The sequence below is a fragment of the Pituophis catenifer genome, unplaced genomic scaffold (assembly GCF_029215685.1).
Source record: "Pituophis catenifer annectens isolate HBS135680 unplaced genomic scaffold, rPitCat1.0.hap2 SCAF_9, whole genome shotgun sequence".
NCBI lineage: Eukaryota > Metazoa > Chordata > Lepidosauria > Squamata > Colubridae > Pituophis > Pituophis catenifer.
In genome coordinates, this window is record NW_027256889.1 from 4,637,234 (window position 1) to 4,709,322 (window position 72,089).

Below are 72,089 nucleotides of genomic sequence, written 5' to 3' on the forward strand. Positions count from 1 at the left end.
CCAAGGCAGAGGGACCTAGAAGATTCAAACTATCTTCACAAGGTAGCAGAAAGAAAAAAAAAGTGGACCAAAAGATGTTAATATGGAGTCATGTAACATGGGAGATATAATTACAAGGCAAATCTGGTTCCTCATTGTGGGATCCAGACACGAAAACTACTGAATCACAATGGAGGCTGAGGAAAAGTAGATGATTTTGGTCTACAGCAGCGTTTCTCAACCTTGGCCAACGTGTGGACTTCAACTCCCAGAATTCTCCAGCCAGCCATGAAGTTGAAGTCCACTCCTCATCAAAGTTGCCAAAAGTTGGGAAACACACTGGTCTACAGGAAAAAGTCAGCCGAAGACGGGCCTGTCTTGTCACTCTAAATTTACGACCGGTGGACTTCAACTCCCAGAATTCCTGAGGCAGCTGTGCCGGCTGAGGAATTCTGGGAGTTGAAGTCCACAGATCGCAAAGTGACCACAGTTGCCCACCTCTGCTCTGATTGAATTAGAAGAGAATTTCCACCCATGTTCATTCAATGCTTGGCTTCCCCTCACAGAAGCAACCCCAGAGAGGGGTGGGAAAGCTTAAGACTGTCCCATGGGGAAGGACCCACGACCTACGGACTAATGGGGTCATAGCGAAGGAGTCAGGAGGTGTGGGGAGAGTAGGGCTGAAGTGAACCTACCCACCCTATTTTGTCTCCCTGGCTTCCAGGATCCCAAGGAGACAGGATGAGACAAAAGGGGAAGATGCCACAGGTGAAAGGGGTCCCAGGAGAGAGACCAAGGATGAGGGTGCCATTGTCTTGAGAGAGGGAGCCCCAGAAAATGTCGAGATAGGAATCAGCATAGCCAAGAGGGAGAGTCAAGAGACCCTTTAGACCGGCCGGGCGCCGGTTGTATGCATGCTAAAATACTCGGTGTAGCCGTTATGTTGGTGTAGTTGGGGCGCATGGAGCTGGTAGGGCGGAGGCTGAGTCTCGTTCCCCAGGGACGGCTTCAACAGCACAGGGGCACCGCTGAGCTCAGAGGTAGTGACTACGCAGTTGGAGGTCAGGCTCCGATCAGCAGAAGAGGTGTCTTCCATTTGTTTGCGGGTCTGCAGGAGGAAAAGTAGGTAGAAAGTCGAAATAAACATTGGCAGGAAAGAAAGAACCACGGTCTTTTGTCACCCTTTCCTCTTTTATCAAGTCTAAAGCAATAAGATCAAGCAGCTTGGAAGGACGCAGGCCGAACGACTATAATAACAACGTTATCCCACCACTTTGAACTGTCTTTGGAGTCCAGGCAGTTTTGACTTGTGCTGTTATTGTTTTTTTTTTCAAACAGGCTGCCCTCATTTAATGTTTTATTTGTTGTGGATATTTCTCACTTCTTCTTTGATCTGAGTTATGGCCTTTTTAAAAAAATAAATAAATAATAATTTAAGTGGAGGCCTTTGTGTAACCTTATTATCATATTGTTTTGCTGACTGCTGTAAAGGAGCAGAAAGGGAGACTTCATTTAGCCAGCAAGGGGGGTTAAAAATTCATTCGATCCAATGAATGAATTACTCTGCCACCACAAGCTACAACACCGTTGGCAGTCTGCAGGGAGATCGGAGGCCTTGGCTTTGGTCTGGCAATGGCATAGCAAAACCAAAAGGAACAAGGACTCTTTAAGAACGATTAATCAGTGGAATGACTTGCCTCTCAGAGTTGTGCATGTTTCAACCTTGGAGATTTTAAAGAAGAGACTGGACAGCCATTTGTCTCTGAAATGGTATGGGGTTTCCTGCCTGAGCAGGGGGTTGGTCTAGAACAGAGGTCTGCAACCTTAAACACTCAAAGAGCCATTTGGACCTGTTTTCCCACAGAAAAGAAAACACCGGGAGTCACAAAACCCTTCCCGTGTCTGAATATTTCTTGAGCGGCCACAAAACTAGCATATGTAGTTGAATTAAATGTTCTGTTTTCTTCTGAAACTTTTCTTTTCTTGGATTTATCCATGGTTGGGCTCCTGGGGATTGAAAAGCTCAATAAATCGCGTATCAGCGGGTGTTGCACATTGGCGGTTGTGACGTATATTTTGAATGACAGGGAGCTGCAGCACAGGGGTGAAAGAGCCACATGTGGCTCCAGAGCCACAGGTTGCTGACCCCTGGATTAGAAGACCTCCAAGGACCCTTCCATAAGCAGCAACCCTTCTGAGCAGGGGTCTCCAAGCTAGGCAACACTAAGACTTGTGGACTTCAACTCCCAGAATTCCCTAGCCAGTTGAAGTCCACAAACCTTAACGTTGCCAAGTTTGGAGATCCCTGCTTTTGAGAATCAAATGACAATTTCTAGAGCGTAAGGAAGATGACTTTGACTTTGGAGATCCACCAGGGAAGATCTTGCGTATCTCCAACAAGATCACCTTTCTTATTCTCTACACACTTCTTATGAAAATAAAAGGCCACCTAAGGTCATCACGTATGATTCCACAGAGGTTTTTTTGTCGTAACCGTTTAAGGAAGGGAAGTTCTCAGGCGAGACCCTCTCCGATTCTCACATTGCTGGTGTTGCTTCCCGTACTCTGGGGGATGGAGAACAGCTCGGTGAAGTTGGGCACTGAGTCACTGATGAAAGTCACATTGCCATAGACGTGGTGCGGAAATTTGGCCCCTGTTGCAGCCTCCTCGACAATCCCGATCTGTGACGTCCGCACATGGTACGGGAAGTTCTTATTGGCCGCTGACGGTCTGGTTATAATCTGCGGAAATGAGGGAGACAAGATAGCAGCTGCAGTGGTTCAAATAATTTAACAACTGGTTCTCTGGGTGGGCGTGGCCATGGTGCACGTGGCCAGCAGGCGTGACAGGCAGCACTTGGCCTCCTGCATTCCCCTGGGAGCAAAAACGGGCTGCGAGGGGAGTGCTACCCCCCCTCCCCTGCCCTGTGCCCCATTTTGGGCCTAGTAGGCCTCCCTGCAATCTCCTGGGAGCAAAAACGGGCTGCGGAGGGCCCGTTTTCAACCTCCTCGGCTCCTGAGGCTCTCTAGAGGCAGGAAATAGGTCCATTTTTGCACTCCACGGGCCTCTGGGAGGCCCATTTTCCACCTCCCTGGGCTCCATGTGCCCCCTGCACTTACCTGGGATCCAAAATGGACTGCGTAGAGACTCCTGGGAGGGGAGGAGGCGGGGCCAGCCAGTCGTTGGAACTACCAATTCGCCAAACCGGATGTAATTTTAACATCCGGTTCGTCTAAACCGATCCAAGCCGGCTGAATCCCACCTCTGGGCAGCTGGATGAAGCTACCATTTCAGATTGCAGGTCCTTCCTCTGTGAAAACATCACCTTCCTCTTTCTTCTTCCTTCTCCAGCAAACTATTTCATCAGCATTCGATGGGGGCACAGATATTCTGCACTGACTAGATTCACATAACCTAAACTCAATCTGTCCCAAAGGTGCTTTTTCCCTGGTGCCCCAAGGGTTGGGAGGGGGGGCTCTGCTCTAAACCAGGGGTCTTCAACCTTGGCCACTTTAAGACTTGTGGACTTCAACTCCCAGAATTCCTCAGCCAGCAAAGCTCAGGAATTAGAAATTGTAGGTGATGTGAAAATTCTTACCAGGAAGACCGCGTGGGCGTACAGATGAATCCCCAGTTGAATGCCGTTGACTATTTTCTCCCGCGCCCACTTCGGTATGCCAAAGTTAGCGATAAGCGCGGTGACCGGGACAGCAAAAAACCTACAAAAGAACAAGGCACTGGCTAAGGATGCAGATGCTGCTTGCCTAAAGCGCTGGATTTCATTTAAAATAGTCCTTGACTTACAACAGTGGTGGAATTCAAATTTTTTTACTACTGGTTCTGTGGGTGTGGCTTGGCAGTGCAGAGGTGGGTTTCAGCAGGTTCTGACCAGTTCTGAAGAACTGGTAGCGGAAATTTTGAGTAGTTCGGAGAACCGGTAGTAAAAATTCTGACTCGCCCCCATCTATTCTCTGCCTCCCAAATCCCAGCTGATTGGGAGTGACTTATGACAACTTTCCACCCTTCCATGCTGGTTGGGGAATTCTGGGAGTTGAAGTCCACCCAAGTTGCCAAGGCTAAGAATCGCTACTTTAAACTAACAACTAAGCCTTCATGGCGGGACCTCTAGCAGCCAATATAACAATGGTGGAACTGGGACATAGCAATAGCACTTAAGACTTATTATATACCGCTTCACAGTGCTTTACAGCCCTCTCCAAGCGGTTTACAGAGTCAACATCATGCCCCCAACAATCTGGGTCCTCGTTTTACCGACCTCAGAAGGATGGAAGGCTGTGTCAACCTTCGGTCAGGATCGAACTGCTGACAGTCGGCAGAATTAGCCTGCAATACTGCATTCTAACCACTGCGCCACCACGATTCTTCATATTCAGTTACTTAGCCTTTTATTTACTTGTTATCAAAGTTTGTAATGCCTTTTATGTTTTTATACTATTGTACGCCTCCTGGAGTCCCTCGAGACAGTGAGGGCAGCATAGAAATTTAATGAATAAATAAAATACTCTTTGACAGGACTCCCCCACAATAATTTTCCTGCCCTGTTGATCTTTTAAACTTACTGACCAGAGGGTGTAAGCAGCAAAGAATGGCACGTAGAAGGGTTGTTTCTCCGGGAATTGCTTGAGAGTGATGAGGATGGCGTAGCAGAACCAGATGTAAGCCACAAACTGAAGTGTGATCAAGCCATATCCAGCTGGAGATTCATAAGTGTACAGTACTTGTGCCTGATCGAAGAACTGAGCACCGAAAGGAAGGAAGTGGGTATAAAAAACTTGGGGAAGTTCATGATTAAAAAAAGCTGCACAATTTACCCACAGCAAGATGATTTCCCCACTAATCAGTTATGGAGATGTCTAGATTCATCATAGCTGGGTAACAAATTATAGTCCGTGCAACAAAATTGTGCAACAAACAAAGAGCAACAAAGATAAGCCTTAGCCTAATTTATTGATGATTTGAGAGGACCTTGGTGGTCTTAAGAGTTTGGTCGTTTTCTTGCAGACGTCTCATGATCCAATCAGGTAACATCATCAGTGCTAGAAGGAAGCGAGGTTTGTTCTATGTTTATAAACCCATGAATCATCTGTCATGAAACATCTGCAAGAAAACTTCCAAACTCAGAGACCACCAAGGACCCCACAGTTCTCCTCCTGCTTCTCCTTCTGCTCCTCCTCCCAAACCCCACTTCCTTCCAGCACTGATGTTGACACCTAATTTGGTAATAAAACGTCTGCAAGAAAACCCCCAAACTTGGAGAGCACCGAGGATCTCTCATTTCAACCCCAAGCTATAAATATTCTCCTTAATCGGTTACTGAGGATTTGCAAGGCAAACTAGACAGGGAATTTACATTAAATCAAATTCTTGACTCATCTAAGCTGAGAAGATGCACAAGCTTCTTGTGGTCAGGAGTGCCAGCATATTGCTGAGGAGGAGGAGGGTGGGGGGAAACAACAACTATTTTTGTAGTTGTGAACCATGACAGGAAGGACTGTGTGATCTAGGAAATAACCAGAACGCAGAAAATGCAAACTAAATTTGTGTGGTCCTTAAAGCAGAGGTCTCCAACCTTGGCCGCTTTACGCCTGGAGGACTTCAACTCCGGGAGTTGAAGTCCTCCAGGCGTAAAGCGGCCAAAGTTGGAGACCTCTGCCTTAAAGTATATACATAACTGAAAAGGGGAAGGAATTTACCTCAGCCTCGTAGATAAACAGCACAACATGAGTGATGGTGTACAGAGTCATGTACACTGAGAGCTTGATGGAGCCAGTGTGGCTGATCCGACCTCTGCCAAATAAGGAACCAAGAGCACAAATTACAGAAGAGGAAATGCCACCTTGTACGCTATAGCTCTTAACAACCTTCTGACAACACAACAGCACAAATTCCAAGCTACCCTCCACAATCTCCTTAAATTTCAACTGCAGGTCCTTTGAACATCAGTCAACTTCCCAATCTCTGTTGCTTTTCCACCTCGGGTCCCAAGTAGGGTACCTCAATATCGTTCATATATGCCCATTTTAATGAAAGACAATTCAAATGAAGCGAAACGATTTTGAGATTATTCTGTGTAAAATGAAATGTGTAAGAGATGATAAGCTCAAGAAAATTAAGTGTCAATTGACAAAGTTTAAGATTTAAAATTATATTTCGGTGTCACCCCTGCAATCTACCCCAATCAGTCCCACATATGCAGAAGAAAAGCCCATTCCTCTCCAATTCAGCCCATCCCTCCCTCTCTGTTATCCCCATCAGCTATACTGGTACCTGGTAACCGTGAATCCTTTTCCCAGGAGGATGAGCATCAAGAGGAAGATCAGAAAACTGACGGAAAAAAGGAGCTTGGCTGGAATTGGGGAAAGAAAAAAAGAGATAAGTGAGTGAATCTAAGCCAGTAAGAGATTTAAAATAGTCCGTGGTCATAAGGATGGGCTGAGACATAACACTGCTCCATAAAACTTAATATTGTCGCTAGCATCTTATCTGAGATATCATCTTATCTTTGATAGCATCTTATCTGGGCTGAGAAGACCAACAAAGGTGATTAGGGGACTGGAGGCTAAAACATATGAAGAATGGTTGCAGGAACTGGGTATGTCTAGTCTAATGAAAAGAAGGATTAGGGGTGGCATGATAGCAGTGTTCCAATATCTCAGGGGCTGCCACAAAGAAGAGCGAGTCAAGCTATTCTCCAAAGCACCTGAGGGCAGGACAAGAAGCAATGGGTGGAAACTAATCAAGGAGAGAAGCAACCTAGAACTAAGGAGAAATTTCCTCACAATGAGAACAATCAGTCAGTGGAACAACTTGCCTCCAGAAGTTGTGAATGCTGCAATACTGGAAGTTTTTAAGAAGATGTTGGATAACCATTTGTCTGAAATGATATAGGGTTTCCTGCCTAAGCAGGGGGTTGGACTAGAAGATCTCCAAGGTCCCTTCCAACTCTTCTCTTCTCTTCTTCTCTTCTCTTCTCGTTTTATTCTTATTTTATTATTGTTTTATTTCTATTCTATTCTATTCTGTTCTGTTCTGTTCTATTCTATTATTGTTTTATTTTTAGTCTATTATTGTTTTATTTCAATTCAATTCAATTCAATTCAATTCAATTCAATTCAACTCTACTCTACTCTACTCTACTCTACTCTACTCTACTCTACTCTACTCTACTCTACTCTATTCTAACTTGGGTCTCCCCAGATATCGTGGACGACAATTTCCATCATCCCCCACCTAATATAGCCAAAGGCCCAACAACTTTGGAGAGCGAAGAAGGCTGAAAGCTAAACAAGCAAATGTAAATTTCTGCAGCTTCCATGTGTATGAACCTCAGTTCCCGGAATCTCCTAACCACAATATTTATGGCTGAAAATTCTGAGAGTTATCCACATCTGGAAACAGAGGCTCTATGCTGATTGACACTGGTTCTTTGGAGTTTCAAAGTGTATCTTTTCAACCTGAGATATTGGAAATTGTAGCTGGGGCCAAGAATGGATCCTGACCATTCCCATGAAGTTGACCCCCACAAAGTCTTCTGTGGTCTTCAGGCTGATCAATGCTATATATTCCTGACACGGGTAGTTTAATTCACTTATACTTTATAGGAAGTGCCAACTTAACCATTATGGCTTGTTGATCATAGTTGATAGTTTCATGTTATGTGTGAAACCAATGACTGTGGCTGTTCCACAAATCATGGTTTAATACAGGGGTCAGCAACCTGCGGCTCTGGAGCCGCATGTGGCTCTTTCATCCCTCTGCTGCGGCTCCCTGTCATCAGTCGGCTCCACAATTGATAGGGCTTTTGGTTAGGATAGGTAGAGGAAAAAGGACGCTGCACTAGGAGGAGACTCTATGGTGGGGGAACCGGACTTCTGGTCAGCAGAGGAAAAAGGACGCCGCACTAGGACACTCTATGGTGGGGGAACCGGACTTCCAGTTGGCAGAGGAAAAAGGACGCCGCACTAGGAGGAGACTCTATGGTGGGGGAACCGGACTTCCGGTCAGCTCCAGAAGTGAACATGGGACTTCCGGTAAGGACCTTTGTGGTTCTTTGAGTGTTTAAGGTTGCTGACCCCTGGTTTAATGGGAATCCATCTGGTAAATAGGAAAGGCCCATCCCTGATAATAACCTACCCAAGATCTTAAGACTGTCGTTTCCAATCCCGTCACTTGCATACTGGCCCCAGTATATGCAGAAGAACATCAGGCTGAGCACTGGAGAAGAAAAAGGAAACAGGTGACATGCATGTAACATAGTAACAACGTGGGTGGGATTTGTAGAAGAGCAGGCAGAGCTGTGGGTGGCGGAGTAAAACGAGTCATCGGTTGAGAATCAATGCATTCCCACAAAAGTCTTGAATTCCATTGATCCTTATCTAGCGCCAATTTACTGTTGAACTTTTATTGATTAGATTCTTGGGCATAGACTTGAGCAATAAATATCCTGAACTGCGACTTAATGCATGATCCTGTTTTTTTGCACCCGACAGATTTCAATCACTGCTCTTTCCTTAGTTTTGGCTTCTCTGTTCTTTCTATTATTCGATCTTAAATGACAGCCCTCGTATTTTCTAATTTCTTCCACTGCCACCTGTCTCCACCTGCCCTTTCCCAAACAATTCCGGGAATCACAGAACTGCCGTTATTTATACAGCTACCAATGTGAATATTTAAATGCAATCTGTTTCTTGCCATCTGTTACAGAAAATGCACCTTTTTTTTTTTAAAGTAGAAGATGCGGACGCAAAATCACGGGAATACAGATCAGCTCAAAGGAAAATACTTTGATCTTCTCAATCAAACCTATAATACAGGTGGAAATAATTTTAATAGGAATTCCTTTTCCCTTAAGCAAAGTCACCCAGCTGGCTTTCATGGCTAAGGAGGGACTAGAACTCACGATCTCCTGGTGATTGGCCCAAAGTCACCCAGTTGGCTTTCATGCCTAAGGCGGGACTAGAACTCACGATCTCCTGGTGATTGGCCCAAAGTCACCCAGTTGGCTTTCATGCCTAAGGTGGGACTAGAACTCATGATCTCCTGGTGATTGGCCCAAAGTCACCCAGTTGGCTTTCATGCCTAAGGCGGGACTAGAACTCACTGTCTCCTGGTGATTGGCCCAAAGTCACCCAGTTGGCTTTCATGCCTAAGGCGGGACTAGAACTCACGATCTCCTGGTGATTGGCCCAAAGTCACCCAGTTGGCTTTCATGCCTAAGGCGGGACTAGAACTCACCATTTCCTGGTGATTGGCCCAAAGTTATCCAGCCAGCTTTTGTGCCTAAGTCAGGACTAGAACTCATGGTCTTCCGCTTTCTAGCCAGGTGCCTTAACCACTAGACCAAACTGGCTCCCTGCTTCTCCTTAAACCTACCCTCTACTCCAGCTGCTGTCATGAACATCTTGTACGTGGTGTGCAAAAGTTGCCGGCCTTTCAACAGATCTGGAAAAAGAAAACCCAAAATGTCACACATTTCCACAATCCATTCCCACCCCACTCCAAGGGAAGGATACTGCAAAATCCCCATTCCCACCCCACTCCAGTGGAAGGATACTGCAAAATCCCCATTCCCACCCCATTCCTGGGGGAAGGGTCCTGAGTCCTTTGGGAGAAGGGCGGTATAAAAATTAAATAAATAAATAAATAAATAAATAAATAAATAAATAAATAAATAAATAAATAAAGATACTGCAAAATCTCCATTCCCACCCCACTCTGGGGCCAGCCAGAGGTGATACTTGCCGGTTCTCCAAACTACTCAAAATGTCCGCTACCAGTTCTCCAGAACCTGTCAGAACCTGTTGGATTTCACCCCTGACCGTGGTGCTTATTTAATGACCACCCATTCGCTTAGCAACCATTCTAAAAATGGTTTTAAAACTGGATCTGAGTTGACATACAATTGTGACGTCTTAGGATGGGAAATTCTGGTCCTATTTGGGGCCATAAGTCAAGGACTAAACTGTATTTGCTCAACTCTGACGTCATCGATCACATTCATTCCATCAGAAACCAAGTTCATAAGATTCTTTTACTACTTACAGCCAAAATAGCATGAGATGATGAGGATCAGGATGAATATAAGTAGGAAAGTGATGTCAGTTTCCAGGATACCTAGAAGAAAAGAACAGAAAGAAGAAAAAAAAGGACACAGTAAAAGGACATCTGCCATTAGAGAGGCAGTCTTCAAACTCGTCCCAAAGGTGCTTTTTGAACGGTCCCTAAATGAACTGTTGTAAGTCGAGGACTGCCTGTATAATATATCCTATAATATTTTCTATCATATTACCATTACCAACAGCCACCATTTCAGACACAGGCCCTGCAAGAGCAATTACAATCGAATATGGCCGAGATGGCGAACCTATGGCACGGGTGCCACAGGTGGCCCGTGGAGCCATATTGGTGGGCACATGAGCTCAGCTCCGGCACGCATGCATGCGTCGGCCAGTTGATTTTTGGGCCTTCTGGGCCCACCAGAAGTCAGGAAACAGGCTGTTTCCAGCCTCCAGAGAGCCTCTAGGAAGGGTGGGGAAGGCTGTTTTTGCCCTCCCCAGGCTCCTAGAAAGGCTCTGGAGCCTGGGGAATGCAAAAAAATGGGCCTACTGGGCCCTCTTGCCATCACGTGCCAAAAGCAGGGGGAGCATGAGGGGGCGGGGTGCATAGAATTATGGATGTGGGCACATGTGTGTGTGTGTGTGTCGTGTCCCCCCCCCCCCCCGTTTTTGGCACGTGATGGCAAAAAGGTTAGCCATCACTGGAATATGGTTATCCTTTCCTGCAACTGTTGTCTAAAACTTTCTGTGTTTATGTACCCATGAGAGAATTCTCTGTGTGTGTATGTGTAATTTTCTTGTTCCTTTTTCCTTCTTCTGACAGTTCCTATTGCTCTGCGTTTTTTCTTTGTTCTGTTAAAAATAAACAAAAAAAAACAACACCGCCACCCATCTTCGGATGAAGAGACAAGCCCTTTTCCACCCAATAGCTAAAAATACCCAGGATAATTTGTAATGTTTTGCTCTCTTTCTCGGGGTTTGTTTCGGTTGGCTGTAACATTCAACATCCATCCTTGTCCAAGATGCCATAAAACAAACAGGGCAGAATGTTCCCACGCTTAAGCGGAGGGCGCTGCCAGGGTAACGCGGCTGGCCCTTCTCCTCTCAACGTCTCTGGAGAGGCCAGCAAAGGCCTGACTAGGTGGCTCAGTGGCTAAGACTCTCAGCTTGTCGATCAGAAAGGTCGGCAGTTCAACGGTTCGAATCCCTAGTACAGGTCTCCTGCGTGAGCAGGGGGTTGGAGTAGATCAGTGATGGCTAACCTTTTTGCCATTGCGTGTCAAAAGCGGAGGGAGCACGGGGGGGTTGTGCGCGAGAGTGCCCACACCACATGCACATGCAACTCCCTGCACTCCCCCCGCTTTTGGCACATGATGGCACAGTGGACCCGTTTTTCACCCTCCCCAGGCTCCAGATCCTTTCTAGGAGCCTGGGGAGGGTGAAAACAGCATTCCCCACCGCCTTAGAGGTTCTCCAGAGGCTGGAAATAGCCTGTTTCCCGACTTCCGGTGGGCCCAGAAGGCCCGAAAATCAGCTGGCCAGCGCGCGCACGTGCGCCGGAGCTGAGCTCATGTGCCCACTGATATGGCTCCACGTGCCACCTGTGGCAGGCGTGCCATAGGTTCGCCATCATGGGACTAGATCATCAGTCACCAACTGGTGGGCCACAAGAAAATTTTTGTGGTTTGCAGAAAAATTATTTGCATTTTTTTATATAGCACTAAATCAGGGGTCCTCAAACTACGGCCCCTGGGACAGATACGTGCAATGAACGCTTGTGTTGCTGCAGAGAGTCTCCCCCTTCAGAGTCTTTTTGTGTGGGTTGGAGGGGGTCAGAAATTCCGACTTGGGGTCTGTTTCAGCCTCCTGGTGTGGGGCTTTGGGTGAAGGCAGGAGAGAAGCGCCGCTGGTGGCGAAGAGCCGAAGGGCCTCGTTCCAGTAGGACTGCATCATGGCCTGGAACTGGCTGACCATCTCAGCCCTCTGAGCTTCCAGGCGCCGGTACCTGGCCTTGCATTCCCGCAGGTCTTCCCTCTGCTTGGAAAGCCTATGCTCCTAGTCCTCAGTGAGGTGCTTCTACTGGGCCTCCTTCTCGGTCAGATCCAGTTTGAACTGAGCTGTTTTCCCAACTCTTTCTCATGATGGTTGCTTAGCTCCAACAATTACTTCCTATTGGAGCTTTAAGGAGCCTGGGCGGGCAGGCGAGGAGTGGCTGGAAGGGGAGGTGCGAGTAGAGGCCGGAGAGGCGCTCCTCGACATGAGTGACATTGAGTTGGTCACACCCACCAGTCACATGACCACTTAGCCACGTCTACCCAGCCGGTCATTAGGCAGATCATATTAGTGATCCGTGGGGTTTAAAATTATGAATTTAGTGGTCCCTGAGGTCTGAAAGGTTGGGGACCCCTGGACTACATGACCTCCAAGGTCCCTTCCAACCAGTAGTGGGATTCAAATAATTTAACAACCGGTTCTCTGCCCTAATGATTTCTTGCAACAGCCAGTTCACCAAACTGCTCAGAAAGTTAACAACCGGTTCTCCCGAAGTGGTGCGAACCGGCTGAAGCCCACCACTGCTTCCAACTCTGTTACTGTTATCTCACATGCAAAGAGCCAACTCTCCTAGAGGTGCAGGGGATTCTGGGATATCCCCTTGCGGGCCACTTTCAAGTGGAACTGCACGGGACCGACCGAAAATCTTACCAAATTCATCCGCAGAAAAGTGACGTGTCCAGAACGATTTGCCGTTCGTCAAAATCATCTCGTATTCCAGTTCCAAGCCGTCACCCTGTCAGAGAGAAGAGGGGGCTGAGCATCAGCAGAGGCCTTAACGCAGGGGAGTCAAACTCCATTTCATTGAGGGCCACAACAGGGTTGTGTTTGACCTTGGGGGTGGGGGCAGGGTAGGCGTGGCCATAGTGTCGGCGGGGGGCACCTGTGGTGGCCAAGTGCTAAGGCAGGACCTCCCACAGACCCTCCCTCACTCTCATTATAACCTTCCTCCCTCCCTCCCTCCCTCCCTTTTCTTCTTTTTCCTTCCCTCTTCATTCTTTCTTCTTCCTTTCCCTCTTTCCTTCTTTTTTCCTTCCTTGCTCTCTTCCCATCTTTCCTTCTTTTTGCCTTTCCTCTTTCCCTTTCTCCTTTCCTGTCCCTTCTTGCATGCTCAAATGCAAAAGGGGAAACATTTCTCCTTTTGTTTGGTTTTGAGTTTTAGTTTTGCTAGCCCTCTGCCCGGTGAAAATGGAGCTCCAGGAGAGGGGGCACGTTTTTGGCTGGGACCCTCTACAAGTGAAAACGGAGCTCAGAGGGGCCATACATGTGCCCTTCCACACCGTTTTCGCTGGCAGAGGCACCGCGGGCTGGTTCTTTGCTGTTTCCAGAGTGGTCCTGTGGGCCAGATCTAAGCACCTCACAATCCGGATCTGGCCCTTGGGCCTTGAGTTTCACACCCCTGCCTTAATGGGAAGGGATCCAGGCTTTGCGGGGTGGGGGGGAAGGTTTACAGATAGACTCACCCCACATTTGCTGAGAACCACATACCACCAGCGTTCCCGGACAGAACGGAAACTTCTTCCACTTGTGCAACTCAGATACCGGATTGAATTTTCGGTCACCAGCTGGATGAGAAAAGGCATAAAATATAGCCAAAAGTAGCAACAACTGATTGTTCTGTTTGCATTATTATCCAGAGGTTCCCATCCCATAATATTCTCTGGCTTTCAGTTCATATCAAGTGAATATGAGCATGACCCAAACTTCTGTTTAGTCCTCAAAAAAGTGATAGGTATGTATGTATGTATGTATGTATGTATGTATATATATATATATATATATATATATATATATATATATATATATATATATTTCTAGGCTTTTTTTTTCTGGCAGCCAACAAACACTCTGCTGCCCATTGGGAGACTAAGGAGACTATGGGCAGCAGAATGTTTGCTGGCTGCCACAAAAGAAAAAAAAGCCTAGAAACTAGTGGATTGTGATTTCACTGAACTAGGGCGGCATAAAAATCTTGATTTACATAGGAAGAACCTGGCTAAAGAGAAATACACATAAAGCCTATGAAAAGGAAAGAAAACAAATATATACATACATACATACATACATACATACATACATACATACATACATACATACATATAAAGTGTAGGCTATAAACCAGTGATGACGAACCTTTTCGGCACCGCGTCTAGGCCGCAACCCGGAAGAGGAGCGGCCCATGGAGCATGAGCACGCCTGAAAATGAACTTCCGGTTTCACCTACTGAATTTCCGGTTTCAGCCAGCTACTGTTCCAGCTTTCTGCCGCGCATATGCGCATGACAATCAGCTGGCGCGCATGCTCACGCAGGAAAATGGAAGACCAGCTCTTCTAGTTTCCAGCATTGCCGCATACACAAAGGGCAGCTGATCATTGCGCGCGCATGCACACCAGAAAACTGAAAGAGGAATGGCCGATGCTGCATGTGCCAGGCGGCATGGCTTCTCATGCCACTTCGGGCACGTGTGCCATAGGTTCGCCATCTTGGCTATAAACTCTGGTTGTCTTAGATCCAACTTGCTAGTGGCCTGTTCAGAAAGGAACTTCTATCCCTTAAGCCAAACGCACATGGAAAGACAGGTGGCAGAAAAAAAGAATTGAGCTTTTACACTTCCTGTTCCATCCTATCCTTAAATCTGAGCACCTGCCTGGATTGCTGTGATGAATATTTGTCTGATACTTTTAGCCTCTGCAAAACACCCTTTGAAAAATTCACTAATTTAAAGAAGGCGCCTCTTCCGTTAGGGAGAAGGTTACAGAACAGTATTTCATAAATTGCAAACTGGAAAGCAAAATCTAAATCTAGATGTAGTGTTTCTCGATCTCAGCGACTTCATGAGGTATGGACTTCAACTCCCAGAATCCTTTAGCCCAGCATGTTGTAAGATGGGTGGAGTTCAAGAGGAATGGCCCTCAGCTCCCACATGTTTAAGGTGGGTGGACTTCAACTCCCAGCATTCCCCAGCCAGCATGTTTAAGATGGGTGGAGTTCAATTCCACCCATCTTAACACACGTGGGAGTTGAGGTCCATTCATCTTAAAGCATGCTTGGCTGGGGAATTCTGGGAGTTGAAGTCCACCCATCTTAAACATGGTGGGCTAGGGGATTCTGGGAGTTGAAGTCCATACCTCTTAAAGTTGTTGAAACTGAGAAACATTGATTCTAGAGGACTGAAATCCCCTTGTAACTATCGAAATCTCTTACCTTGCACCCAGACCAGGCATACTGAGTTGTAAGGTTGATAACTTGATTGTTTTCTGGGCGAATAACAGATTCTTTCATCAGACAATCCTAAGGAGAAGGGAGAGAAGATAAAAGAGAGCCCTAGAACAGTGACTGACGTAAGACACAACAGGCACTTTGCCCTGAAGGCTCAGCCCTTCCAGTGAATTTGGAACCGGGAAACACAAAATGGGGTATAATTTTTAATTCAGTAGCGGCTCCATTAGTGCAGCAAATCATGTTGTTGTCTCACAAGAACTTTTCGTTTCTTAATTTACTTATTTATTGTAGCACAATAGATCAGAAACTCGTAATTTTCTAAGCAGTCTCTCTGTATTATGAGCCCTCGGAGCTTCAAAGCAACAACAAAATCAGATTTTAATTCATTTTAGGTCTTCATAATACTGCAGAGCTGATCGAAGAAACCAATAGTCCTCCAGATTACAAATTAACAGAGTTGGAAGGGACCTTGCAGGTCATCTAGTCCAACCCCCCTCCCCAGACAGAAGACCCTACACCAGTGATGGCGAACCTTTTCGGCACCGAGTGCCCAAACTGGAACACCCGTGCATACGGAAACCCAAAGACCAGCTGGCCGGCACGTGGATGCCTATTTTTGGGGCGTTTTTTTGGCTGTTTTCAGGCCATATTTTGGCTGTTTTGGGGGCATTTGGGAGGCCATTTTTCAGGCCATTTCCAAATAAGAACAAGTAAAAAAAGAAAAAGAAGAAAAAGAAAAAGTAAGAACAAGAAAAAGAAAAACAAGAAAAAGAGAAAGAGAAAAAGAGAAAGAAAAGAAGCAAAAGAAAGAAGAAAGAAGAAAGAAGAAAAAAGAAAAAGAAAAAGAAAGAGAAAGAGAAAGAGAAAAGAGAGAATTCAATGCAAAAGAAAAACAAGAAAAAGAGAAAGAGAAAAAGAGAAAGAAAAGAAGCAAAAGAAAAAAGAAAAAAGAAAAAGAAAGAGAAAGAGAAAGAGAAAAGAGAGAATTCGATGCAAAAGAAAAACAAGAAAAACAAGAAAAAGAGAAAGAGAAAAAGAGAAAGAAAAGAAGCAAAAGAAAGAAGAAAAAAGAGAAAGAGAAAGAAGAAAAAGAGAAAAAGAAAGAGAAAAAAGAGAATTCAATGCAACAATAACACGACACTGTCTGTTGACAGCTGTACTAGAAATTTCTCTTCAACAGAAAGGACACTCTACAGGCAGTCCTTGACTTACAACCGTTTGTTTAGTGACCATTCAAAGTTACAACGGCACTGAAAAAAAATGACATGACTGTTTTTCACATGACCGTTGCAGCATCCCCCGTGGTCATGAGATCAAAATTTAGGTGCTTGGCAACTGACTCGTATTTATGACGGTTGCAGTGTCCCGAGGTTATGGAATCCCCTTTTGCGACCTTTTGACCAACAAACTCAATGGGGAAGCCAGATTCGCTTAACAACTTTCTTATTAACTGTCGTGATCCACTTAGCAACTGTGGCAAGAAAAGTCGTAAAATGGGACGAAACTCACTTAACCAATGTCTCACTTAGCAACAGAAATTTGGTGGGGCTTAATTGTGGCCGTAAGTTGAGGACCACCTGCATATTAGAGCAAATCTCAAAGATACTCAGAATAGCAGTGCTCCAATTATACAGCAACTCCCTTGCAAATGAGCAATCCGATTGAAGATCAACGTGAGGAATTAATTGGCACGGCAGCACTAATTTAGCCCAAGAAATAGCAAGTTAAAAAAGGAGAAGGAGGGCGGAAAAAAGCAGGATCCATCTGGTGTACGATGATCCATAAAAACTGACCTTATTTCCCTTTTTGTAAACAGCCGGCCACTGGGAAGGATCGTCAAAATAAAGAAGAATGTTTTCACAACATTTGTTCTTCAAAGAGAAGAAGAGAAAAAAAGAGAGCGTTACCGCTGACGGCAGCACAATTTCGTCATTGCAAACTTATCCAGGGCGAGGGAGAAGTTTCGTAGGCTGGGAATGGGGAAAGGTACCCCTAAAATGCACAATGTAATGTCGAAAGATACCTCTGGGTAGCGGAACTGGAAATCCAGACGTCCATAGTCGGAAAAGAAGCAGAATCTAGTCAAAAAGACCCAATCCTGGGGGAAAAAGGAGAAAAAAACAACAACACCATGTCAGTTTTGATGTAGCTCAGTATTTATATTAGTCTTTCTCCATCTCAGTACGTAGTTTTAAGATGTGACTTCAACTCCCAGAAGTCCCTAGCCTGGAGGAGGAATTCTGGGAGCTGTTGAAGTTCACAGAACTTAAAATGGCTGAGACTGAGAAATGCTGGTCTGTACAGAGGATAATCGTTTAAGGAAACAACGCTTTAGCAGCTGGATAGGTAAACCGGGTCACAATCCCGGGCACCCATGTTACGTGACATCCCCCAAATGACACAACGTGTGTGCAACATGACAAGAGGGCACAAATAATAGAAATTACTCTCTCGTCTCATTTCGCACAATGTCAAATGACGCAGGTGGGCTCGGCATCATTTCAGTGAGGACATCCTGAGAGACGCATTTCATCTTGATGTCATGGTGACCCTGAGAGAAATCCCCATCTTCAAGGGGAAGACCTATTCAGGTAGCATCTTCAGATAAGGCAATTCGTTATCTTTAGAATAGGATAGAATATAGAATATAGAATATAGAATATAGGAATATGGAATATGGAATGTGGAATGGAATGGAATGGAGAATAGAATAGAATAGAATAGAATAGAATAGAATAGAATAGAATAGAATAGAATAGAATAGGAATAAAACAACAACAATAATAGAATAGAATATAAAACAATATAGAATAGAATAGAATAGAATAGAATAGAATAGAATAGAATAGAATAGAATAGGAATAAAACAATAATAATAATAGAATAGAATAATAGAATAGAATATAAAACAATATAGCATAGCATAGCATAGCATAGAATAGACTAGAATAGAATACAGAATATAGAATAGAATAGAATAGAATAGAATAGAATAGAATAGAATAGAATAGAATAGAATAGAATAGAATAGAACAACAACAACAACAACAACAATAATAATTAGAACAGAATAGAACAGGACAGGACAAAACAAAACAGAATATGGAAGGGAAGGGAATAGTTGGAAGGGACCTTGGAGGTCTTATAGTCCAACCCCCTGCTTAGGCAGGAAACTATACCATTTCAGACAAATGGTTATCCAATCCCTTCTTAAAAACTTCCAGTGTTCTAGACAATGGCTATTCACTGGAGTTCAGAGGCAGAAACCTGGAAACACAGCAATGTAAGTCCTTAAACGTGCCAATCCATGCCCAGTGGAAAAACCACAATATTCTGGAAATGATTGGCCTAATACACGTACGTGTCAGCAGCCTGATCTTGGATCCAGCTAGTTACTATAAGGCCCATTAATTTAACAGAGTGCAAGTGCATCAACGAAAGAAACCTACCCAATATTATTCGGTTTATAGCCACAAGTGCCTCTTATAAGATTTATAATTGCCGTACTGGGAATTAATGTTTTACGTGCTTAAACCTGACTCTGAAATAAAATGGATGAATGAAAATGATGGGGGGGGGGCGCGTTTGTAGCAGGGTGAAGCATCACAGAAACATAGGGCTGGAAGGGACTTGGAAGTCTTCTAGTCCAGGAGTCCACAACCCCCAGTCCTGGACTGGTGCATGTCAGGAAGCAGCATGTCAGAAACCGGGCCGTGCAAACAAGCAAAAGCCCCATCCATGGGATGCAGGCAGCATGCAAAATCACGCCTCCTCCGGTCCATGGAAAAAACTCTCTCCATGGAACCGGTCCCTGGTACCCAAAAAGTTGGGGGCCGCTGGCCCAACACCCTGCATCTTTGTAGGTAAATCATTAGAGGTAGTGAAAGGTCTAAAACAGTGATTGCTAACTTTTTCAGGACCGAGTGCCAAAAGCACATGTGCCTGCGCGCAAATGCACACATATGCACCCAAACCCCCAAAATGCAATGCGTGCACGGCCCCCAGGCATGTGCCCCTCCCTCATGCATGCGCACGTGCCCCCCTGCACGCCCCCCGCTCATGCATACATGGCCCCCCACACGGGCCCCAGGCATGCGCGGCAGAGATCTGGAAACCAGCTGGCTGGCGGGAGGCATGCGCTCATGTGCAGCGGAGCTGAACTGGGGCAACAGCTTGCGTGCCATCAGAGAGGGCGTTGCGTGCCACTTCTGGCACGCGTGCCATAGGTTCGCCATCACGGGTCTATAGCCAGCCACAACTTGGGTTTATGAGAAGTCCTTCGGAGGGTTTTCGAAGCAAGCTCTTTAGTTAATAGAGATTTAGCTTATTTATTTATTTATTTATTTATTTATTTATTTATTTATTTATTTATTTATTTATTTATTTATTTATTCGTTTGTTTGTTTGTTTGTTTGTTTATGCAATTTATTTATGCAATTTATATGCCGCCCTTCTCCCGAAGGACTCAGGGTGGCTTACAAAGAATAAAATTCAACCATTTAAATTTAAATGTAAATTAAAATCCAGTTAAAATTAATTAAAATGATTACAATGTAAAAGCCCCTAGACGGGTCAGTCCATTTGATGAAAGAGCCACGTCTTCAGTTCGCGGCGAAAGGAGAGGAGGTCGGGGGCTGTCCTGAGCCCAGCGCTCCCACAGAGAACGCTCTCCCCCTGGGGGCCGCCAGCCGACATTGTCTAGCCGACGGCACCCTGAGGAGGCCCGCTCTGTGAGAGCGTACGGGACGATGGGAGGATGGCAGAAGATGCTCCTGCAAGTACTCCGGGCCTAAGCCAGTTGTAGATGTGTGAAACAAAGGAGTTAGCCACACTTGCCAATAGTGAACCACTGATAGCAATTACAATAGCACTTAGACTTATATACCACTTCACAGTGCTTTTACAGCCCTCTCTAAGCAGTTTACAGAGTCAGCATTATTGCCTCCAACGATCTGGGTCCTCTTTTGACCCACCTCGGAAGGATGGAAGGCTGAGTCAACCTTGAGCCCCGTGAGGTTCGATCTGCCAAATTGCAGGCAGCAGCCGGCAGGCAGCAGAAGTAGCCTGCAGTACTGCACTCTCACCACTGCGCCACCGCGGCTCATGATAGCCCCATTAATTCCCATTTTTCTTAATTGAATAGCATGAAATCAAACACAACCCAGATTGATCCATTATGGCACGCCCCATTTGTAGAAGTGGGCATCAAGTTTCCATAACCCCATTTTCTTTCAGCTTGCAAGCCGTTGCTTTCTCACAAGCTCAAAGCACCTAACTATGAAGCCTTCAATACGTCTGAACCCTGCTTATTTCTTCCTAGATCTGCTAACTCCAGCCTATTTGGCTTTCTCCAGCCAAATTTTGGGAGAAACATTCCTGTCCAATGCAATGCAGGGTTTCCCCTCTTTTCTGCAATTTACACTGTATTCACATTCATCGGTAGAAAGAAAAGGAAACAATAGTAAATAAACCCCGATCCATCCTTTGGCTGCTGTTCCTTTTTCAGTGCTGAGCTAATTATCTACATGACAAGCCAAGCATTTATTCTGGATTCGTTCGTGCTGACTTGGAAGGGATCAGCTTTTTTGGCAGGCAGAATTTTTAAATTGTGCACGCTCAGACAATACACACACCTGATTACCCTACTCAAGAGCAGGCAGTGAGGGAGCTATGCCTTTACAACAGTCGATTGAAAGACAAAGGTGTGAAAAGTCAGGTTCTACATATAGGCATGAAAAGCCAAATGCACAGGTACAGGATAGCTGCAGCACACGGCTGGCTCCTATTTAAGTGGTTGTCTACTAGGATTCCAAGATCCCTCTCGCAGTTACTACCGTTGAGCCAAACAACCACTTAAATATGAGCCAGCCGTGTGTTGCAGCTGCCAAAAAAAGCCAATGCAGTCCTAGGCTGCATTAACAGCGGGATAGAATCCAGATCACGTGAAGTGTTAATATCATTTTATAATGCCTTAGTAAGATCATACTATGAATATGGCATCCAGTTTTAGTCCAGTTTGAGACTCTGGAAAGAGTGCAGAGAAGAGCAACAAAGGTGATTAGGGGACTGGAGGCTGAAACATATGAAGAACGGTTGCAGGAACTGGGTATGTCTAGTTTAATTTCTTTTCTTTTCCATCAAACAGGGCTGGCGTGAAACCCCCCCCCCCTTTTTTTAGCTCTTTTTAGCTTTTTAGCTTTTTAAGTGTAAATTGGGTTTTAATTGGATTGTTTTAAATTGTGGGCCAAAGCTGTATAATTCTTTTAATTGATTTTAAATTTTGTATTGGTATGTTTTTATCCTTGGCTGTGCACCGCCCTGAGTCCAATAGGAGAAGGGCGGTATATAAATTGAAATAATAATAATAATAATAATAATAATAATAATAATAATAATAATAATAATGAAAAGAAGGACTAGGATAGCAGTCTTCCAATATCTCAGGGGCTGCCACAAAGAAGAGGGAGTCAAGCTATTCTCCAAAGCATCTGAAGGCAGGACAAGAAGGAATGGATGGAAACGAATCAAGGAGAGAAGCAACCTAGAACTAAGGAGAAATTTTCTGACAACAAGAACAATTAATCAGTGGAATGGATTGTCTCCAGACATTGTGGGTGCTCCATCTCTGAAGAATTTTAAGAAGAGATTAGACAATTTATTTGTCTGAAATGGTTTAGGGTCGTGATGGCGAACCATCACGTGATGGCACGCAGAGCCATATCGGTGGGCACATGAGCATTGCCCTAGCTCAGCTACAGCATACATGAGTGCGCAAGCCAACTGATTTTCGGGCCTTCCGGGCACACCGGAAGTTGGCAAACGGGCCGTTTCCAGCCTCCAGAGGGCCTCCAGCGGGGTGGGGAAGGCCATTCTCACTCCTAGAAAGCTTCTGGTGCCTGGGGAGGGCGAAAAACGAGCCTACCGGACCATCGTGTGCCAAAAACAGGGGGAGCATGGGGATGGGATCGCGTGTGCATGCGTGGGGGTGGGGTGGGGCACATTGAATTGTGGGTGTGGGCACGCACGTGTGTGACACCCCCTCCCACTTTTGACACGCGATGGCAAAAGGGTTGGCCATCACTGGTATAGGGTCTCCTGATTGAGAAGGGGGTTAGACTAGATGATCTTCAAAATCCCTTCCAACTCTGCTATTCTGTTATTAAGTCCAGTGATGGGTCAGTTCAACAGTCAGAAACAGCCTAGGTTGTGAGATCATCCTGAGCTTGCCTGGGAATAATTCCCTTCTGGGATCTGGGTCAGAAATACTTTGGGCCGATTAAGCCGAGGAAGAAAAGATACGAAAACAGCCAAGAGAATTGATGGATAGGGCTGTGCAAACGCTTGCTTATCTACGCATATGAATATACATATTTATCAAAGCGAGGAGCTTTCAGTCCGTGGAGGAAATGGGTTTTTGAAGAAGCCGGCTCCTTTTCACCTCATTGTTTCTCTTCCGTCCAACTCTCAAGCCCATCTTCTTACTCTGGAAAGACGGGGGGGGGGGGAGGGAAATCCCACTTGTTCCCATGGCAACAACCCATGCTCATGGTTTCCACGGAAACCGTACCAGAGGCTGAAGCAGGCAGAGGAAACAAGCAAAAAAATCTGGGCCAAATGTGTGGGGAAGAATTATAGTTTTGTGGGGCACCTGCTCATGCTTTCTCCCTGGGGATCAGGCAGAATGTTAAAAGATCCACCGAGATTGTGGTTTTTCTCTCCCCCCCAAAAAAAACCCCAAATTAAAAGCTGCGGGAACTGCAGCCAAAAAGACATTAGGGAGGCCTGCTGGATTGCAAAGGATTTGCAACCAGGCTCCTTGAAGAGTAATAATAGGTTTTTGGGGAAGGAAACAGTAGCTCCTTCTCTGATCGCAGCTCTAAATTTGCAAAGAGGTTGCCAGTTATGTGTTTTTTTTTACTGGCCTATTAATAGTTGTTTTGCAAGTTGCCATTATCCTATCGGTCCATTACAGGATGTGTGGGACGTAGAACATAGAACATCAGAGTTGAAAGCGACTTAGTCCAACCCACTGATAAACCAGGAGATCCTATACCATCAAGCAGGGCTAGCCTGAAATATTCTTTTAATGGGTTATTTTATTTTAGATTATTGGCCAAACTATTTAATAATTTTAAATTGTTTTTAACTTTTATATTGTTGGTTTTTTTATCTTGGCTGTACACCACCCTGAGTCCTTCGGGAGAAGGGCGGTATAAAAATTTAATAAATGAATAAATAAATAAAATAAATACATTTCAGACAAATAGTTGTCCAATCTCTTCTTTAAAGCCTTTGTTGGAGCATCCACAGCTTCTGGAGGCAAGATGTTCCACTGGTTAATTGTTCTAACTGTCAGGAAATTTTTCCTTAGTTCTAGGTTGCTTCTCTCCTTGGTTAGTTTCCATCCGTTGTTTCTTTTCTTGCCTTCTGGTGCTTTGGAGGACAGGCAGCGCCTTAGATATTGGAAAACTGCTTAATCAGGTCACCCCTAGTCCTTCTTTCTACTAGACTAGACATTCCCAATTCCTGCATTTTCTTTTTCTTTTTTTTTAATTTTGATTTACAGTATATGCCGCCCTTCTCCGGAGACTCAGGGCAGCTTACAATGCTTTAAGCAATAGCCTTCATCCTTTTGTATATTTATACAAAGTCAGCTTATTGCCCCCACAAACCGGGTCCTCAATTTACCTACCTTAGAAAGGATGGAAGGCTGAGTCAACCTTGAGGCTTGGCAAGATTCGAACCTGCAGTAATTGCAGGCAGCTGGTCTTAATAACCAGCTTAATAACAGGGTGCCTTAGACCACTGTACTACCAAGGCTCTTTTGCATGTCTTGCTATGGCACGCATCTCTGGTCTGGCCTGTGGCAGAGACCTCGCTCTCCCTTCAACCCTTGTTACCATTACTATGCTGTAGAACAGAATGAAGTGACACAGATGCCACAGTCTTCCAGGGAGCAGTTTAGTGAAACTACCCAAAGCATGGATTATAATACGCCCAAGTGCACGTGTTAAGTGTTTTTACATATTGCCTTTTGAAGTCGTGGCTTTCCTACAAGGTCGCGTTCATCCGTCAACCCACTCAAAGCATTGATCAATAGATGCCAGTCCTCTGAGACCAGTTACTTGCGCATAGCCCAGAAGCCTATTATAAATCAGATTTTATTAATATATATATATTAATTATATAATTATATATATTAATTATATTTGCTCCTGGAAGCACGAAGCCGAGAACACCAGCCTGAAGATGACGAATGAGACTTCGTCGAAACGTCGCCAAGACACTTCCAATTTTACATGGGAGAAGACCCGAATAACCAAAGACCTACATACAAACACCCGCGAAAACCTGAGAAAACATATATATATATATATATATATATATATATATATATATATATATATATATATATATATATATATATATCAGGGGTGGGTTCTAATTTTTTTTACTACAGGTTCTGTGGGCGTGGCTTATTTTGTGGGCGTGGTTTGATGGTCATGTGACAATTCTTTAGGATTTAGCAGAGGTACTGGTCTACCAGGCTTTTAACTGCTTGCAGAACTGTACCGGTCTACCCATTTATTTTTTGCAAGCACTGATCTACTCATTTATTTTTGCAGGCAGCGGTCTACTCATTTATTTTTGCACTGGTCTACCCATTTATTTTTGCAGGCACCAGTCTACTCATTTGTTTTCTTTTAACACCGATCAGCTGTAGGGCTGCCCTTTGAAGCCCCACGGCAAGAGTTTAAACAGTCTTTTTCCTTCTAGCCGATCAGCTGGGACTCGGGAGGCAGTGAATAGATTGGGGGCGGGGCCAAATAAAAGGTAAGAATAACACAGGGGGGGCAGGAGGGCCCAGCTCCCGAACAAAGAGAACCGGTTCGGCGACATCATATCATCAACGCTACTGGCTTGGCCGAACCGGGCTGAACCGGGAGGAACCCACCACTGATATATATATATGGCTCCATGATAGCCACCAAATGAGAAAGACATACATTTTCGTAATTTCTCGCTGACAAAGCTGAGGGTCATGCTGTCCCATGGTTACAATCCTGGAAGGTGTTACACGGGGGGAAAACTGATGCCACATTTGAGGATAGCAACTGTTCAAAAACGGTTGAAGCTCTGTCCTGATGGATTAACGTGCCCCATGCTGCATATCCAGCATATTAACTGACACGAAATAGAAAGGTATGAGTGTGTGAAATCCTGTTTATCTTTACATTACGTAGAGTTAAACAGCTATACCCCGTTCAAAATAGACAATCAAAAAGCTAAAAAGGAAACAGAAAGATACTTCCTCGCCAGCAATCAACACCCAGATGAGCAGAGATAAACACCAAAGTTCACATTAGACCAACAATCCAGAAACAAACAATAGCCCAATCAAGGGACCACCAACTCAGACAAACAAGCTAACAATAAACAGCAACCCAATCAAGAAACCACGGAGACCACCACCCCCACCAACATTGACAAGGCAAGTTATAAGTATATAAAATGAGAGCAAAGCCTACCCCCTTCTAGTACTGAGGATGTTACCTAGCTGGATCATAAGACGTCTGCAAGTAATCAGCTAGGCTCAGAGAACACAAGGACTTCACAGTTCTCCTCCTCCTCCTCCTCCTCCTCCTCTCTCAGTCCCTTCTAGCACTGATGATGTTACTTACTTGAGTGATGAAAAGTCTGCAGGAACACAACCAAGATCAGAGAGCACCAAGGACCCCAATCTCTTCCTCCTGCCAAATCCTCCTCCATTCTAACACTAATGATGTTACCTAGTTTGGTAATGAAATATCTGGGAAAAAACAATCAAGCTCGGAGAGGACCCCACTCTCCCCCTCCTCCTCTCCTCCTCCTCTTCTTCTCCTCCTTCCCTCCCTCCCTTCCTCCTCCCCCTCCTCCTCTTCCTCCTCTCTCAGTTCCTTCAAGCACTGATAATGTTATTTAGTTGGGTAATGAAACATCCACAAAAAAAAACCCCAACCAAGCTCAGAGAGCACCAAGAACCCTGCTACATATTATTGCTGCAGGCTGCTCTGGCTTTCATTGCCCACCCTCGTCTCTTTGGATGTATGTAAGTGCACGCTCCTGCCAATTCGGGATTAACGTTTCGTACATTTAATGAAGTGAAGTCTATGCTCTATGAAGTCAGCCTCCATAATGATCAACGTGTCCTTAAAGTATCCCAACCCTTCGGGGGCTTCTCTTGTTTCCGAAGGGAGGCGTCTTTCTCTAAAAGTTGTTTGCACCCTCATCCTTTCGCACAGACAATAGCACCGTGGCACACACCTGTGCCACATGAATTCATTTAGGAAAAAGCAGAATATGCACACACACACACGTGTGTTTATGTGTGTGTATATTTACATACACATGCACACACACATAATTGTTTAATTCGGTTTAATTCTGTTTTTTTAAATTTTGTATTTATGTGTTTTATTCTGTGGCTGTTCACCGCCCTGAGTCCTTCGGGGGTAGGGCGGTATATAAATCCAATAAATGAAATGAAATGTGTGTGTATGTATGTATATATATGTGTGTGTATATAGATAGATATAGATATACACACACACTCACACACACCCACACACACATACACATACATATACTTCTGTGTTTCCCCAAAAATAAGACCCTGTCTTATATTTTTTTTGAACCCTGAAATAAGCGCTTGGCCTTATTGCCATGCGCTCAAAAGCCCGATTGGGGTTATTATCAGGGGATGTCTTATTTTGGGGAAAACAGGGTATATACTACCAAGTATACATATAATATATACATACATAGACATTTACATATACATATATATACACACCCTGTCTGCATACTATAACACAGCTTGTCCAGCACAGCTTGGACAGTTGAATCACGGCCTCCCTTTGTACCCGATTCACCGTAAGGGCAAATATTGCTTCCATCCAAGCCTAGAAGAGGAGGTGTCAGGCACACCCCAAAAGGAAGTCTAGACTCCCTTCAGCACTGAGAAGGGTGAGAGCCTGCCAAAGACACCTGCGGTCTGGAATTTAGAATTGATTAGGCACCATTTCCCCCCACACCTAAGATGGGGAGGAAAAGCTCCCGAATCTTTTGTCCGGTCTCTAACCACCTCCTCCTCCTCCTCCTCCTCCAGAATAGTCAGAAAAAGAAACCCCCCACCCCCCCTTAAGAGGGAAGAAGAGGGGCTGGGCAAGGAACCCATAGGGTTGAGTTGGGGGGGGAGAGATGAAAAGGGAAGGAAGGACCAACTAAAGAGAGAGTGTGTGATCTTCCTGGGCTGGTCCAAGAAAGGATCTTAAGAGGCTGCTGTTTCTAATGAAAGGGGGATGGTGTGGGGAGGGAGAGGAGGCGGAAGGGATCTCCAGGGAGGGAAGGAGGCCCACACACCACCCCTCCCTGCCCCTTCACAGCCAGGACCACCGCAGAAGATGGCAAAGGGTCTGGGATGGCAGCTTTGAGAAGCCGGGTTCGGCCATGCCAGGCCCAGGCGGGAACAGGGCACCTCGGGATTGGTTCTGGCCCCCTCCTCTCTCCCCTCTTCCAAGGCAATGCTCCTCAGCCCCCAACCACCCAACCCCAAAAAAACCTGCAGACTCACCTCCTTGGTGCTAAGATTGCCTTTCACGTATTTGCCCCAGCACCATTCAGGCAGCAGCATCAGCAGCAGGAGCTGGAGCCTCCGAGCCCCGGGGAGCCGTCGCAGAGGCTGGGACGGCTCCATCCTCAACCCCTCCGGCCAGCTCTCCGCTGGATGGGCTCCCTTCCTTGCGCGCTCCCGTTTAAAGAGATACGATCTCGGTTGCCCCTCTCCTCCTCCTCCTCCTCCTCCTCTCCCCTTTCTCAGCCTGAGCCTGACTGGAGACGGAGGCGCTGCGTAGACCTGAAGCAAAAACACCCACCTTCTATTATTCCACACCCCCCCCACTCCTTATTTCCTTTTGGTGGGGAGGGGGAAAGAGAGAGGAGGTCCTGTAGGACTTCCTATAGCCTCTCCATTGCATCTTTTTTCTGGGGAGGTGGGTGGGTGGGAGATAACAGGGATGAGCCTTCGCCAATGAGTCAGGCTGTCTTGTCTGCCGAGTTGACGGACCAACCTGAATACACAGTCGTAAGCATGAGGATGGGTCATAACATAAGCCACTTTTTCAGTCACCTGCTTACATGGTTATAAGTCGAGGACGGCCCATACTCCGGTCAGCGGAGGTCCCTGTGCATCCTTTCCCAGGGTGGGAAAACTAGGGCAGACAATGCAAATATGGGGCTGGAGCGGGTGACTGAGTTTGTTTATCTGACTTTTTATTTTTTTTTAATGCATGCAGACAATTCTGAGGTAAATGGAATTAACAGAGTTGGAAGAGACCTTGTAGGTCATCTAGTCCAACCCCATCCAAGCAGGAGACTCTACACCATTTCTGACAAATGGCAGTCCAATCTCTTCTTGAAAGTCTCAAGTGATGAAGCTCCCACAACTTCTGTTCCATCCGTTGATTGTTCTCCCTGTCGGAAAATATCTCCTTATTTCCAGGTTGAATCTCTCCTTGATCAGTTTCCATCCATTATTCCTCGTCTGGCCTTCTGATGCTTTGGAAAACAGCTTGACCCCCTCCTCTCTGTGGCAGCCCCTCAAATATTGGAAGATGCTCTCCTGTCTCCCCTGGTCCTTCTCTTCACTAGACTAGCCATGCCCAGTTCCTGCAACCGTTCTTCATATGTTTTAGCCTCCAGGTTCCTAATCATCCTGCTTGCTCTTCTCTGCACTCTTTCCAGAGTCTCAATATCTTTTTTATAGTGTGGTGACCAAATTGATTGAGTTTGTTGAGTTTTACTTATCTGAGTTATGTTTATTGATGTGTACATTTATATAGCCTCCTGTCTTATAACCAACTCTGGCCGGCACCCAAAAAAAAATTACAATAAAACTGAGTGCATTGTCATCCTGTCCTTTCCTATCCTTCAGTGACATTGTAAAGAGCCTGGGGCAGGGATCGCATCCTATCAAGCAAAAGTGAATCTAATTCTTATGACTTTGGATGACCCTCCATAATATGGCAGAATTTTCTTCCCTTACGTTGAGCTCGATGTGTCCAAACTTGGCAAATTTTAAGATAAGTGGACTTCAGCTCCCCAAATTCCCTTGCCAGCATCCCTGTATTATATTTTAAAGTTGACATGATTGAGAAATACGGCTTTAGCCTAAGGAAGAATAATTCCTCATATGTGGCAAAGTCAGCTGGTGCATGCAGACAATTCAGAGGTAAATAGAATTCAAATAGAATAACAGAGTTGGAAGGGAACCTTGGAGGTCTTTTAGTCCAACCCTCAGCTCAAGCAAGAGACTCTATACTATTTGAGACAATTGGCTGTCCAGTTTCTTCTTAAAAGCCTCCAGTGTTGTTTCTTCTTTCTTTCTCTCCTTCTCTTTCCTACTTCCCCTTCCTTTCCCCCACTCCTCTCTTCTTCCCCCCTTCTAACCTTCTCTTCTACTCCTCTTTCCCTTCCTTTTTCTTCCTCTCCTTTTCCCTTTCTTCTTTCTCCTCTCCACTCCTCTCTTCTCCCTTCCTCTCCCTCTACTCCTTCCCCTCTCTCTTGTTGTTACCCTTTTCGGTTCAATCTAAAGTGGTATTCGAGCAGCCCCGATTTTCTAATTATCTTTATTCTCATTTCAATTTCTTATTCAATTAATATTTATTTTTATTCCATCATTTGTGTACATTTTTATAATATCTCACTTTTCCCCCCTTTTTGCCCCCCCCCTTTCTCTTTTTACTTGGCATCATCTGGGTATCTATTTTTTAAATTGTTTTCTCCCATCTGTTCTCTATCTATTTTATCGCTATATCCTTATTCATATTTCCTTTCTAACCAATCATAAAATTTTTCCCATGTCTTGAAATACATCCTCACTGTTAGGAAGTTTCTCCTTAATTCCAGGTTGCTCTTCCCCATGATTAGTTTCCATTCATTGCTACTTGTCCTGCTTTCAGGGGCTTTGGAAAATCATGTTTATGTTTACTTGTATTTTCCCCCTGTATGCCTTGATTTGAGGGACGCGGTGACTCAGTGGCTAAGACGCTGAGCTTGTCGATCGAAAGGTCGGCAGTTCAGCGGTTCAAAACCCTAGTGCCATGTAAAACGGGGTGAGCTCCCGTTACTTGTCCCAGCTTCCGCCAACCTAGCAGTTCGAAAGCACGTAAAAAAAAATGCAAGTAGAAAAATAGGGACCACCTTTGGTGGAAAGGGAACAGCGCTCCGTGCACCTTTGGCATTGAGTCATGCCGGCCACATGACCATGGAGACGTCTTCGGACAGCGCTGACTCTTCGGCTTTGAAACAGAGATGAGCACCGCCCCCTAGAGTCGGGAACGACTAGCACATACGTGCAAGGGAAACCTTTCCCTTTACTTTATGCCTGGATTTGCATTTCTAGAACTTCCATATATTTGAATTTTAATTATCAGATTTTGATTATCAGACATTCGCATAGCATAATTACTGATGTTTCTTCCTCCAAGTTTAAAACCATGCTCATCTTCTCGAAGTCCAGCCTCTCTCCCAATATATATTCAGCATATAGATTGAATAAATTTGGAAAGAGTACAGTATGTGTCTCAACCTTTGCCAAACCTGGAGCCATCATGGTTTTGCCATATTCCATCTGGATTATGGCTTTCGGTCTTGTGGACAGCTTTTGCATGAGGACACGGAGGTGTTCAGGAATTCCCATTTTTCTAGAGACAGTCTATACTAGTTTAATACGATCAATAAAATCAAACTATTTTTATAGTCAATGAAAATGTATTGGTTTCCCCTCCTGTTATTCTTTCTCAGTTATGCAATGCGTTAAGCAATTATGTCTCTTCTTCTTTTGTCTTCTGAGATTTCCCTTTCCTCTTAGGACTTGTTAGATGGGTCAAAGAATTCTTTTTCTAGCCTGTGAAATTAAGGAAAATTGTGCAACAGTCTGAACCTTCTGTTAAGTTTCGTTTCCTTGAGTTGTTATTTAGACTGACGTTTTCCAATCTGCTTACTGCTGTTTCATTGACCAAATTTGCTTTTTATGGTTTGGGGGGAACCTTTACCACTTCTTCTTCTTCTTCTTCTTTTTTTTTTTTGCAAAAAGTTTTTTATTTTTTAAACAAAAACAACATAAAAACATCAACCTTCCAAACAATTACAGACAGTATTTTGATCGGTTAAAATCATTTCATGCTCTCAAAATTTTCAAAATCTCATTATATGACAGATGTTCTTTCCTCAAACAAAAACAAGTGCTTACACATTTTATCCAAATTTCATTTCATCTATAATATTTCATCTCCATGCTTTATTATCTATCCATTGGTAAAATAGCTCCCATATCAAATAATATTGTTTATCTTCCTGTTCTCTTATTTGAAATGTCAATCTACTCATTTCAGCACTATCCAACATTTTCTTAATAATTTCTTCATCAGTAATTATCTTCTCTCCTTTCCAGTTTTTTGCAAATACAATTCTAGCCGCTGTTAAAATATTCACAATTAAATATTGCAATTCTTTGTTAAATGTCTCTGGTAAGATCCCTAATAAAAATATCTCTGGTTTAAAGTCAATATGTCTCTTTGTCATTTTTTCCAACCATGTGTGTATCTTAGTCCAAAATCTTCTTGCTTCTACGCTTATCCACCACATATGGTAATAAGATCCTGGGGTCTGATGGCACTTCCAACACTTCTCTGATTTGTTCTTAAACATTCTGGCTATCCTCGTCGGGGTAGATGCCACCCTTTACCACTTCTTCTTTTGTTGCTTGCCATATTTCTATAGCTATTCCATTAATTCTGACTTGGTAATGACCAGAGTATTGATCTCATTCTCCTAATACAAGAAATTCTGGTAAATACAGAATATCTTCTAGTTCAAATCTTCTGGTATTTTATAACCAGAGAGCAAACCCCACTCCCTTTTGGAACTGACAATGTTACCTAGTTTGATAATGAAATGTCTGCAACCAAGCTAAGAGAGGACCCCATTCTCCTCCTCCTTCTTCTCCTCCTCCCCTCCCCCTCCTCCTCCATTTCCCCCCTCTAGCACTGATGAAATTGCCTAGTTTGATAATGAAATGTCTGGGAAAAAAACAACCAAGCTCAGAGAGCACTAAGGACCCCCCTAATCCAATGGGGCAGCTCCTGGAGTATCTCCCAGGCTTGAGTGCAGAGTTCAACACAAAAGCTGTCCGTATACCAACTCAATGTAAAAGGTTACCTTTACTTACAACAGCTGGAAAGCAATCCCCAGCCATGCCAGGCCTCTTCCCAATTAGGAGCCTCAATGTCTGCAGAGATGCCTTCACTCCCAAACTTCCTACTATCACATCCATATTCTGTATTCTCAAATCAGTTGAGTGACTGAGTCAGGGAGATACTTCCCCATTCTTTGATCTTCTAAGAATGGTGACTCTGTTTAGACTCTTGAGTTCTGTTGCCAAAAATCAAAACGCTGCTTTTTCCTTTGGAACCCACAACTTATCTAGAATGACATTCCCTTCATATGTGTTCTTGCTTTGCAAGGTTTTAAGAAGTGAAATACAGGGCATGCTGGAAATTCTAGAGCAGGAAGGCCTTTTTTGGAAGGAGGTTTGGTTTTGTTAAAACCAAATCATGTTTTGGGTAAATAGATCTACCTCGTGAGCCAACAGTAGCCAGCCAAGCTTCATTTACTAAGTGCCCTTATTATCTGAAGCCATATAGGTGTTATCCAATTCCATTAATGGAGGAAAACTGAGATTAAAAAGATTAAAACTTGATCTCTTCTAATTTAAAAGTGGGGAAGGACCAGGGGTGAAATCCAGCAGGTTCTGACAGGTTCTGGAGAACCGGTAGCGGAAATTTTGAGTAGTTTGGAGAACCAGTAGCAGAAATTCTGAGTAGTTCGGAGAACCGGTAGCAGAAATTTTGAGTAGTTCGGAGAACCAAACTACTAAAGAGAGCAAATATCACATCTGGCTAGCCCCAGAGTGGGGTGGGAATGGAGATTTTGCAATATCCTTCCCCCCAGGAGTGGGGAGGGAATGGGGATTTTGCAGTATCCTTCCCCTGGAGTGGGGAGGGAATGGAGATTTTGCAGATTCTGCCACGCCCACCAAGCCACACCCACCAAGCCAAGCCACACCACGCCCACCAAGCCACGCCCACAGAACCGGTAGTAAAAAAAATTTGGATTTCACCACTGAGAAGGACTTATCGTGCAGATATCCCTGGGATGCTGTAAAATTCATTCAGGTAATCTGACCAGGTAACCATGCTTAATTATCACCTTTTGCGAACTTCTGACACTTAGAATACGGCATCCAGTTTTGGTCAGCATGTTATAAAAAAAGATGTTGAGTCTCTGGAAAGAGGGCAGAGAAGAGCAATGAAGATGATTAGAGGTCTGGAGAGGCTAAAACGTATAAAGAACGGTTGCAGGAATTGGGCCGGTAGTGGGTTTCAAATCCTGGTGCTACCGGTTCGCTATTGGTAGCATGAGAGCGCACGGCATTTCTGCGCATGCGCAGAGCGTTTTTGATGACATCTGGTACTTTCCTAATCTTGTGACAGAGATAGAAACAACTAAAGGTCAATCTACCTATATTTTGATATCATTTTACTGGTATTTGGGCCCACCTGCCTCAGAACAACTTGCCTCCAGTCCAGAAGTTGTGGGTGCTCTTTCACTGGAAACTTTTAAGAAGAGATTGAACAGTCATTTCTCCGAAATAATACAGGGTCTCCTGTTTGAACAGGGGTTGGACTAGAAGATCTCCAAGGTCCCTTCCAACTCTGTTATTGTATTCTGTTCTGACAAGCCAAGTCAACGGGGAAGCCAGATTCACTTTACAACTGTGTTACCGTGTTACTAACTTAACAACTGCACTACTAATGTAAATGAAGCGGGCTCTGATAGATGACCACTGGATAACTTTCTATTCACTCTATTCTAAAAAGCAATGCATCCGGTTGGAAAAAGTACAAACTCAGCCAAAATCCTTTTGGTTCCTCTAGGAGGCCTCTAAGTTGTCAGAAGAAAGGAACATTCTAATGACATACAGCTTAAAGGTTGGTTAGGTCAAGGGGATCCACATGAGTTAAAAGTTGTCTATCGTCAGAAGATGATTTGAGTCTATGCTTCAGTAATCTACAAAAAGAATTATAACTGTTTTGCAAAGAAACTCAGTCATTAGGAAATGTCAATTAAAAATGACAAATGTATATGACCATATGAATTGCTGAGTTAACAGAATCCTTTGTCTAGAAGGGTATAAAACCATTGTACCTAATTTCTGTCTTTGTTCAACGCTTCATGTACAGAGCTTTGAACCTATTGCGCAATATATAAATTGTCTCTGATTAATCCAAAAGTTGTGTTTGTCTTATTAAATCCACAACACTACTACAACTTGACTACTATCTTAACTGATTCGCTTAACAACCCTGGCAAGGAAGGTTATAAAATGGGGCAACTTAACAACCGTCTGGCTTAGCAACAGAAATCTTGGGCTCCATTGTGTTCATAAATCGAGGATTGCCGGTACGTGAGAAGAACCATGCACAAACTCTGCATAATTATTTGTCCATGTACATGCCACTGCTTGCCTTCCTCACCACACCCCAAATCACAGCTTCTGCCATTATCCACTGCTTCTCCCCGGTGACTGTAAAAGAGAACACATGGGGGTGCCAGAAAAAACGAAAACAGAAACTTCAGCTAGTTCAACTTCCCCCTTAACGACTGTGTAAGCAGAGTGCTATGTGCATTTTTAAACTTTCACACATATGGCAGGAAAAGTTATTTTAGCTTCTACTCGGCTGAAGCTGAGCTTGCTGTATTAGTGGAGATCCGAGGCACATGGAGAAAGCCGGTAGGAGCTTCTCATTAATTGGTATGTACTTTATGCTTTTTAAAAAAAAAAGAGAGAGAGAGAGAGAGCGAAAGATCAAGGACTCATTCAGGCTCATGGATTCAATATTTGAATATTTGCAAAAGACCTCATATCTGAAAGAGTTTGTGTGTCACGGCTGACATTGTGCTATCTAGGCTGGGCAAAGAAGATACTCTAGAGCTGGCAGTCCCGAGTCCCTAACATTGCTGATTTGAGAATGAAGCATTTTGCCAAATTTGTAATTTTTAATCACCTGCATCAGGCAGAAATAGTTTCCACGGATGTATTCAAGAGCCAGGTCTCACTGAGCTGGGAAGCGGGAGACCATGAGTTCTAGATCTACCCTAGCCAGGATAGGCGGCTGGGTGACTTCGAGCCAGTCACTCTTCTCAGCTCCAACCCACCTCACAGGGTTGTTGTGGGGAAAATAGGAGGAAGGAGGTGTGTTGGATATGCTTACTGCTTTGAGTTATTTGTAAAAATAATAAAGGCAGGAGAGAGATAGATAGATAGAGGGAGGGAGGGAGGCAGGGAGGGAAGGAAGGAAGGAAGGAAGGAAGGAAGGAAGGAGGGAGGGAGGGAGGGAGGGAGGGAAGGAAGGAAGGAAGGAAGGAAGGAAGGAAGGAAGGAAGGAAGGAAGGAAGGAAGGAAGGAAGGAAGGAAGGAAGGACAAAGTGGCTCTCAGAAAACCTCTTTGTCTGTCAACCAATGGAACAGCTTAACTTCAGAAATTGTGGGAGCTTCATCACTGGAAGCTTTCAAGGAGAGACTGGACTGCCACCTGTCAGAAATGGTGTAGGGTCTCCTGCTTGGGCGGGGGGTTGGACTAGATGACCTACAAGGTCCCTTCCAACTCTGTTAATCTGTATCTATCTCAACTTCAACAACTTTAAGAAGTGTGGACTTCAATTCCCAGAATTCCCCAGCTAGCATAGTGTAGCTGTGGTTGGGGAATTCTGGGAGTTGAAGTCCACCCATTTTAAAACTGATATGAGTTCGAGAAACAGTTGTACAACTATTACTTTCTTGCGCACTGTGCAAAAATAGTAGAGACAGCCTGAACAGTGAGGAAAGAGCGAGACCTCAAGCAGAGATCCAGAAAATCGTATTTGCCACTTGTTGTGCACCACACAGTGTCAATTGCCATATGCGGAAAGCAAGCAAGCAGCTGGTGTGTGCTTTATTCTCTTGCGTGTGGGGTGACAAAAGAAGTTGATTAATTGTAGAAACTACAGCCCACATTGGAAAGAGCCTTGCTGAAACCAAGGTGGGATTAGTTTCAAAAGAGGAGGTCCAGGATCAAACCTTAATTTATTTTAACACAGATCACATCCCCCCACCCCAAAGGAAAAGAATCGGTGTCAATATAAATCTACCCACCGAATTAAAAGCATTCTTTGCCCACCGTTAGAAATTACAATCAGGGTTTGTTTGTTTTTTAAAAAAATCAGGGTATCCAGGGTTTTCAGTCCATGTGGTGTATAAATATGCACATTTTACACTCTTTTGAAGAGCTTTGAGAGATTGCAGGTGGAGTGGAAAATCAGCAATCTGTTTAATATTTTCCCCGTTTTTTCCTACTGATTACCAGCCACTCAAGGTGCTCACCACCTGAATGGTTTCCCTCGTGTTTTAAATCTGGCCAGAAGAAAAATAAAACTGGTGAGAATAATTAGGAAGTGAGAAGCTAAGAAGAGGAAAAATAAGATTACGCTTTCTGTAATCCGCTCAAATTTCTAATTGCAGCCAAAAGGGGGATGGGAGGCAGCCTATATAGACAGCCTACATTGTCCTCGAATTATGACCCCAATGGAGCCCCACATTTCTGTTAAGCAAGACATTTGTTAAGTGAGTTTTGCCCTGTTTTATGGCTTTTCTTGCCACAGTTGTTAAGTCAGGAACGGGGTTGTTAAGTGAATCTGGCTTCCCCATGGATTTTGCTTGTCAGAAGATCACAAAAGGGGATCACGTGACACATGGGACACTGTAACCGTCATAAATGTGAGTCAGTTGCCTGGTGGCTGAGTTTTGATCACATGACCATGGGGATGCTGCAACGGTCGTAAGTCTGAAAAATGGCCATAAGTCCCTTTTTTCAGTGCCATTGTAACTTTGAACCAGTGGTGAAATCCAATTTTTTTTTACTATCGGTTCTGTGGGCGTGGCTTGGTGGGTGTGGCTTGGTGGGCATGGCAGGGGAAGGATACTGCAAAATCCTCATTCCCTCTCCACTCCTGGGGGAAGGGTACAGTGCTGGGTTGCCCCCAGTTCGGACTGGTTCGCAAGAACCGGTGGTAAAACTGGCGGGAGGCCCCGCCTACCACAATGAATGTCGTCATCGGTGATCTCCACATGTGCAGAAGGTGTGCGCGCGAGGGAAGTGAGCACACCCGTGGGATCCCATTGCAAACCGGTAGTAAAGGTAAGTAGAACCCACCCCTGGAAGCATATTGCAAAATCTCCATTCCCATTCCACTCTGGGGCGAGCCAGAGGTGTTATTTGCCGGTTCTCTGAACTACTCAAAATTTCCGCAACCGGTTCTCCAGAACCTGTCAGAACCTGCTGGATTTCACCCCTGCTTTGAACGATGGTTAGACGAACTTTTGTAAGTAGTATCTGTGTATTAATTCAGCATTTCATTCCCACACTTGAGAATACAATTTTTTTTTGTTTCTTGAAGGTAAATAATACCAAGAAAGCAAGTATTTATTTTTTAAGGTCTCCTGGAGGCCTAGTCCGTGTGTCAGTTAATGTGCTTTGCCTCCATGAATGGCAGCTAGGGAAAATAATGAAAGCTACCCCGAGTTGATATGCAGATGATACCACTCTAACGGCAGAAAGCGAAGAGGAACTAAAGAGCCTCTTGATGGGGGTGAAGGAGGAGAGTGCAAAAGCTGGCTTGAAACTCAACATTAAGAAAACTAAGATCATGGCATCCGGCCCTCTCAATTCCTGGCAAATAGATGGAGAAGAAATGGAGGTAGTGACAGGTTCTATTTTCCTGGGCTCCAAGATCACTGCAGATGGGGACTGCAGCCAAGAAATTAAAAGACATTGGACATTGCTCAACGTCTCTGGTTTCTAACATTTGCGTCGAATTCAAGTTAATAAGTAATATATTCCTTAATCTATATACAAATTTACATATCTCCTATTTCATTATATATCAAGTATACAGTATTTTACTTCCTAAACAGCTATACATATATTTAGCAAACCTATATTACATTCACAAATTCAATATACCTTGATATATTGATATACATTGATATATACAATTCCAGACATTCATTATCCCTTGTTTTTGGCTTTCTTCCTCTTACCTAACCAAGTATAAAATTTATTCCAGACTTCATAGTATATTGATTCACTTTTGTCTTTGAGTTCTAAAGTAAGTCTGTCCATCTCTACACAGCCGTAAATTTGGTGTATTACTTCTTCTTCCGAGGGTATTTCTTTACACTTCCATTTTTGAGTAAATGCTAGTCTTGCCGCATTAATGTAAATGCAATATTAAATAGGTTACATTTTTGTCATATTTGCCATCTGTCATGCCCAGTAAGAAAAATCCTGGCTTGACTTCTATTTTGAACATTAACATCTCTTCTAACCAGCTCATTTGCTGCCAAAACCTTTTTGCTTTTGAGCAATCCCACCATATATGGTAACCATTCTTCTTGATGACCTGTCAAGAGTTGAACAGAGGCAATTTGGACTTATGGTTATGGACTTCTCAGGAGCTTCTAATCTAATATCATCTACAGGTAGTCCTCGATTTACGTTCACAACTGAGCCCAAAATTTCTGTTGCTAGGTGAGACAGTTGTTAAGTGAGTATTGGCAAAATTTTATGAACTTTCCTGCTACAGTTGCTTTGCACCAGGGATGCTATTCAGCAGGTTCTGACCGGTTCTCGAGAACCGGTAGCGGAAATTTTGAGTAGTTCAGAGAACTGGTAAATACCACTTCTGGCTGGACCCAGAGTGGGGAGGGAATGAGGATTTTGCAGTATCCTTCCCCTGCCACGCCCGCCAAACCACGCCCACAGAACTGGTAGTAAAAAAAAATTGAATTCCACCACTGCTTTGCCCCATGAATTGAAGCTAGGGAAAATAATGCAGGCTACTCAAAGTAGGTCTGGAGTTAGATGGCTTTAAATTGATTTTTTTTTTTTTTTTGCAATTATAATAGTAGAAATTGCACAAAAAATCTTCACCTTCCATTCGGTCATTACTGTTTTAAAAAAACCCAATGGCCTAATTGGGTGCTCCTAGAAATGTTTTTTTTTTTTTTTTAAAGTTCATTTTGTTTGTGTTTTGGTTCTAGGTTTCGGCACTGATTCAGAGGGATGGGGATGGAAAAACCCCGTTCAGCCATGGGTCAAATGAACTTCATACACCTTTTCCTGGCTTTTGTTCTCTTTAACCCTCGGGGGGTAACCGCTTACGGCTTCCGAAATTGCATCCAAACCATGAAGAACCCTTCAAATTTCAAATGCATGCAGCGTTTCCTGAACAATATCTCCAGTATCGTAGGTGACCTCCCTAATAACGCCGAAGTGGTCAACGCATCCCATAACTCCATTAAAGTCCTGCCTTATGGGAGCTTCCGTCACCTTCCTCAATTGAAGGTCCTACAGTTGAGCTATAACAAAATGGAAAAAATAAAAGATGGCGCCTTCGAAAACCTCACGGCCCTGAAGGAGCTCAATCTCTCCTGTAACTATCTCACAAATCTTTCCAAAGACCTTTTCCTTGGCTTGGGAAACCTCACCCTCCTCCTGCTGCACAATAATCGCTTGAGCGTGTTTCATCAGGAGGCCTTTAGTCCGTTACCAAGCCTTCTGGATTTGCAGCTCCAGTTCAACAACTTGAACAGCTTTGATGTTGTGATTCAGAGCGTACGGAAATTAAACGGGCTAAAGTACCTCAACCTTTGCAACAATAATCTGAGTTTCCTTCGGCCGGGAGTGGGATTTCCTCCTTCCTTGTATAACCTTAAACTCTGCAACAATTCCCTTCGTAAGATGGAGGGTCCGGAGCCGAGATTCCTGGGCAACGTCACGGTGCTTGACCTCTCTTACAACAAGTTCTCAGATGCCTTTTCTTTTGCGAATGTTAGCCTTCAAAGACTCCAAAGATTAAAGTTGGTGGGGAACAACCTTGACGTTCTCCAGCTCTTGGATATTTCTAACCTGAAGCCTCGCAGCCTGGATTACTCTGGGTTGCACTTAAATAAAGCTTCACAACTGACCAAGGTGTGCCAGCGTCTTGGGAAATCCAACCGTCCCTTCAGCCTCCACCTGCAGAGCAACAACCTGAGGAACGTGAGTAACCAAACTTTCCTGGCTTGTCCTCCCATCCAGCTTCTAGATCTCTCCAGGAATCGCCTCAGATCGGTGGACTGCGTGAGGCAAATGTTGAACACCACGGCGCAGAGCCGTTTGAGTAAGCTGTTGGTAGAGCACAATTTGTTGAAACACCTGCGAGGTTGCTTTAACACGGCTCCCTTCAAAGAGCTGACGGTCATTTCTTTCCGTTTCAACCGCATCCTCTCGATCAGCAGTTCGGCTTTCCACTACGCCCCTAATTTGAACACCCTCCATCTGAACATCAACAGCATCGCCTTCCTGCATGCGAAAGCCCTGAAGGGTTTGAAACAACTCCGAGAGCTGCGTTTGGATAACAACCTTCTGACTGACATCTACAACGACAGCTTCAGTGACCTGAGCAACCTCCAAACCCTCAATCTCAGAAACAACCACGTTTCCGTTCTCTTCTCTGGCACCTTCAAGAGTCTCGGGAATCTGTCGACTTTAGACCTCGGGGGAAACAATATTCACAGGCTGGCCAACGACTCCTTCGAAGGACTGGGGAATCTTTCCAAACTCTACCTGGATAACAACAACCTCCAGTACATTAGCCCTAGTTTTTTCCATCCAATCGAGAGGACTCTCCAAGTGCTGGATCTGATGGGGAATAAGATCTACTTTATCAGCAAGAATCAGCTCAAGCAACCCCCCTTTCTGAACCTGCGCAGCGTCTACGACCTCAAACTTCAATCTCAGCGGCCTCACGGCTTGAAAGTCATTCCCTCCATGTTCCTCAAGGGGCTGACCTCTTTGCGCAACCTCTACCTGTCGGAGAACAAAATTCTATCTATGGCCCCGGATGTCTTCGATGACTTAGGGCAGCTGGAATATCTAACCTTGGCCGATACTAGCAACGGCATGGGGGATTTTCCCCCCGGTATATTCAAGAACCTTAAGAACTTGACCACTCTCGATCTGGAGAACGCCGGGTTTCGCACGTTGACCCTTGAGGTCTTCGGCAACCTTAGCAGCCTACGCTACCTGTTGTTAGGGAAGAACGAGCTACAGACGTTTAACAGCAGCGTGGCGAAGGCTCTCCCGTCCCTCAACTACCTTGACCTACGCAAGTGCCCTTTGTCTTGTACCTGCGATAATATCTGGTTCCAGAATTGGCTGAGCAATAGTTTGGTGCAAGTGGTCTACCTCTACAATTATTCTTGCAGTTCTGGACAGCAGCCCAGTTATGTTTATAGCTTTGATACCCACGTCTGCTTCCAAGATATTGGGCTGTACCTCTTTTCCGCCACCTTCCCAGTTTTGGTGCTCTCGATGCTGCTGCCTTTCCTTTACCACCGCAGCTACTGGCACATAAAATATCACATCTACATCTTGCGTGCTTGGGTCAACGATTACTGGAGGCGAGGCAAGGATGAGCATTACAAATTCGACGCCTTCGTCTCCTACAACTCGGCGGATGAGAGCTGGGTGCTAGAACAATTGGTGCCCAGTCTAGAGAAAGCAGGAGCTCCCACTTTCCGGCTTTGCCTCCATCATCGAGACTTTCAGCCTGGGAGATACGTCATTGACAATATAGTAGACAGCATCCAAAATAGCCGGCACACTATTTGTATCATCAGCAGGAGATATCTGCAGAGCGAATGGTGCTCCATGGAGATTCAGCTTGCCAGCTACCGGCTTTTCGATGAACTGAAAGACGTCCTTATTCCCATTATTTTAGAAGCCATCCCGGAGAGGGAGCTGTCTGTCTATCATCGGATGAGGAAAGTGATGCTGAAGAAGACGTACATTGCGTGGTCCCCGGATCCCGAGGCTCAGAGGTTGTTCTGGGCTAAATTGAGGACGGCTCTGAAGGCCAGTAATTCTGAGGACAAAGAGTTTGATCAAGGAGACACATCAGATACGAGTTTACTGCAAGCCTGATTCCATTTGAAGACGCAGAAGAATGGAGTGGTGCAATACTGAAGTGTTGTAAGATGGCCTCTTTCCATACACTTTTTCCTTCCTCTTCATGTGTTGATGATCATGTTTAGAATATGTGGTAAACATATAAAAAATACCTAGTTAGACACAAACTGGTTGGATCAGAACATTTTATATATATATATATAATTTTTTAATTTTTTTTAGTATAATTCCACCTTCCATTAAACAGTGTGTTGTCTGGGTACAAATATCTTTGTGCAATAATAATCAAAGTTTACAACAGTATTCATTGCATTAATATTAATTCTTTGATTTTATAATACTAATATTGACTTCTCCCTCTTAACATATCTTCTAATAAAAATCTAATAGTAATATTAAGCATAATCCTAATAGTCATACTACTAATAATAATCATAGTGTTTATGTCTCTCTTAACGTATTTTCTATATTTCATTAATCTTCTTTTATTTCCCTATTTCTAACTTCCATTTTTATTTTCTAACCATCGATAAAATAATTCCCATGTCATGTAGTATTCAGTTTCTTTCTCCTTAATTGCAAGTGTTAATCTATTCATTTCTGCACATTCTAATATTTTCCTAATCGCATTCTCATCTGTAGGGATCTCTTCACTTTTCCAGTTTTGTGCAAATACAATTCTAGCTGCAGTTAATACATGAATAATTAGATATGCATTCCCCTTACTATAGGTTTCAGGTAAAATCCCCAACAAAAATGTTTCTGGTTTTAAGTCATTGTGCTGTTTTAGCATCTTTTCCAGCCCCATATGTATTTTTGTCCAGTATTTCTTGGCTTCTACACATCCACCACATAGGATAATAAGACCCAGGTATCTGGTGGCATTTCCAAGATTTAGCTGATTTATCTTTAAACATCTTTGCCAACCTCTCCAGCACAAAGTGCCATCTATGAAACATTTTATACAAATTTTCTTTATATGCAGTTGACATTGTTAATTTATAGTTCCTGTCCCATAATGTTTGCCATTTATCTAGTTTTATTGTGTAGCCAAAGTTTTTTGCCCATGCTATCATTGTCTCCTTTACTTGTTCATCTTCCAATTTGATGCCCAGTAAGTAGCTGTAGATTTTCTTTATCAATCTTTCTTCTGCCCCTGTTAATATCTTATCTAATTCTGTCAATTCTTTATAGAAACCATATAGTTTAACCTCTTTCTCATATCTAGAATGTATCTGTACTTGTGAATACCATGCCATAAACATTTTTTTATTCTTTTGTAATATCATTAAGAGTATAGCTTCAGGTTTCTGATGTTCTCATAGAGTTTAAGTAACTTTAAATTCATTTCGATTGTCTAGTGCTGTGATGGCAAACCTGTGGCACGCAGAGCCTTCTCTGTGGACATGTGCGCCATCACCAGCTGTTCTTCTGGTTTCCTGCACACACATGCGCGCCAGCCAGCTGGTCTTCCTGTGCGCCGGAGCATATGCACGCCAGCCAGCTGATCTTTGCACATGCCAGACTGCTGGAAATCCGAAGACCAGCTGGCCGATGTGCATGCATGCGCACTTGTTCCCATTTGGGCACTCTGTGCCGAAAAGGTTCGCCATCACTGGTGTGGTGCCTACAGGGGAAAAGGGTCTGTTGGCAAATGAACGTGCAAAACATGATGTCTTCACATATTATGTGATGCCCAAATTTACCCAATCACAGCTTAATGTGATGTTTTCGTTCACACATGCATCTCAACCCCACTTAAGCCTAGTCTAACATGATACAATTTTTTTTTAATTACTCTCGTTTATGATAGGAAATGATTGGACTAGCTTAGTTTGATCGTTATGATTATATAATGACCAAATTAAAATAGTCCGATCATTTTTTACCGTATTAGTATAAGCTTCCATAATGAAATGTGGAAAAGCACCACAGAAGATTTTAGCGGTTTAGCAATTCTGTTTGCCAACTTCAAAAAATTAAAAGTAGTGGAAATGGGATAATTCCATTCCATTTTCATACATTTGTGAGAAGGACTAGAATTATCGCTGTGAGCAAAATTATACATCCAGGTAAATGGCTACAAACACTTGTGAACTTTCATTTAGTAGAGGTATCCTTGATTTACAGCTATTTGTTTAGTGACCGTTCAAAGTTACAATGGCACTGAAAAAGTTACTTACAACTGGTCCCCCCACATACAACTGACCCAGTATCCCCATGGCAGGGGTGAAATGCTCCCGGTTCGGACTGGATCACCCGATCTGGTAGCGATGGAGGCGGGTGGTTCGGAGAACTGGCAGCAAAAATCCCTGCCCTCCCCATTGCCCAGCTGAGCCGCGCAATCATCGGAGGCTTTTTTTTTAATTTTTAAAAGCATTTTTTCTACAACTTTTGGCCGAAAAAATGCTTTTAAAAGTTGAAAAAAAAAAATTGGCCACACCCACTCAGTCATATTACCCCCACCACCACCAAGCCACACCCACAGAACCGGTAGTAACAAATTTTACATTTCACCACTGCCCCATGGTCATGTGATCAAAATTCAGGTGCTTGGCAACCAGCATGTATTATGACGGTTGCAGCTTCCCGGGTCACGTGATTGCTATGTGGGATCTTCCCTGCCATCTTCTGGTAAGCAAAATCAAAATGGGGGAAGTTGGAGTCACTTAACAAATGCAAGTGTGAGTCACTTCACAACCATGGCAAATAGGTTGCTCACTGAGCTTGTCGATCAGAAAGGTTCGGCAGTTCGAATCCCTAGTACAGGGCTCCTGCGTGAGCAGGGGTTTGGACTAGATGACCTCCAAGGTCCCTTCCAACTCTGTTACTGTTACAGTCTGCATCAATTGAGTAGGACTTACTTAACACCCAGCTTGCTTAACAACAGAAATTCTGATCTCAACTGTGGTCGTAAGTCACGGACTACTTGCATTACTCTAACTAAGGATGCCTCAAGTTAACTTATCCTGGTTGGGCTGCGGGTTGGACTAGATGACCTACAAGGTCCCTTCCAACTCTGTTAATCTGTAATCCTTTTCCTGAAGGGACCGCTTTGAAACACTTCCTCCCAGCACCCTTCACCAGTGGAAGCCAATTCAGAGATCCTTACAAGGAAATCTCTACAGTACTAGTAGTTCCCGAGTTTCTGTCCAAAGACAAATTTGCATTCCTTTTTTTTTTTTCATTCATCCGCATAAGACGTGTGTAATCGTTTGCAAGTGACATATCATCTCTAACCATCCGTGACCTCCCAGGAAGGGTAGTCTATTTCCAAATTCCTTTAGCATGAAAATCGGTTTTGCTAATGGGAATGGGTACAGTGATACAATGTAATGCACCTCCATTATTGCAATTTCCTCTGTTTATTTAGACAAGCATTCTGCAACAATTCTTCGCCGAGCAATTCCCACTTCCTCTCTAAACTTATTGCCGCGGTGGTTTACCCATCCAGCATCATTAACTGAGAAATAATCTGTTCAAGTATTCTCCTGGTAGGAAGGAGGGGGGGAACCACGATGAATTAAGAGTGTGATGCTTGCATACCGAGCAGGAACAGCAAAATGAGAAACAAGGCTATCCAAGCAGAATCTTTTAAGATGGGATGCGTGAATGGCCTCAAGTGTAGTTTTGTGTAGATGTCAACTCGCAAAGCATCCCTGGCCTGCTCTCGACTTGCCAGAGGCAATAGGAATGGGAAAACAGCAAAGCAGCACGGCAGCCAAAAACAAAAGCACATTCCAGATATCTCTCTCTCAAGGCTGTCTCTCAGGATTACCCACAGCAGCCAGAGGGGAGTGATCTCTACAACCCACAAAATTGCTCCATTGGTGAATGTGATTCCCTGGGGGGGAGAGGGGAAACAGGGTCATGATTGGGGTGTAAATTACATGGGGTCACAGTTGGCTTCACTTGGAATGTGCCGACATGAAGCTCCTAATAAAAAACTGGATTTCTTTTGAAGCTTGGCTGGAGGCTCATGATTTAATTCGGGCATCCGTCGGAACCCTGACAGCGCCATCCAGGTTGGATGCATGAATGGCCTCAAGTGTGGTTTTGTGTAGGTTTAAAAGATCTGTATCGCATCACTCGTGGAAACAAAATAGACGAGGGAAAAATATCAGGTTTCTCTGCTAGTATAGGTAGTCCTCGACTTACAACAGCTCATTTAGTGACAGTTCGAAGTTACTACTGCATTGAGAAACATGACTTATAACCATTTTTCATACTTAACTATTGTAACATCCCCATGGTTACGTGATCAAAATCCAGACACTTGACAAGTGACTCATATTTATGACGCTTGCAGTGTCCTGGGGGGGGGGTTATGCAATCCCCTTTTGCAACCTTCTGACTAGCAAAGTCAATGAGGGAGCCAGATTCACTCAACAACCGTGTTACTAATTGAACAACTGCAGTGAACAACTATGGCAAGAAAGGTTGTAGAATGGGGCAAAGCTCACTTAGCAACGGTCTCACTTTGCAACAGGAATTTTGAGCTCAATTGTGGTTGTAAGTTGAGGACTACCTGCGCCAGGTCACCTTACGCAAGTCGGGTGGTTATTAAAAAAATGTTGAATAAATTTCAAAATAAAAGCTTTGCAGACAGCTTCCTATTTAGATATGTCAGCAGTTTCCTCCCCCATCATTTCTCAATTAGCTTATTCCCTTGCTTCTTAAGAGTGAAGTAAATACTTAAATTATACAAATGCAAATGTTTTTATGTCACTTCTTGCAACCTGAAATCTCTGCCCACCCATCCCCATATCATGAACAGTGTTGCAGATCTAACATTGTAGAAATCAACACTTCAGCATACATACCATAATTGGAATAGAGATGCAATAGCAATTAGACTTATATACCGCTTCACAGTGCTTTACAGCCCTCTCTAAGCGGTTTACAAAGTCAGCATATTGCCCCCAACAATCTAGGTCCTCATTTTACCAACCTCGGAAGGACAGATGGCTGAGTTGACCTTGAGCCCGTCAGGATCGAACTCCTGGCAGTGGGCAAAGTTAGCCTGCAATGCTGCAGTCTAACAGGAAAGGAAAGGAAAGGAAAGGAAGATAGCAATAGCACTTAGACTTATATACCGCTTTACAGTGCTTTTTTACAGCCCTCTCTAAGCGGTTTACAGAATCAGCATAAATGCCCCCAACAATCTGGGTCCTCATTTTACTGACCTTGGAACAATGGAAGGCTGAGTCAACCTAATGCATCAAAAGCTTCAGAACGACAATCCAAATCAAAGCCCATCGGGTATCTTTGTGATATGGTGATGTAGATTTATTCCTGCCCTATTTAAAAAAATCATTTGGATCGTTTCCCTCCCTTCAAAAACAGGAAGAGGAGAACAGTATTATGTTTCTTAGAATGTAATTTAATGAAGATTGGTAATGTGATTTTGTGCCTCCTCGTACACAATGAAAAGAGAACCAACCTTCATCTTCTTTTGTTAAAGCAATTGCCTCATGGGGCCGGCTTACCTGGGAAAAAAAGAGACTATAATTCTGTGAGCGACCTGAACAAAATGGGCTTTTACCAAAAAAAAAAAATAAAAAATAAAAAATCACAGAACAAAATGATCGAGAGAGATGCAATTATAGGTCCAATGTGGCTAATGCTAGTTCCCAATTCTCCTATTCATGCTGAGTGATTTTCTTTCTCTTTTTTCCCCCCCGAGTTTCTCATAACAATGCAGTTTTCAGTACAACCTCATTCTCGGGAAGGCCCAGGGCTCGGGACTGGATTGCCCCCACAGACGGCCCTGTAAAGTGCAGAGGGGAGAATCCCTCTTCTCCAAAGCTTCAGAAGGGGGGAAATAAGACATAGGCAGTTGCTGTAACATTTGCAGCTGTTGTGCGTTTCCCAAATGAAGCAGCCTTTCCAGACCACAAATCTGGTTCTCGCCTCTGGAGGAAGCTTTTTCTCTAGAACTTTGCATTTTTTCAGAGGCCTCTGCCAGCCCCCAGAACTGGTAATTGTGTGAGGTTCTTCCTTGCTCGGCCGAGACTTTCTGGTAATACAACCTAGGTTTTCCTGGCGCAGAGAGACCGCCCTTCAGCTGAGGGTGCCTGCTGGGCGCAGAGACTTCCTGCTGGAAACACTGCCTGTAGAAGGAATGGGGCTGTTGGGAGATGACATTGAGTTGGAAAAATTCCTTCGGCTGCCCTTGTTCTGACTTCAACTCTCTGGAAGACAGGGGCAGGTGAGCCAAGGAAGAGCAGGCCAGGGCTTGGGAGACTGGGAGTTTGGCTTCCTTCCTGGGCAGTTTAGGACTCCAGATACTTTTTAAGACGTCGAAAGAAGTCTGGGTCTCTGGGGCAGCTCTTTCTACGGCTGAGAGTCCTAAATCTAGAAGCTGAGAATTGTGCAGCTCCTGTGAAGGATGCGAGTTGTACACAGGAGCAGACTCTGCCTCCCGTAAAGTCCACCGATCTGGGCTCAGTTGATAGGCGAAAGGATGTGGCTGCGGATCAGCCAAAAGGAAGCCGACGGGACTTTGGCTAAGACCAGCTGATCCAAAAGAATCTCGGGCGGCAAGTGGTTGGCAAAGTTGATGATGCCTTTTGGAGGTGGCCGTTTTTTTCAGGGGCCCTCTCTTTTTGCCTTCAAACCTGTCCTGCCTGCCTCTGGATTCCCCCAGGCTTTGCTCCCAGTGCCGAGGAGTTCTGACTGCTGGCGGAACACATTGTTCCTCTGGAAGAGCGAAGGAGCTGCTGGCTGAATCCACACTCTCGGAAGATGCTGACAGGAGAGAGTGAGGCTGAGCTGCCGTTAAAAAGAAGTTGTGTGGGCCGTGTACTTCTGGCTCAGCAAACAGCTCACAATCTTCTCTTCGGGCTAGTCCTTCATCTGCCTGTACGGAGAAACAATCACTAAGGAGTAGTCAAAGGGGAATAGAATACGATGGCATAGCAATAGCACTTAGACTTATATATCGCTTCACAGTGCTTGACATCTCTAAGCAGTTTACAGAGTCAGCATCTTGCCCGCCAACAATCTGGGTCCTCATTTTACCCATTTCAGAAGGATGGAAGGTTGAGTCAACCTTGAGCCTTATAAGAATCGAACTGCCAAACTGTTGGCAGCTGGCAGTCAGCAGAAGTAGCCTGCAGTATGCATTCTAACCACTAAGGCACAGATCAGGGGCTCTCCAAACCTGGCAACTTTAAGACTTGTGGACTTCGATTCCCAAAATTCCCCAGCCAGCATCTTTTACCTTCCATATGTATTAGGAATCTGGCCACTTTACCTGGAATTCTGGGAGCCCTTCAGCAAAATCAGAGGAGAAGCCCAATATGCATGCCTACAACTGAGGTACCAACAAATCTGGGCAATGAGGTTTGCTATGAACACTGCAAAGATGCCATTAATATAGCACTTAGACTTATGTATCACTCCATAGTGCTTTTTAGCACTTTCTGAACGGTCTACAATGTCAGCATTTTGTCCTCATTTTACTGACATCGGAAGGACGGAAGGCTGAGTCAACCTTGAGCCGGTCAGGATCAAACATCCTGGCTGTGGGCAGTGAGTTAGCCTGCAATACCGCATTCTAACCACTGTGCCATCAGGGCTCAGACTAGAAATTTTACAGGGTGACAGCTTTATGCCAACATAAGAAGCGGTAAATAGCACTTAAAAATCCAGAATGGAGAAATGGCCTCAGTTTACTATGCTTACCACTCTTTCCGCTCTATGCGTAGGATCGTGAGAGAAACAGGAAAGGAAATTTTGTTCTCGCTCTTTTTGGTTTTTGAGAGAAACACTCTGCTCAGAGTTCCTGCTCTTGCAGTTGCTAGATTTCTGTTCCAAGAGCAATTTTTTCTGGGCTCTGTTATCTGGGCTCTGTAAATCTAAAAGAGGGCACGGTAAGTGAATGCAAGGAATCACATCAGGAATTGCAAATTTACAAACACATTCTATCACCAGACTGTAGGAAATAGTGTTGCAAAAAATAGAAAGGAGAAAGTGAAAAGGGAAGTTTCTTCCTCTCCACCTCATTATCACTGGTGGTAGGAAAACAGGCCACCAACCACTCTTCTGAACACGTGGCAGGATCATGTTGGGAAACTGGGCACCCCTTCTACTTCAACTCTTGCCCCTCTTAATGCCTCACTGGCAGGGGTGAAATGCTCCTGGTTCGGACCGGATCGGCTGATCCGGTAGTGATGGTGGCGGGTAGTTCGGAGAACCAGTAGCAAAAATCCCTGCCCCCCCCTCCCTGCCCATGCCCACCCAATCGCCCGCTTGCCACTTCTTTTAAAAGGTAAAAAAAGGCTCTGACGATCCCAGCTGAGCCGTGTGATCGTCAGAGGCTATTTTTTTACTTTTAAAAGCATTTTTACAACCTATTCAGCTTTTGGTGCGCACTGCACGCGTGAGCGTGCACCCCTTACATTTGGTGCGTGGTGCACACAGCACATACGCATCCAGCGAACCAGTAGTAAACGGTTGAGATTTCACCACTACTCACTGGCCAGTCAGCCAAAGTGTTTTGGAAAGGGAGGGGGGTATTGAGAGTTTTAACTACTGCCCCTGGAGAGCAGTATTTGCAGGTCAAATTTTCCCTCCAAGTAAAGGAAAGATTCCTGTGAAAGGCCTACCAATCTGTCTCTGATGTGCTGCAGCAGTCATATATCAAGATGGGATTTTCTGAACATTATTCAAGTTTTATTAGTTAGAGGTAGTCCTCAACTTTACAACAGTTCGTTTAGCGACCGTTCGAAATTACAATAGCACTGAAAAAAAAATGACATGATCATTTTTCAGATGCACAACCATTGCAGCATCCCCCATGGTCATATGATCAAAATTCAGATGCTTGGCAACGGACTCATATTTATGACGGTTGCAGCGTCCCAGGGTCATGTCATAATTTTTTGTGACTTTCTGATGAGCAAAGTCAATGGGGAAGCCAGATTCACTTAACAACCTTACTAACTTAAGAATTGCAGTGATTTGCCCAAGAAATCACTGCAAGAAAGGTCCTAAAATGGGGCAAGAAAGGTCCTAAAATGGGGCAAAAACTCGCTCAGCACAGAAATTCTGGTTGTAAATCGAGGACTACTGGCATTTATGTTCTTTTCCTGGGACCAGTGTTTTCTTTACCAACTGGAAAATACCACAACATTTTTCTTGTTCCTGTGACATTTCATTTCATCCTCAGCCCTTGAGTGAAAAGCCTCAAATTGCTCTTTGCTATACTAGCATTAAAGTAATATTTCTCCCTTATTCTAAACACCACCCTGAGTGTAACATCCGAAAGGCTTTGTCATCCATTATCTTGAAGGGAAGTCACGTGACTGCGGTGACTGGGAACAGAGGCAATAAAAGCAGGATAGGGATCAGCGATGGGAACGCGCTGCCATTGTTTTTTATTGATTCGAAGATCGGTGGATAGTAAAGCTGTGCCGAGATCTGTACTCAAAGGACAAAATGTGATTTGGAACATGCACACAGCACCGGTTGGGCAATCCTAAGGCAGCTGTTTCTTTTCCTGGGCATGGTTGCCCTTTCCATGATGTGAAATCCCAAGAAAAGATTTGGTTTAAGTAGTTTTAAGACAAACTCAAAGCCCAGGACCGGAGCCAAATCTGGCCCATGGGATGCTTGGATCTGACCCGTGGAGCCGCCCTGGAAACAGCGAAGGACCGGCCCGCAGTGCCTCTCCCAGCGAAAATGGAGCTCAGGAGGGCTGCATGCAGTGCCCCCCCCGGCTCCATTTTCGGCTGCGACGGCCTCCTGCAGCCCTTTGCCAGCAAAAATGGTGCTTGGGGGTGGGGGGGCTGCACAGGTTTTCGCTGGCAGAGCGCTGCAGGCTATCCCAGCCGAAAATGGAGCCTGGGGAAGGGTGCCCGGGCCACCAGAGGTGTCCCAGACACGAGTGACATTCAGCTGGCCACATCTTCCTAGACACCCCCCCCCCCGGAGGTCAAATGCAACCCTGATGCGGCCCTCAATGAAATTAAGTTTGACACCCTTGTTCTAAGAGATGCTACTGTTATGTCTGTACTTCTGGATGCTGGGATAGATTGGGGGCGTGGGGGGAAAGGATGGATCAAAGTTACAGGAACTTGAAAAGAATCAAGGTTTTGTGCTGGACACTTCAAAATCACTCGATTTGTGAGACAATTGCTCGACTGTTTCCTTTTTAAAGCACGTTAGAAACCCAAAACTGGCTGCCAAGGGAGACTGGCAAAAATGATGCTTTTGCTGAAGCAGCTCTTTTGTTTTGAACCCCGGGTCTGCCACAAAGCTGCTTGTCTTGCATCCATCCTTTAACAGGGTTTATAGACTCATGCTGTAACCTCTTACCTACGTCCGTGTTACAACTACCTGCTTTTTTCCTGAGCAACGTCAAAGCAGAACAATCTGGCAAGGTTTTCTTGTGCTGCAGTACGGCGTTGATAACCGTCTGCCGCATTTCACCGATTAAATCACGCCCAGGGAATATTGCCTTGAGATCGAGCAGTTTTTCTAAGTCCTGAGCAAGTTCCTTTGCCAGATGTGTACGTTTCCTCAGCTCGATGCCTTCTGCGGGAGGTGGGGGGACATTTTCCTTGTCGTTCGCAGCCACTGTTGTGCTGCTTTGGAAAGCTTCCTCCTGTATAGCCTGTTGGTCGAACGTCGTCGCAGCAGGAGATGCCAATGAAGGTTTGTAGCCTGCATCCACTTCCTGGTGTTCTCTGACTAATGCAGGGGCGGCTGGCGTTCCCGAAAAATGAGAATCCTCGTGCACTGTGTTCAAATCCTTTAAAGTGCATTCACCTTGCTCTCCGGGAACAGATTTCTGGTTTGTGTCAAGAGAGCTACAGGACTGTATCTCTTCGCCCAACAGCCCTCCGCTGGCTTTCTGGATAGGAGTCACATTCATGGTATCATGCTCAGCCTTGGGACTCAATAATCTCTCAATATCAGCCGATTTCACCTCTCTGTTAAAGATGCCCAGATGCTGTGTCAGTCTGTTCTGGGTTATGATCACGGATTTGGCAAGATGGCTCCCTTTGATGGGGGTTGATTTAGCACAGTTGCTAAGCTGGGAGCTCCAGAAAGGAGGCAGCATCTTCTTCAGGCCTTTGCGGTTGGGTCTCTGTTCTGGAATTTTGCCCGTCACCTTCCTGCCAAATTTGATGTAGTCGCGCTCCCGTCGCGTTCGACGGCGTTTAACCCTGACAGATTTTTGTTCAGCGTTTTCTTCGGACAGGGGTACCTTCAGCTGACGGGATGAAGGGAAACCAGATGGTGCATGCCTTTCTCCCTTGTCACAAAGATTCATACTGGAAGTAGCTCCTAGATGGAAGCAAAGAAAGAATAAACACGGATAGTTTCAACAAAACTAGTTCTCGTTTTTCCCCCTTGAGAGAAGTTCACCAGATTTATTTTTAGCCTGCCCTTATTTGTTTTTATAAAAACTGTAACTCAAGGCAGAAAACATACCTAATACTCCTTCCTCCTCTTATTTTCCCAACAACAACAATCCTGTGAGGTGGCCTGGGCTGAGACAAAGTGACTAGCCCAAGGCCTTTCATGCCTAAGGCAGTACTAGAATTCACCATCTCCTGGTGATTGGTACAAAGTTACCCAACCAGCTTTTATGCCTATGCAGAACTAGACCTCACCATCTCCTGGTTTTTAGCAGTCCCTATATCAGGTGTGCCCAATCTGCGGCTGCATACAGCCCTGGACAGCTAGTAAAGCAGCCCCACAAGATATAATAAAAATATATAAAAAATAAAGGGTTGTTATTTCTATATTAACCATATTACAGGTAGTCCTCTATGACAACTGAGCCCAAAATTTATGTTGCTAAGTGAGAAATTTGTTAAGTCAGTTTTACCCCATTTTACGACTTTTCCTGCCACATTTGTGAAGTGAATCACTGCCGTTGTTAAATTAGCAACACCGTTGTTAAATGAATCTGGCTTTCCCACTGACTTTGCAAAAGGGGCTCATATGCCCTCGGGACACTGCAACTGTCATAAATATGAATCAGTTGACAAGCATTTGAATGTAAATCACATGATCATGGGGATGCTGCAATGGATATGTATGAAAAATGGTTATAAATCCCTTTTTTCAATGCTGTTGCAACTTTGAACAGTCACTAAATGAACTGTTGTAAATCGAGGACTACCTGTATATATTTTATATGTGGCCCAGGACAATTCCTCTTCACTCAGTGTGACTCAGGTAAGCCAAAAGGTTAAACACCCATGCCATATATCATTTTTCTTCTGTTCAATAATGGCCAATTCTCAGAAACTGCCTGGATAAGTCCCTGCAGTTTTCTTGGCAAGGCTTATAAGATACAATTCTGGAAGACTGATTTCTACCAAAATAAATTAGCTAAACATTAAAAGTTCTGCTTTGCTAGTTTTTATTCATAAATCAAATCTGGCAGATTTAACGATGTGAAAATATCTCATCACCATGAAAACAATTTATGTATGCATAAATTTAACAATAACAGTTCCTTAAAAATGCAAAGCACTCTTATTATTTCGTCAGTTTTTACAGTTACGCTGTAAGGTAAATCATTATTAGCACATAAAGTAACAGAGATGAAAATTGGGCTCGAACCCAAGTATAAAAAGCAGCTTAAGGCAGCTGGTGTTTTTCAAGTTCAGAATACACACTTCTTGGCACTTTATATCAAAAAGTCATTTTCAACCACCTCTATAAAGGAGAATAATTGTAGACCAGGGATGAAATGAAGGATTCTTGGTACTCTCTGAGCTTGGTTGTTTTCTTGCAGATGTTAAGATTGGCACTGATGTTACCTAGTTTCGGTAATGAAATGTCTGCAAGAAAACAACCAAGCTCAGAAAGCACCAAGGACTCTCATAGTTTGCAGCCCAAAAAGATTCTGAATAAAACAATAATCCTACTGAACAACTTTCAGGATTTTTAACCAATAAATTATAGAGGGGCTGTACCAATATATACTGTAATTTTTAGAATTTTGTTTCTTCAATTGTTTCTTGTTTCTTCAGCCAATTATTAATATCTCTCTAATAGTTTCCAGAAGAATAAGCTATATGAGCCTTGGGTGATTTCCACACATAAGCAATTGGCTTTAGAGTGCTACAAGATCCTTCGTAATATTTCTGCATCCCATCTCGTCAACACCAAGCGCTCCTACACAATTGCAAAATGGATTATACTTCATGCAAGTCAACATACCTGCAAAAAAAAAAAAAAAAAAAAAACAACACCTGGTTTTATGACAAGACGAACTCCAGTCACAGAAAACTGCTCTTTTCTAGACTTTTTTTCCCCCCTAACCCAGGGAAAACTATCAACTGTCCTGGCCAGGGACAGATCATAGAATTGCTGGGATTTATTTATTTATTTTTTAAAAACTCATAAACTGCTCTGGGCAAGGTGAAAAACTTCTGAAAAGAAAGTCGTGAATAATGGTGCGCGCCTGTGGATCTAAATCTATCTCAAAGATGAAAGAGGCAAAGGAAGACAATGGAGACCTTCCAAGGGGGCTCAAAAGCCCCTTCCTCTTATTCTAGAGACCCTTCCCGCTTTCTCTCCCCTCCGTTTTGGACCCCACCTCGCCCCTTTCAACTGCCCAAACAGGCCACGCCCTTCGAGGAAGCAGGAAGGCCGGGACAACCCTCTCTTGCCCTGCTTGTCTCGTGCTCGGACAGTTACTCTGCCCCTCACGCAACTGGCCGAAGCGCGAGGAAAAGCCTTTCATTTTTCGCGCGCCTTTAGTTAAAAAGCCAGCTATGTGCCCGCCCTCCCAACCCATTTGTCACGCCCCTGCCTAGCCTGGATTGGTTGCAGACGGGCGCCGGCCCAAGCTAATTGGCTACTTGTGTTTAGAGAACTGTTGTTATGTCTGTAACAGGAAGCGGGAGGATAAATTTCTGCTCCAGGCCATTTATTCCTCTGGGGCTGCATGGAAAATGTGTATACGCAACAGCCTTCTTCCAGCAGTGTCCTTCAGACGCGTGGGTCTGCGACTTTCGTATTTATTTATTTTTAATAGGTAGAGTATCTTGGCTGGGGATGATGGGAGTTGCCATCAGTGAATCTGTAGAGCAGGGGGTCTCCAAGCTTGGCCACTTTAAGGCGTGTGGACTTCAACTCCCAGAATTCCTCAGCCAGCTTTGCTTTGCTTTGCTGGCTGAGGAATTCTGGCAGTTGAAGTCCACAAGTCTTCAAAGTTGCCAAAGTTGGAGACCCCTGCTGTAGAGTTTTACAGTACTCCGCCCCCCCCCCCCACAAAAGGACTTTGGGAATTTGCCATGCAGTCCACTTCCAAGCTGTCAGTGAATGGGGTCTAAAAAACTCAGCAAGCAAACAAATTAATGATGATGCACCAAGAAAAATTCCTTGTGTGTCCAATCACACTTGGCCAATAAAGAATTCTATTCTATTCTATTCTATTCTATTCTATTCTATTCTATTCTATTCTATTCTATTCTATTCTATTCCATTCCATTCCATTCCATTCCATTCCATTCCATTCCATTCCATTCCACTCCACTCCACTCCACTCCACTCCACTCCATTCCATTCCATTCCATTCCATTCTACGATTATGCGCTGTCAGGTCAATATTAATATTTATTCACAAATGGTAAAGTAAACCATACACCAGTTTGTGGTAGGTTTGTTTTTTTTATTAAGTCCAAAAGACAGACAATTCATCAGCCATGCTCTTGTCTCAGAACTTCTAACTGGTGTTGTTTGTCTTCAATCCCCAGGCTTACCTGATCTATAGACAATGTGGTAGAAGCTTTTCCATTTTCCATCTGTAGTTGAATCTACAGTATTGCAGTATTGAGGACCCAGATTGTTGGGGGCAATATGCTGACTCTGTAAACCGCTTAGAGAGGGATGTAAAAGCAGAATGAAGTGGTATATAAGTCTAAGTGCTATTGCTATTGCATTTTTTTGGGAAAATCTTTTTAAAATATTCATCAGCCTCTCAAAGCTGCAAAGATCAGCTTCTTGGTCCTAGCTCATCTTAATCTTAAGATTATATCGTTTTAATGCTCATAATTATATGCACAAAATATTTCTAATATTTGTCCTATCTTAGTGAAAAACAGCCCCAGATAGTTGTGAAGCTGATTAGAAGAGTACTCTTTGCAGGTATTTCTAAAGTCTGCCTTTGTATGTTCTGAACAACTCATTCTTAATTCTCCCTCTGTATGGTGCATCATCTCAGCAAGGTGACAGCACCAAGGTGAGTATCTGGATTCGGAAACTTAAGTGGATTGAGGAGCCTGGTTAGCACAGCACTCAGAATAGGAATCACAAGGCAGTTGATTCAACAGGGAAGTAAAAGGAAAAAGGCATTTTGTATTGCTGCCCAAAAAATTGCAGGGGATTGGTTCTGTCAGATGTAAATGCCTTATTCTCTAATGTGTAAATAATGTATATATGGAACATCAGGGGTTAACTTATTCTTTGGACTTTAATGTATTCATAATTTACCACTCCCATTCCTGGCTCCACCCCTTGTATATATAAGGAGCCATCCTCCCCATTTTCCTTGCTTCTATCTTGAATATTCAGCGAATATAGAATGCCTATTATGATTAAAGAGAAATATATTTAAATCTCTAACTTCTATTATCTTTATTGAGTCTGATCCTGAAAATATTGCAACAAGCTGGTAGCAGAGGATGGTTAATTGACTCAATAAGTAATTAAAAATGTCCAAGAAAGATAGGCCCAACACCAGGGCCTACAGCAAAGAAATAGAAACTGATCAAGAGATGATCAACGAATCCACTAATGCGATTTCGAGAGAATCCGAAGAATACACCACTGAAGAAAAAGAACTGATGAGTGAAAACAACGACCAGGAAGAAATTGAGATAGAAAATAACGAACTCAGGTCAGAGATATTAAAGATACTAAAAAGCCAAAAGAATGATGAAAGCCTCATCGCGGACCTCCAGGAGATGCTGAGGAACAGCGGAGCAGCGAGAGAGAAAAACGTCATTAAAGAAAAACCCAAAGATCAAAAAACTGTGAGTGAAATGACTACTGAGAAAATAGTTGTAAAAAAGAAAAGATGTGACCTCGCGCGAAATTTTGAATGGCAGCCATCTTGGTTTCAACGAACTTCAAAAGAGAGTGAAGCAGAGCCAATCAAAACGCTCAGTTCAAAATTTCTGGCGCGAAAAACGCTATCAGACGAAGAAAGTGAAAAAGAAGTCTCAAACTCTTCAGATGAACCAAAATCAGAAAGTGAAGACGATTTAACAAAGTCTCAAGTAAAGTCAGCAATGAAAACGCTTTTTGCTGCTTTTGGGCCAAGATTGAAAATCTCCAAGACATCAACGAAGAAGCAAGAAATCAAACCGACAACTCAAGACCTGCACGCTCCCATCCTGACTTCGAAAACGACGACACCCGAGCCCAGAGAGCCATGCCGATTCCGTCCTACACCGCAGACAGAATCGAGTGCCAGCGCACACAAGAGAAAGAGAAGAACCGTCGCCATCACCAAAGCCCCAAAAACCGAGCCAGAGACCGACTCATCTGAAGAGGAGCGGATCGAGAGAGCTGAAATGGAGAGAACCTTCCACAACGGCGCCAAAGAAGAAATGAGCAACGCGCATGTGCAAAACTACGTAGACGGCCCCGAAAGACTTGAACTGGCCAGAGAACCGCGCAGACTCGTTACAAGCATCCCAATGCCGTTCTGTAATTTCCTGCACTTGAGAGACCACGGACTACCTCAGGTTGTAAGTAATGGACAAAATAATGTGGGGAACTTACCCAGTGACTTTCCAAAACTTAGAGTTGATGGCATTAATTTACAAGAGTGGTACCAACAGCTTCAGGTTATTTTCATGAAAGAAAATTTACTATTCTTTATAACTAGTCCTCCAAGAAGACCTTGGACTTTAAAAATAGATTGTTTACATCATAGAGCATTTTTCATAATAATTTCTAGCGTGTCTCCTGCAATGTATCATAGCATCAAACCAAACCTAACTGTATCAGAAATAATTCAATGCATGTTTAATCTATTTCACAGCGATAGCGTAGCCACAACCACAAGAATGTCTAAGGATTTCTTTTCTTCTAGAGTGAAACCAGGGGTTTCTATAAGTGAGCATTTGATAAATCTAAACAAAATAAGAGCTGAGCTGCAATTGAGGGGGGAAGTGATTTCAGATCAAACAATGAAAAGTGTTATTATCAATTCACTTGATCCATCATGGGATAGCTTTATGTCACACTTAGATACCATTAATTTGGGATATTTATCAATAGAAAGTCTATCTAACAAATTGATAGCAGAAGACAATTCAAGAAAAAATCGTTCCAGTAACCAAACAGAACACAAATCTTTTAGGAAAGTAGTCTTTCAAGATAAATATAATGAGGCCTTTAGATGCCACAATTGTGGATCCAGGGAACACAGTAGAAGAGACTGTCCCAAAGTCCCAAGGGAGAGACATAGGCCAGAATATAGGAGCAAATACAATTACAGACAATCTTCCACAGATAGACACAAATATAGAAGTCCACCAAATTACAGAGAAAGTAGAGGGGGTAGAGAAAATTCAAAAGAGAGAAAATCTGGGTCACTAAATGGGCTAAATAAACAAGACAGCACCAGAACACAACAAGATGAGAACAATAATTGGCTTATTGATTCTGGTGCAACAAATCACACCACTAACAACAAAAGTATATTAACTTCATTTACAGAAGATAAGTTTGTGATAAAGGTAGCTAATCAAGAAAAGGTTCAAGTATTAGGCAGAGGAAATGTGACCTTGCCTGGTTTAGGGAAAATAGAGGGGGTATTATTAATCCCAGAAATACCTCACAACATACTGAGTGCTATAAAACTAAGCAGAGAATCTGACATCAATATAGTTTTCTCAAAGGGGAAAGCAACTATAGAAAAGAACAAAACAAATGTAGGTACTGTGATGATAAAAGGGGGTCTACCCTATCTGATAACCAAAGAAAGATGGTTACATAACATTGATTCAAATATGGAAGATTGTATTGAAGCAGATGATGAAAATGTCAGTAACAGTGACAATGATGAATGTAAAATAACTCATGATAACAAAAATACACACAATGAGAAGAAACCAAAAATAGGTAAACCAATTCATGATGAGTGTGCTCACATCTTACATAGGAAGTTAGGACATGCAAGCTTTCCCGTAGTACAAAAAATGACTGAACACGCAGAAGGTGTCAAAATAAAAAATTGTGAAAATTATTTGGAATGCTCAGTATGTAAATCCACCAAACTAAAAACCAGTCCCAGACCAAAAAAATCTAACAGATCAACTAACAATATTTTTGATTTGGTACATATGGACTTAGTTGGTCCATTAACTCCATCAATTACCTATAGAAAACGTTACTTCCTAACAATAGTGGATGATTACAGTCGCTATGGTTTTGTTTACACATTAAAGCACAAGGATGAAACCTTTCAGAAATTTAAGGAATTCTACAAACGCATAGAAACACAGCATAATATCAGAATAAAACAAATTATGACAGATAGGGGATGTGAATTCATGTCTAAAGAATTCTCCCAATGGTTAAAGGATAGAGGGATGCTACATTTCACGTCCAATCCATTTTCTGCATTTCAAAATGGGATTGCAGAGAGAAAGAATTCCACACTACAAACCATGATTAGATGCACATTAGAGGATGCTGGTTTAGGCAAACAATTTTGGTCAGAAGCCTTACATTATTCAAATTACACTCAAAATAGAACATGGTCCAGTATTGTGAATAAGACACCATATGAGGTGATGTACAATAGAAAACCCAAATTAGCACACATGCACATATTTGGAGTTACTGCAGACGTACACATACCTAAACAATTGAGAAGAAAGGGAGAAAACGTATCCAGGAGATTAAGATTCATGGGATACGAAACTGGAACCAAAGGGTACAGATTCATTGATAATAATAACAAATTTATAGTATCCAGAACAGCTGTGTTCCATGAGCAGGCCAATTGGTCTAAATTGCACCTTAATGAAATATTTCCTAATAAAAGCAAAGATAATATATCTTGCGAGGAAGGAACAACAGAAAATCAAAATATTAACAAAAGTAAGAACAAAACCAAAACTTGGACAAATAGTCAGCATAAAATAAAGACAGACACATTAACAAAAAAGGAAGCCAGATATTTGCATGACAACCATAGCAAACCTGAAAGAAATATTAGAAACAATAGAAACCAAATACCAAATAAATACAAAGATTACATAATGCATATGGATGGAGAACAAATAACACCTAATACATATGAGGAAGTATTGAAACTTCCCCGTGAAGAAAGAGAAAAATGGGAACTAGCTATGGAAAAAGAGATGGAAAGTTTACAAGGATTAAATGTATTCACACCTGCGATCGCACCTAAGGATAAAACAATTATAGGTACCAGGTGGATTTATAAAATTAAGAATTTGGAAGGAGGTAATACCTTATACAAGGCCAGACTAGTTGCACAAGGTTATGCACAAAAATATCCAGAAGACTATACTGACACTTATTCACCAACAGTGAGAACAGAGAGTGTCAAAACAGCTCTTGTAGTAGCATCTGCACTCAATCTGGACGTGTTTCAATATGACATACAGACTGCATACTTACACGCAAAATTAGATAAGGAAATATATGTAAGAGCACCACACAGTCAATACACTAATAAGAACGAAATTTGGTTATTAAATAAGAGTCTGTACGGATTGAAGCAATCTGGCAAAAGATGGTACGATTGTTTGGTAAAAGTACTTAAGACCATGGATTTCAACGCCACCACTGCTGATAACTGTTTCTTTGTAAAAAAGAGTAATGATCATATTGAATTTGTATTAATTTATGTGGATGATATTTTATATATTGGAAAGCATAAAGAGAGCAGGGAAATCTTTGTAAATAAGTTAAACGAACATTTCTCATTGAAATCACTAGGTAGAGTGAATAAATACCTTGGTGTACAAATTAACAAAACTAAAAGGGGATTCAAACTTACTCAGAAAGATAAAATTATTGAACTCCTAAACAAATGTAACTTAAATAATGCCAAAACATGTGACACACCTATGCAAACTGATTTTCTTAGAAACACTGATGAATCTTCCCCTGAGTTTAAAGACAACACATTTTACAGATCAGTTATAGGTTCACTCCTTTATATATCTAATTGGACTAGGCCAGATATTGCATTACCTCTCAATTTATTATCAAGATATGTTAGCAAACCAACCTTGTATCATTGGGAAGCTGTCAAAAGAATTTTAAGATATCTGAAAAGTACATTAGATTTTTGTTTAATATTGGAACCAAATAATGACAAAGAACCAAAAATTACTTGTTATGCTGATGCAGATTGGGCTGGTGATACATCATGCAGAAAGAGTACCTCTGGTTATGTTTTTCTATTGAACGATTGTCCAGTTTACTGGTATACTGGTAAACAAGAACTGGTAGCCACTTCTACCACAGAAGCGGAATATGTTTGCTTGTCTAAAGCTGCAAATAACCTTGTATGGTTCAATGATTTGATCACAGATGTTTGGAAGAAACCTACTTTACCATTTATTATGCATGAAGACAATAAAGCGGCCATTGAAATATCTAGATCCGATGCAATTGGACAAAGGTCCAGGCATATTGATATAAAATTTAAGCACGTGAGACAACTATCTCAAGACGGATTCATCAAAGCAATACATTGTGATACTTCTGAACAATTAGCTGATATATTAACAAAACCCTTACCTTCTAAACAACACAAATATTTAACTTCTAAATTATATGTATTATATTGTCCTGAATCTGAATGTAACTGGTGTTGTATAACGAACCGGCATTTAGAGGGGGATTTGTCAGATGTAAATGCCTTATTCTCTAATGTGTAAATAATGTATATATGGAACATCAGGGGTTAACTTATTCTTTGGACTTTAATGTATTCATAATTTACCACTCCCATTCCTGGCTCCACCCCTTGTATATATAAGGAGCCATCCTCCCCATTTTCCTTGCTTCTATCTTGAATATTCAGCGAATATAGAATGCCTATTATGATTAAAGAGAAATATATTTAAATCTCTAACTTCTATTATCTTTATTGAGTCTGATCCTGAAAATATTGCAACAGGTTCTGTCTGAGCTTAGTTGATTTATGCAGAAGTTTCATTCCCCAAACTAGGTAACATCATCAATCCTAGTACTGATGTTACCTAGTTTGGGTAATGAAATGTCTGCATAAATAACGAGAACCCTTATTTCAGCCCTGAGCTACAAATATTCTCCTTTATCAGTAACATTGCAGTCCATTAGTCTAGTTATCCAGATCTGAGCTTGGTTTGAAGCAGCCTATGCCTCCTATCAGTATAGCAGCATAGATAACTTGGTGCCTTTCAAATATTTTGAACTTCAGTTCCTATCAGCCCCAGCATACCCAGCCGATGGCAAGAATGTTTAATGAAGTTCGATATGTCTGAAAGTGATCAGGTTGCTTGTCTCTCCATTAGACTAATGAACTGCAAAGGCTCACCAGATGCTTGCACTGTTCTATTAAAAATGTAGCAGCTGCATTTAAGCAACCTCCTAACCTTGATGAGTCTTTTGGGGCATATCATGTTGGGTTAATCCAACCTGTTTAATTTATAATTCAATGTATTCTGCAAATCAGAACATGAGTTAATTAAATAACCAACTGAAATATGATATAAAAACTGAGCCCTAATGAAAAATAGGCTAAAATATTTTTTTTTTAAATGGAATGGCTTATGAAAACACAATTACCTGAACAATGAATGATCCTATATATGCTGTAGTCATTCTAGGACACATATTACCTTTTCCTATGCAGAAGAAAGATAAGCAGAAATACATAATCATCTAAGTTATCAGACTGTGAAAATAATAGGCTCTTGTATTGCAATATTCTGCACCATTACTGCACAATTATGCTTGGAGTGGAAAGAAGAAATTTTGATAAAGCATCATTTTTAACTCGCTCAGTTGGTTTATGTGCTTCTCCTATTGTCATATTTGAATTCAGGACTCTGGAAATAAAAATGTTGTCCTATTTATTGGTTGCTTTTAGCAACAATTTTCTTAAAGTGAAAATAATACATTTTGTGATTTTAGACATTTTAAAGAATAATCGTAAAAAATTATGCTTATAATTTGGATATGGTCTATTGGAAGGCTATAGCTACTATATTTCTAGAATAGTTTAAATGTTTTTTTTATTGCATGCTTGTTATTGCTAATACAACTTAGTGGTACTAATAAAATTTCAACAACCTTGTCATGTGATCTTCTAATCAATATTTCAGTATTAATATTTGAAAGTTTGTTTACATGGAATTATGGATGCCATTATTATCTCTCAGGTGATAAAAGAGATCCAAGATTCACTATAGGATGATTAATATTTTATTTGATAGTCCAAAAAGAATTATAATGCTGAAATTAATTTTCACATCCATTATTATCACTGTATATCCCTTTAGCTCCTGTCTTTCTTACCTGTATATCTGAACCTTCATCCAATATTGCCTTATAATCAAAATCTGAGTTGAAAGGATCATCATCAGTTTCTCCCAATGGATCACATAATAGTCATTAGCTTAATGATGGATACAAAAGTTATCCTAATCTATTATTAGACTTTAGGATGATTTGCAGCAGATAGGGCAAAATTTCTGAATTCCAGCTGTTTAAAATTTATTATATATATATATATATATATATATATATATATATATATATATATATATATGTAGGTCTTTGGTTATTCGGGTTTTCTCCCGCGTAAAATTGGAGGTGTCTTGGCAACGTTTCGACAAAGTCTCATTCGTCATCTTCCGGCTGGTGTTTTCGGCTTCGTGCTTCTAGGAGCAATGTGTGTGATCGCAGCTGTTTCTTCCTTTTAACTGCCAGTGGGGGTGTGAACTGATTGGGTGGGAGCTTGGCTGTGTTCTGATTGGGTGGAGGTGTGTTCTGATTGGTTGGGGGTTTGGCTGTGCTCTGATTGGATGGGTGTGTGTTCTGTTTAGGTGGGGGCTTGGTTGTGCTCGGGTTAGTCTGAGTAGCAGGGGGATTTGAGCTGGTGAGCTGTGTTGCTGTTGTTTGGCTTCATGTTCGTGGCCGTGCCACCTCTTCATGGTGGGTGTCAGTCTGCTTCATGTATGGATTGGAGGGGTTTAAAGTGGTTAATGATGCAGCTGTGGTCAACACATCTGGAAGATTATTGGTTTTATATTCTTATTTTACAACCAGTGTAGAGCTAATTGATCTAATGGTTAAGAAGGTGTCACAAGGTAAGACCATCAAAGGTCACTGGGTGATTTTTGGACAATTGTGCTTTCTCAACCCAACCCCTTCCCAGGTTTCTTGTAAAGAAAAATATGAAAAATTGCTATACTTGTCACTTTGAATTCCTGAATGTAAGACACAATATAATCATATCCCTGATATAAATTTTTATTAGTGGCTTTACTGTATTCAGATACTATAAAGTAGTTGCACTATAAAGGTTAATATTATGCACACAACAGTTTTTCCTGTAACAATCTCTGGATGTAAAAGTTGGACTTGGAAGCAAAGAATAGAATGAGTATTGATACTTTTAAACTTTGGTGTTGGAGAATAAGAGCTGGAAGGGACTTTGGAGGTCTTCTAATCCAACCACCTGCTTGAACAGGAGGCCCTATAATACCATTTCAGACAAGCAATTCTCCAATCTCTTCTAAAAACCTCCAGTGATGGAGCATGGATGGTCAGGAAAACAGATGGATGGACTCAAATTACAGTACAATAATGAATGCACCACTAAGAGACCTAATAACGGACCAGGTTGAAGACAGATCATCTTGAAAATCTCTATCTTGGTAGTTTATTTATTTATTAAATGTATATGCCTCCCATCTCACTATCCAAAGTTACTCAATTGCTCAGAATCAGCACTGACTTGAAGGCATCTCATCAGTCAATCAGGCCCTAGGAATTTAAGTGATACTTAATGGCATTAATTAATAAATACAAAAATTCTATCAAATAAGCTGGACCCAAATTGTGGCCTTGGCTGTTAATTTGAAATTGCTGGGTAAATGCTTTCTCGCTGCTTGTTTTTCCATAATGCTAAAAGGTAGTTTAAAAAAACACATCAGAAAGGAGATTAATTTATTTGGAAAGCAAAGAGCCATCCATGAAATTAAAAATAATAATTCTACAATTATTTGTACTCTCCACCTGAGTGCTCAACTTGATGCTACAGTGACCCCACATGGTTGTCTTGCATTAGTGTAAATCTGTTGCAATTTCAGTTCAAAAAGTGTCTATTTTGGGGACTTTTAAAGTTGCCTAGAAAAGGAACTGCAGCAAGACCAGCTTCCGAAATCAAAGACTGCATGGCTGAGCAAGCCTCTTTTAGCTAATTTTGTTATTTGCTTCATTCTGTTTTTGTTTCTTTAAATCGTTTTTAAATTTCTGCTGGGCATTCACAGGTATCATAAATATGATACATTCACAGTATCATAAATATCATACTGATTGGTCCAAGAGCTTTCTTACTCAAGGGGCCATTTTATGATGCACCTAGCCATAGTTAACCATGGTTTATCTAACCCAACCCAACCTTCTGTGCTTTTGTGACCCAATAAACTAGCTGCACAAATTAAATTCTTGCAACACATGTCTGGATTCTAGGCTAACATGCAGTCAGTGGCTAAAAACACGATTCTAGAAGCTGCTTTTGCATAGATGAGCAGGATGACACCTTTTGGCATCCCTTCTCCATGGCTGGTGGCTCCCTTGGCTGAGAGTTACAAGTGTTGAAATCTACTTCCTTTGCAATGCAGCAATTTAAGGATCTCTGGTTTAAGGGGAGAATGCTGCCTTGCAAATCATGCTGCATTGACTCAATAGAGTCAATGTTGGCTGATTTAACATACACTAAACCCAAACCAGAGTGATGCTTGAACCAGACACAACAGAAAAAAAAGATACTCTGGATTTCTTCAAAAAAAAAAAAAACCCTCCTTGTAATCAGCTCACATTGCATGTCTGGATTCTAGTTTTTGGACTGGATTGTGGTGTTGTTGTATGTGTACTTGTTACACACACACACATACATTTTGAAAACCCACAGCCTTTATCCCCAATGTAAAGCCTTCCAGTGTTCAGAACGTCATTCTTCCATCTTCCCCCAATATGGGTGATAATGATAGTCGAAATCATTTATTTTCTTTATTTATTTGTCAAGCATGTATTAGATAACAGATATAAGTTTAACAGATATAAGGTATTAGGAAGGCAAGAGATTGGAGAAGACTGATCTTTGTGATTTATATACATCAGTCACGGATTTCCGTTGACTGGAAATATATACTGTATCCCTCGTTACAGTTCCGTCCCCTCAGAGGGCAAAATCCCGCTTTCCTCTCATTCTTTCGTCTCTGAGGCGAACACTGTTATTCTTCCCCCCCCCCCGCCAAACGCGAGATTCGGGGCTTTTTTTCCCGCGCTTTCAATTGATTGGCCATAACCTGCCCGCGGTTCGCGCTAATTGGCTCCGCGTCGTTTTGGCGGGCTTCTCTTTGAAGGCGGGAAAATTGCTGGGAAGGGTCTCCTCACTCCGTGTTGGGTAGGGAGGGTGAAAGGAGCAATTTTAGGTTGACTCTTAAGCAACCCAACACTGAAGTGGGAGAAGGAACAATAATATTTAATGGGGGGAAAGCACTTAACAAAACAAAGCCCGATGATTTGATCCCATATAGATGCTTCAGCTGGGGTGAAGTTGGAGAAAAGATGCCAAGTGGGACAATGTCAGAGGGCAGAAGCCCAGGAAACAGGGCAGGAGATGCCACCTGAGGTTGAGGGAATAGAGGAGGTAAACCCCTCTAGGATGGAAGATGAGGGTCTGAGGCAAATGGAGGCTGAATCTCAGGGACAGAGAAAAGATGCTTCAAATGGGGCAGGGGACCAAGGGCTGAGGGGAGAAATATCAGATAAAAATGATATTGCAAGAGAAAAAGCAGTTGAATGTGAAGGATGCGTTCCTATAGAGAACTTGGAGACTGAGCCAAGGATTTGGGCAGGAGAATCCTTAATAGAAGAAACTAGTGGGTCATGTGATGTTTCAATAAATATTGAGGCAAGTGGGATAAAGAAAGGTACCAAGAAAAAGAATTCTGGAGACAGGAGCAAAAAGCAGATAAATAAGAAAAGTGGACAAAAGTCCAAGGTGAGGGAATAATAAGTAATTGCTTCCAAAACTCCAGAGAAACATATTGACATGCTCATTTGATAGGACTTATTGCTTTTCAAGATGTCAACATTTCTTTCAAGATAATGAAATAATATTTTATATTTAAAAAGTACAAGGAATGTGATAGAGTTAGAATGCTGTGTTATGCACAGTTATCTGGGAGTAGATATAGTACATTGTAGGAATAGAGCTGTGTGAGTTTATGGTGACCAAATCAGGAATCTGGCAGCAGTTTTTCTGATGTTTAGTTTACCTGAATTGAGAGATCTGAATCTAGGGAAACTTCTATAAGGAGGTTTCCTAGCTTTGCAAGAAAGAAACAAATTTGTCTGTTGAAGTTTTATTTATTTATATTATTTAGGGGATATCAATAAGCATATGTATTTTATAGATACATAATTTCGGATCAGTGGCAGTTTAGTCTTGCTGTGCAGTTTGGACTTGTTGCTCTTTTTTGTTAATTATATTTTTACTGAGGAGCTTCATAGTATTAAATGCAAGGATAGTTTTAGTCACATTATCAAACCCTGCAATTACCTTTTCTCCTAAAAATGGTCAGTTAAGGCAATGAAGTCTAATTAATTGTAAATTCAGATAACTTAATATGAAGTTTTGATTCATGGATTCCCAAGGAAAAACAAAATGCTGCTTTATAACAAATTTAATTATGTTTAAATCTCAGAGAAAATCCCACTGATTTTATTGGGATTTATTCTGAATTCATAGAGTAATAAGCAATGGTTATTGCCTATTGCTAAGGCCATTTTTAATATTTTATTTTTGAGGAGAAAAATGAATCCATTGTGGTAATTGGGAATGTTGACCAATGAAAGCTTTTATTGATCTCAAATGTAATGAATTGATTCAGCAAACTAATTATAAAATTTCAACAAGCATTTTTATATGCAGTATTAGTTATAATCTCCAGCTTTAATACTAATGCAGTATACATTCAATGTATTAATTGACTTTTTAAAAAACTCAAATCCCAAGTAAATATAAAGGACTTGCATTTAAATGTCTATAAATGTTTATTGTATATTACTAGAAGGAAATTTTCAGATTGAACACATTGGATGTAGAGTGGAAAAAAATCCATAGTTATATGGATTCTTAATCACATCTATTAATTTGTATACCTGATTATTTATTTACACACCACCTTTATTTTTATAAGTAACTCAAGACAGTGAACGCAAACAATACTCCTCCTATTTTCCCCACAACAACAACCCTATGAGGTGAGTTGGGCTGAGAGAGTCACGTATCTTACATATCTATAGTATTTTAAAAACAATCCCCAATCCTTTGTGTCAGATCCAATGATTAATAGTTCTGTGTTGTTAAATGTAAATTAAAATGTAGTTAAAATGGTGATAAATTGTAACCCTTTTGGCATTTGTTTGTTTAAAGAAATGTAAATATGTATTATACTATAACTCCTCTCTTCTGTACTAGGTTGAAGATAGGTTTAAAGAGCTCTCCGTCTATTTTTCTAAAGATCAGTGGGCTGAAATGGGAAAATGGGAGAAATTACGTTATAAGAACATGAAACATAATTATGACTTTATGATTCAATTAGGTGAGCAGAATACTAATTATTGAAGAATTGTTTACCCATGTTTTGAAACCATACAAATGGAGAAACTTCAACGAATTCATTTATACATATGTTAAAATAAAATATTTATGGGGAAATAAGTCACTGGGTGCTGAAATACGTTTCTATCCTTAATTATAGTCCTAACTTCAGCAAAGCCATTCCATTTAATACATTAAAACTTAAAGTTTCATCTGAATGACAACATCCTAAACCACAAACAAGCAAATAATATTAATAAGAGTTTAATAAGTGACCCATGAGTGAAGATAATGAAATTATCCATAGGAAGCAGGAACACAAATTCCTTCCAAGTTTGGATACAATGGATTACATTCAGTAAATCAGTGGATTGATCCACACTATATATAGCACAATAGCCATGTTCAATCCTAGAAGGACCAATAATACTGAAATATGCCAATATAAGATTTAATGCACAAAGGAATTGTCCTGTGTTGCATAAAAGATTAATCTAATCTGATTAGGTTTGGGGTTTGGGGTCTTGCTAGTTCTGTTAGTTTTACGTGCATTTTAAATGGGGAGATGTTGCCCAGAATGAGAAAATTTCCCTATTTTAATACTTAATACTTTAATACTTTAATTAATACTATGATTGTGATTATGCTTATATTGGCCTCAGCAGAACAGAAAAACATTTATGGAATCGGTAAAAAAAAAAAAGGTAGTACAGCATTAGGCATTCCTTGATAAGTAATAACTAATATTTTTATTAGGTCTTCCTACTCCTAAACCAGCATTTATGTGTTATGCACGGCAGCCCTTAAAAACTGCAAATGAATCCTCTGAATCGGATGAAGAATGGACACCAAGATTTATAGGTATGCTATCAAAGTAATGAAACAACAAAAATCTTTGTAAATCTGCAGAGTATTAAAATGTAGTAGAATACATCTTGCTTCAGAATGAACTAACCAATAATACAAAACTTGCAATCCAAATGTAAATGATCACAAAAATAGATAAAAATTTTAAGTGCTATGCAAGCTATTAATCTTAAAGCAGACTTCACGGTTGTTAAGAACTGCTTAGAGAAAAAGGAAATAAACTTGTTCTTTATACGAGATTATAATACCTTTAGTGACTCTTTAAAGTTTTTGATAACATTTAACTAGTGTAGTTTAAAAGGTTGTATTCCATATACAATAAGTGGGAAAATTGTCATTGTAGTAGTATCAGTGTAACAAAATAACTGGTTTTATGTTATTTTGTTACAGCTGCTCAAAATGATACAAATTCATCAAGTTAATACTTGTGAAAGATATGAATCACGTGTAGCATGAGAGTGGCAGGATACAACACTCCAGATAATATTAACTCATATATAGTACCTCAGTCATCCTGTGTTAAGATAGACAATTAAGTGACAGTGCTGTGAATGATGCTGACTAGGAAACATGATAATTGTAGGATATGGTACTTAAGGTTTTGTATAATCGCAGTGGAAGATAAGATTGACTGCAAAACTTCAGACAAAAACTAAAAAGGAACACAAACCTTTACCAAAAGTTTGACATCTTAAATTGTACCTGGAGGTATCGAAGGCAAACAATGGCACACAACTTTGCTATACTGTTCAAAACCTTTGATTTTGTAGGACAGTGTTGGTGAATCTTTTCGGCATTGAGTGCCGAAATGGGAGCCTGTGCACGTGCACAGGGGAGCACTGGAAACCAGAAGAGCAGCTCTCTGGCACACATATGTGGG

General features: G+C 42.5%; 3 protein-coding genes across 3 annotated transcripts in view; 2 read left to right on the forward strand and 1 right to left on the reverse strand.

Moving 5' to 3' along the window:
- Positions 1–865: 865 nt before the first annotated feature.
- Positions 866–28,067, reverse strand: TMEM145 (transmembrane protein 145). Its single transcript, XM_070949898.1, has 15 exons — positions 27,945–28,067; positions 17,355–17,429; positions 17,125–17,202; positions 15,314–15,400; positions 13,572–13,673; positions 12,760–12,844; positions 10,043–10,114; positions 9,374–9,442; positions 8,135–8,215; positions 6,269–6,347; positions 5,695–5,788; positions 4,565–4,737; positions 3,579–3,699; positions 2,521–2,721; positions 866–1,087 (listed from the first exon to the last, which is right to left on the reverse strand). Exons 1-15 carry the CDS (start codon positions 28,065–28,067, stop codon positions 866–868), a joined length of 1,662 nt encoding a protein of 553 aa, XP_070805999.1.
- Positions 28,068–39,594: 11,527 nt separating this feature from the next.
- Positions 39,595–42,498, forward strand: LOC139321175 (toll-like receptor 13). The gene has a single exon (XM_070949815.1). The coding sequence runs from the start codon at positions 39,595–39,597 to the stop codon at positions 42,496–42,498; it is 2,904 nt and encodes a 967-aa protein (XP_070805916.1).
- A 25,900-nt stretch (positions 42,499–68,398) lies between these two features.
- LOC139321333 (histone-lysine N-methyltransferase PRDM9-like) overlaps positions 68,399–72,089 on the forward strand; it is an 11,803-nt gene continuing 8,112 nt past the window's right edge. Inside the window, exons 1-3 of the mRNA XM_070950003.1 lie at positions 68,399–68,737; positions 70,220–70,343; positions 71,099–71,203. Of these exons, the coding sequence (XP_070806104.1) occupies positions 68,399–68,737; positions 70,220–70,343; positions 71,099–71,203 (568 nt within the window). The remainder of the gene's footprint in view (positions 68,738–70,219; positions 70,344–71,098; positions 71,204–72,089) is intronic.

Excerpts from the sequence above, each read along its gene's own strand:
- LOC139321175 (XM_070949815.1), top strand. The coding sequence starts at position 39,595 with ATGGGGATGGAAAAACCCCGTTCAGCCATGGGTCAAATGAACTTCATA.
- TMEM145 (XM_070949898.1), bottom strand. The coding sequence starts at position 28,067 with ATGGAGCCGTCCCAGCCTCTGCGACGGCTCCCCGGGGCTCGGAGGCTC. Across the intron at positions 9,443-10,042 it reads CATCTCATGCTATTTTGGCT|ATCTGTTGAAAGGCCGGCAA; the intron begins GTAAGTAGTAAA and ends TTCTTTTTCCAG. Across the intron at positions 6,348-8,134 it reads CGACAGTCTTAAGATCTTGG|CCAAGCTCCTTTTTTCCGTC; the intron begins GTAGGTTATTAT and ends CCCCAATTCCAG.